The 72089-nt window shown below is 41.6% G+C and overlaps 1 protein-coding gene across 1 annotated transcript; it reads left to right on the top strand.

Annotated features, from left to right (window-relative positions):
• The first annotated feature begins 18388 nt into the window (after nucleotides 1-18388).
• SDC1 (syndecan 1) lies at nucleotides 18389-54292 on the top strand. Its single transcript, XM_089477965.1, has 5 exons — nucleotides 18389-18701; nucleotides 49116-49197; nucleotides 50556-51103; nucleotides 51313-51460; nucleotides 53230-54292. The coding sequence occupies exons 1-5, from the start codon at nucleotides 18618-18620 to the stop codon at nucleotides 53394-53396; spliced, it is 1029 nt and encodes a 342-aa protein (XP_089334091.1). The 5' UTR covers nucleotides 18389-18617; the 3' UTR covers nucleotides 53397-54292.
• Nucleotides 54293-72089: the final 17797 nt, after the last annotated feature.

Here is a 72089-nt window from a genome sequence, read left to right as displayed (position 1 = left end):
TAACGCCTCCATATTTCCCCCCTGTGAGGAGTGGGAAATGATTGTTTTCATAGTAACAGATAAAGGTAAAGGTAAAAGTAGTCCCTTGACATGAATGTCTAGTTGCAACCGACTGTAGGGGATGGTGCTCATCTCTTTACTAAGCCAAATAGTCAGCGTTGTCCAAAATCACTCCAGTGGTCATGTGGCCAGCATGACTGCAATGAACGCTGTTACCTTCCCACCAAAGTGGGACCTATTTATCTACTTGCATTTGCATGCTTGGGAACTGCTAGGTTGGCAGAAGCAGGGACTAGTGACAGGAGCTCACACCATCATGAAGCACTCAGGCCTTGAACTGCCAGCTTTCCAATCTTCCGATCATCAGAATTGGCATCTTAACCACTAAACCACCACATTCCTATGTATTCCAATATTAAACCATGTAACATATACATGGTTTAATATTGCTTATTAACCATATCTCCTATTCTATAACAGCATAGTATTCTCTCTGAAGACTCCCCCCTTAGTGTAGCTTAATGCTGTTATATCTTGCTTTTACTAACATATTTCATACTGTTTATGCAAGAATTGTACTGAGTCTTTCCTGATATCTTGATGGACATCCTTCCATTATTATTATTATTAAACTTTATTTATAAAGTGTTGTACGTTTACACAGCACTGTACATAAAATTAGAATAGAATAGAATAGAATGGACCTGCCAGTGGCATACATTCTAGAAAATGGAATATAATACAAACAATAGATTAAAATAAATTCCATCATAAATTTCCCCAATCTCGGGCCCACCATTCCTAAGTAGCATAGTTATGGGGACATGGGGACAATGGTAACTGTAGTCCAACTCATACGGGGGGGGGGGGGCTGTGTTGGGGAAAGTGGTTGCAATATTACCTGGATAACAAGTTTTAACCTGGATTCTAGGCATGCCATCCAGTGCCTACCACGTAAAAGGTAAGATATGGGGGAAAACATGGAGCTACTCTTCTATCAAATTGTTCTGCAAGAAACAAGTCCATCCAGGCATTTCAGGTATGAGGGATGTGAAAGCAAGTGGTGAGAGTGACAAAGCACACAAAGCAAACAAGAAGCACATGTTATGTGGAAAGGTGGGGGTGGTGAGGCAAGGGTGGTGTAGAAGAGACAGGGGAGCAAGTGGTGTGAGCAGTAGAACCAAGGACTCACACTAAGGTGGTGAGGTGGAATGAGGGAGTGAATAGGCGGGAAGGGGGGATAGAAGTAAGGAAGACAGGAAAAATGAGGGTGAGATGTGCAGTGGCATGGTGCAAAGAATAACTATATGTATGATGTAAAGCAAGGTAGAAGAAAGGAAAATATCACAATCTATTATTTTCTATTCTATGTAGCAGCAAAATGCAAAGAGTAAGAGCCCCATGGTGAAGTCTGCAGAGAAGAATGGGGCTGAGACAAATTAGGAGTACAGTCACTGAAGCAAGGCAGCATTAGCAGAAGTCCTTCATGAGGAAAATAGGGCAGGACATTGATCATGATGGCTACACGTCTGATGCAGCAACTTGGCCTGTATTTCTAAATGCTCAACTGAAGTTAGTTTTAAGTTATTGTAGTGCTAGAAATGGGAGGATTGAAGAAAATTATCACCGGGGATGATGGAATTCTTTACTTGAAGGCAATGTTCTCATTTTGAACACAATGAGGGTACTTACACCTAGTGGCATCACTAGGGCTGGTGTCACCTGGTGCAATAATTCATGGTGTCAGCACCCCCATTGACCTCCTCTCATACCGCACACTACAGAATTCTTTGAATTGTTTTTAGCACTAACGTTACTCATAAATCATAATTCCCCTACTAATGGTTGTGACATAAACAACTAGCAAAATTAACATTATATCTTCAAATTACAATATCATACAGACAACCTAAATGTATTTGCATATACATAGTGAAAGTTTGGTAAAATGTGATACTTTTAAAAGAAAATGTAAAAAGAAATTAATTTTTTTTAAAAAAATTAAAAATTAAAATTAAAAAGTTTGAAATTTGAATTAAAAAAAAATCTTGGAGTCTCTCCTTTCTCCTCTCAATGAGCTTAACCCCACTCCCACCATCTCCTAAAGCATTTTAAAGGGATGCAGGCAAATGCCACAGCTCTTTTTTGGCCAAAATGCGGGTATTTTGAGAAGCAGTGGTGCCACCCTCCCCCCTCCAGGGTGTCACCTGGTGCAATCTACACACCTCACACACCCCTAGTGACGTCACTGCCTACACCCTGATATTAGGATTACTTTGAAGGTTATTCTTCAAAAGGTCTTATTCCACCTGCCTGTTCCCAGCCTGACCTCTCTCAGACTGAGATAAAAGATGAAAATGCAGCTGAGGTACTACTATTCCCACCTTCGCTTTCCATTTTCTGACACAATGCCTGGCAAAGAGCTGAGTTTACTCTCTACACTCCCTTTTGCGGCTGCTGTCCAAAACAAAGTTTGTGCAACTTCACTTCCCTATCCCTCCTCCATAGCAGGGAAGGGTGAGAAGGAGGAATGGCAGCAAGCCAAGGCCTTCCCTCCATGGCAGAAAACCTGCTGTTGACAACAGCAGACTGTTCCCACCAAAGCAGTTGTGTAGGAAGGGATAGAGCACCAAAGAAGAGGCAGGCCAAGACAAGAAGAGAAAAGCTGTAGCTCAGGAGTAGACCTCTCCTGACTCTCTCCTGTTGCTTGAATCAGCAGATCCTGCAAGAGGAGGAGATTGTTGGAGCTCCAGCCAAGGATATTCCTATTCATGAGAAACCACCCCAGGCGTTCCTAAATGAACTCTTTGGGGCTTTCAAGCCAAGCAACTTCTTGCTAGGGAGGCTATAGTCTCAGGAGCTTAGCGCACGGCAAAATAAAGTGACTTACCACTCCCAAATTCAAGCCAAATTTGGGCTCCATGGTTTTATTGCATGGCTTTTGCTGCCCCCAAAACTGCCATCCAGGTACAGCCAGGCTCCAATACTGGTCCCTGAACTCACCTCAATGGCCATTTTTCAAAGTCAGGAGTTTTCCAATTCTGAAAAATGGCTGCCAAAGTGAACTCAGAGACCAGTATTGGAGCCAGCTGCACCTGGATGGCGATTTTGGGGGACAAAAGTCATACGATAAAACCAGGGGGCAGCCCGAATTTGGCTTGTATTGGGAGCGGTGAGTCGCTTTATTTTGCTGTGCTCTTTGGAGCTCAGTTAAAGAGGGGCCGCATGGAGAAAAATAGACATGGAAGAGGGAGAACAGGCACATATTCATTATGGCAGGGGTGGGCAAAGTGCAGCTTAAGGGCCACATGTGAGACTCAAGCCCTGTGTTTGTGTCCCTCATTTAGGGCTCACAGAAGCATAGAGTTGGAAGAGAACACAAGGGCCAGAAGTCCAGCTCCCTGCCATGCAGGGATTATTGAAAACCTGGAGAGGGCTCCTGTAACTTTAATGGTTGTGTAGAAGAGAGAATTTCAGCAAGTGCAGCTTGTTATCTGGTTGTGTGACAAGCAACACCTACTGAAGTTCCCTCCTTAACACAGCCATCTCCAGTTTTCAGGATTACAGGAGCTCTCTCCAGTTTTCACCCTGGCAATCCTAACTATATCAACATCATTTGGAGCTCCAAAATGTCTCTGAGGAGTTTGGGGGCCTTTCTGCTGCATTTGGAGGTCGTGTTAGATCCAGTAAAACCTCTTTTATAAACAGGAAGTGAAGCTGATGTGATTTCTGAATCCAGCATTCCAAGAAAGACAGTATATTTATTCAACAGAATAATTCTAATGACTTCTAAGAGTGTTGAACTTGTAGATGTATATGGACCAGCTGAGAAAATATGATGTCAACTTCAGTTTGGTTCCATGGACTTGGTTTATTTGTGTGTGTGTGTGTGTGTGTGTGTGTGTGTACCTTCAAGTCGCCTGTTGACTTATGGCAGCCCCATAAGTCTCATAGGGTTTTCTTAGGCAAGGAATACTCAGAGATGTTTTTCCCAGTTCCTTCATCTGAAACAGAGCCTACAGCACCTGCTATTTGTAGGCAGTGTATCAGTTACCAAGGCTGATTCTGCTTAGTTTGCAAGATCAAACAGAATCTGGCACCTTTAGGGTATTTATATGAACTTTCATTATTTATCTATTTGTCTATTCAAATATTTTAATTCTGTTTTATCCTCCAGCTAATAAAAACTGCTTAAATAAAGTTTGTAAGAAGAAGAATATGCTGCTAAAGCAACAGACTATTTACAGAGTTGGTGACTGGAGGTGTCTGCACTAGCTGCTTAATCCAGGGCCAGTCCAGAGCATCATGCCTGACCCTTTTATTTGGGATGATAAAACTGTAACTAGCTTCCTGTTAGTCAGTTACAGTTATGAGTTTATCAGACAAGGGAAATTGGAAGTATAATCCAATGGCAATCTGAACACAATCATGGGGTTTAACGTTATTGCGTGATAGACCAACACACAATTTCAGGCAATGGGAAGTCAGTACAAACGCAATCAAGGGGTTTCACATTAGTGCGTGATAGATTACCACATGTAATTTCAGGCAATGGTAAGCTATTTTTGGGCAATGGGAAATCAGTTTGAACGCAATTTGAATTCACGTAAATTCGCTGAGCTAGCGAATTCACATGAATGCATTCTGGCCCCACTTTCTTTTCATTTGAAATTAAGAGAAATTCCTCTCCTGTGATAAACTCCTTAGATCTAAGACATCATAACTGTCCAGACTTGTGGAGCTCGCTCTACTCCCTCCTTGTTGATGGCACAGGTGCTCCATTCTGACCTCAGCAGAGGCAATAGCAAGGCTCTCACTGGGAACTGCTTGGCTAGTGCTGTGGTGGAGGCGGCTGCTGAAAAGAAGATGGAGATGTCATTGCGTTTGCTGTCAGGACAATGGAATCAGGCCAAATTGAATACAATCCAGCTGTCCAGGCAACTAAGGGATCCAGAGGTACTCCAGAGTTTCCTGGAAACTCTAGAGTAAAATCTGGGTTTTCTGAAATCAGAGTAATGGCTTAAAACGGTGGTTTTGCTGCTGATGTGGCCATAGATCATCAGGACAGATCACACAAAGACTGTGGTGAATCCAGTGTATATCCTTAGTATAGTATAGACAAGTCTTGAGACCACTTGCTTCTTCATTCTTTCCTGACTCACCAGGATACTAATGTCTTTTATTAGAGGATGTTACTACCTCAATAGGTTCTTTTGCCTTTAATTGAACTTTGATATCAAACTCCATCCTGAAAGGGGTACCTTGTCATGTAGGCCTGGATGGAAAGCGCCTGGTGTGATTTAGGCAGGAAGTGCTAAGGGCACATAGGCAAAAAAGTATCCTTTGAAATTCAAATCTCTTCTTCCAATCCCAGAGGCAAAGATGGCTCGACCTTTTGTCACCATTGGCACATCAAAGAGACAAGCCATGTGGATCTGCCACTTCTTTGTTTAGGATGGATCAACCATCTGGCACAGGGGTTTGTTCTTTCCTCCCATGGAAATTTCCATCTTTAAGGTTCCCAAGATCTGCCCACAAAGTGAAAAAGGTATAAAAGACGGCTGTTTGCTCTTTGTTTTGAGTCTTGGGCAAAGTTAGAAGCCATGATTTTGCATAAACTCTTTAGAATTGCTAGCATTTTGAGGCCCTGTGCAGACAGGCCTTAAAGGCCGGCTTGGGAGTGGAATCAGGGTATAGCATCTACACAATGCACACCCCAGCTCTGCCCTGAGGGTGGCGTGACACTGCGTGGCGCACCACATGGTGTGCAGCATCACAGCGCTCCTCCGAGCTGCATTCGCACGATGCAGCACTGTAGGAGCACCATAAAGCTGCGGCTATCGTGCTCTTTCCAGGGTGCAAAAAGTTTGGTTGCCATGGCCCTGATCCAACTGTAAAAGGGGAGGTTGAAGGCCGCACCTTTGGGGCTGTCTGTACAGCCCCGAGTCCACCTTCTCTGCAGTTTTCCCTTTGATCTGAACTTCTGGCAGCTGCATTGGTAAATATGGTGCCCATCCTTTTAATCTCTATCCAATTTAACATATCTTTAATTCATTAGTTTTTGTATGAGTGTGTGAGTGTGTGCTTTGTCTAACTGTTGTAATCCCTTTTACTGTATTAATAAAAATACATTTTAATGTTGCATTCTGGAATCTGGTTCCTCGGACCTGGTTAAAAAAAAAAGGCTGAAGATCCTAAGCTAGATGCTACCCTCTCACTCTCCCTTGGGCTAATTTATTACTCCCTCTATGTAAAAATTAATTTGGAGCAATTTAGGTAACAAGGAGAAATATGAGAGTGAGGAGTCCAATTCTAGCTTGGTGAAGCAGAAGGAGGTGGCAATCACCATTTGCAATATATACTTAGACTTGTTCTGTCTCCCATATTGTTTCCTTCCAAATACTCTGAAAATTATATTACGTTTCATTTGGGAAAAAATACTTTATGTCCTGACTTCCATTGTGTTTTTTCTCCAAAAATGTAATTTAAATAATAATAAGGCATGGGTTCCTATCTCTGGTCAGTGGTAAACCTATGCACGGAACATATACAGCAAGTCCTCTGGCAGTCCTACCAATCTCCACAGTCAGTTTTGAGGCAGAGAATAGGTTTGGACATGGAAGCATAGGCATGCCCCCAAGAGAACAGGCAAGGAAACGAAACAGGAGCAAAACCTACTTGATATATTCTGGTGGTTGTGAGGTGTGGGGGAGACATTAGAAAACTTTCTTCATAAAATAAGGGCTCATATTAGAAGTTGCAACTCAGACTATTCACCCTTTCTGCTCTTGTCAGTGGTTCTCCAGGTTCTGAGGCAAAGGATTTCCAGGATAACATATCAGAGCTCTTAAAAAGAAAGAGAGAACTGTTGAATTATTCATGCCAATTTGTTTTCTTATGTTGTCTGCTACAAACCTGCCAAACAATATTAGTATTTAGACAGCAGTTGGGTAGGGTGTAGTGAGCAGAACAGGGCTTACAGGAAGCAGTTGTAACTAGGCTACATTAAGCCAAACTGGAGTTGCTAGCCAAAATGGAAAGAAATCACCCAACCGGATTTCTGACCTCTGGCCCAGTTGCCAGATTTGTTATCTGTAAACACCTAGATTTTGAAGAAGGGTTGCCATAATTTCTAACAGTGATTTGTTTTGTTTGAAGCAAAAGTACAGAAACATCATTTTTCACGTAGTGTGTATGCATGCTATCCCACACATGAACATTATGGAACCAGCATACACTAGACACAGCCATTTCTGTACTTCTTTTATACCTGTTTGAGATTACAAGATTCCAACAGGCCTAGGATGTCATGGATGATGGCAGCTGGTTAATACTGCTGTTTATCAGGATGAAAGAAGCAGAAACTGGGAAGAATCCAGTGAAATCCACAGAAGAAAGTGGAGGTCCATTTCAAAATGCTTGATGTATTTCAGATAAACAGAGGGGCAGTACAGACTGCCCCAAAACGGTGGGCTGCAGTTGCTCGTTTTAACTATGGAGGGACGCTGCAGCTGCCAAACTGCACGGCATCCTTCCGTAGTAAAAATAACCCAGTTCTTCCAGGTTCTTTTTGTGACATATGCGACGCGCATCGACGTGCAGACACTATGCGGCAGTGGTGTCATCGTGGTGGCACCATGATACCTCCACCCATGCAGACTAAGTTTCCGGAGTGTGCGGTTGTCATGCGCTCTGGAACCCTGGTTTCGGCACCGGCACAACACTTTTGGTGTGTCTTGGGCCAGAGTTTGTATTTTGTAGCAATTGCATTTACATTTCTATACCACTTATCCATGATATTAGCACTCTCTAAGTGGTTTCCTAAGTGTAATTTTGTAAGAGGCATAAATATTGTTTCATATATAAAGAAGTATGGTAATAGTGGGATATATCCATCAGTTGGCCGGGGGGGGGGGGCAGTCCGTAGTGTATGTTTGCTTTTGTTTAGTTAAGTTTATTGTGTTGTTGTTTGTTTACACTCATTTTAGATATATGCATAAAATTTGTTTCTGGTTCTGTTTAGATTTAATAAAAATGTGTTCATTTGTTTGTTTTTAATGCTCAACGTATTTCAGCCTGTGCATACTTTTAGAGTCTTCTTTAAGGGCTTTTTAGAATCAAAGTTCAGAAATTTCTGGATTGAAAATTCCCGAAACACTTACTGGATAAGTTTCTTCTGTGTATTCAGCAGGAGGAGCCATGGAAGTTATTCTTACAATGTAAGTAAGGAGTCTCTCTGACGCTCCAGATATTGTAAAGGTTTTTTTCTTTTTAAAAAAAGCCACCACTAGGTGGCAAAAGATAAAGAGCAAAAGGCAGGTAAATGATAACGGATAGCACAGGTAAAAGGGCGCAAAGCACACAAGTCAACACATGCATATAAATCACAAATGCACAAGCCAAAGGCAACAAATTCAGAAAAGTGTGGCAGGATTAACAGATTCAGGAACTTCAGTTCTAAAGCTGTCAGAAAGGGTACAAGAGCCAAGCATTTCATCCAGATATGCAAAGGCTGTACTGTGAGAAGGGGAAAAGGGTGAGGCCACACAGCACAGTCACAATGACAGCACTGAACTTGACATCACTTAGTTAGGAGACATAGAAATATACCAGAATTCTTGCAGACAACAACTATAGACTTGGTGAGATGTCCTGTAGGGGAAAAAAAAAAGGAATGCACAAACAGAAAAGGATAGGGAAGGCTGCTGAAGTTTCTTCACCCAAGACATGGCAGTGAAGTACCTCCTGGTTTTCTGACTGTTCCACCTTCAAAAGTCATACAAAAGCCAGAAGTCTTGACAGGGAGAAGAAAGCACAGGCAGAAGTAGAACTTGGAGATGTTACCTTTTGGTCTACAGCTTCCAGCCAGCATGGCTACTAGTTGGAAGAATTTTATGGAGCTATAATCCACAAGTGTAACATTTCCAAACTGGGGATGGGAGCACATAATTGTACCTTACACTGACTGGTATCTACTCACAGGAAATATCATTACCAGGTGCAAACTAGGTGGTACTGTTGTGAATACACATCCCATCTATCTCTGATAGTTATATAAGTGATATAAACAGATTTCTATCCAGAGCACAGTGGAAAAGACATGACTGTCCATTTTCTAGTTGGCTCTCAGTTCCCATCAGCCCCAGTCAGCATGGCCAATAAACATGTTTGAGAGGGAATTTTAGTCACAAGAGCCACCATGACCTGAATAGGGATGCAAAAATCTTTGGTGCAGTAGATGTTTTAGACTGTTCTTCTCAAGAGCCCACATCGTGAATGGTAAGGAACTGTGGGGTTGTGCTCCAATAATAACTGGAAGGTTCCAGATTCTCCACCCATGATTGACACTTTGGCTCTGGAGCTGAATCTGGCTCTCTTGGCTTCCTCTTCCACAATACTATCATTTGGTGGTTTCTCAAATTTGTATGGTGTATCCCCTATTCAGATTAACTGATGTGCCTCTTGTAAGGTTTTGTATCAGCAGTAAGAACTTTAAACCCAAATATGCTGCATTGTTTGCCCCTACCCTCTTACCTTAGTTCCTATCCACCACTGAGATGTGGGCCTCCAAGATCTTCTCTGGAACTGAATTCAGCCCTTGGACTGAAAGAGGTTCCCTAGCTGCCATGAGCAAGACCCTTTTAGGCAGAGGTACAGTTGAGACAGCTGACTCATTAGGAGCTGGACATTAGACAGACTCTCCAGATGACAGTGATTAAGTGCGTTATTTCAACAGAGATGCATCCTAGTGGGTTTTAATTTGATAAGGCAAAGAAAACTATGGCAAATACTGTTTTGCAACAGACAGCTGAAATACATCTTGTGGATGTAGTCAAGCACAAGTCAGTCAGTCAGCATCCCCCAGTCTGGCTGCTGGGATGCACACAATGGGGTGAATGTTAATGCCTTCCCGCTCTACTTGGAGGCTTCCTAGAAATGTCTGCCTTACCTTTGTTGGGAAGAGGATCTTGGGCTAAGACTGCATCTGCATTACAGAGATAAAACAGTGTGACTTGACACCGCTTTAACTGCCATGGCTCAATGCTATGGAATTCTGGGATTTTGGGGAGATATTTAGCCTTCGCTGCCACAGAGCTCTGGGGCCACAACAAATTACAAATCCCAAGATTCCATAGCAATGAGCCATGGCAGTTAAAGCACTGTCAAACTGCATTATTTCTGCAGTGCAGATGCAGCTTAGGTGACCTATTGTTCTTATCCACTAGAACTCATATTATATCTGCACTACTGAAAAGGAAAGGAAATGAGGTAGTAATAGGATTCCTCATCTATAGCAGTAGTAATTTATGTAACAACCCCAAAAAACAGGAGGGAAGGGAGTTCATTTGGATGAAATTTTTATTTGTCCAAGTAAATACACTTACAAATATTTAGTATACTTTCAATAGAAATACAAAATACATCTTATTATATAGTGGGGAGGTTTATGACCAAATTGCTAAGTACACATTGGCAGATTCAAAGCTCTTGCCTGTCCTTCCATTTTATGGTTCTTTAATTATTTATTATTTATTATGATCAGGAGTGTTCCCATTTATAACATGCCTTTCCTTCAGTGAGCTCAAGACAGCATAAATGGCTCTCTTCTACTCTACACTTACCACATCACTGAAAGGTAGGTCCAGCAGAGGGAGATAGACACAGAGAGAAACTGGCTCAAGACCACCCAATGAACATTACAGCTGTGAAGAAACTAGAAACTGGGTCTCCCAAGACTTAGTCCAATACTCTTCCATGCTGGCTTCCCAGTTCCTCTTCCATATTGGCCTCAGACTGATATAGGTCTGCCTTCTTTTCATGTTTCATTTGTAGTGAAATACAGATACAGTTGGTCCTCTTTATCCATGGATTCTGCATCCACAGATTCAACCAATCATGGTTCGAAAATATTCATACAAACAAAAATTCGCAAAATCAAACCTTTATTTTGCTGTTTTATATAAGAGACACCATTTTGCTTTTTTAAAAGTATTTTTATTATTTTTTAAAAAAACATTAAAAACTTCCAAATCATACCAATAAAAACATTCAGTAATACGCATAATAATATACATCCATTTAAAAACAATTCCATACTTTAATCTAAAAAACCTGCACTTCAAAGTAACCTAAAATATCCTCTCATCCCCCAACTTATTCCCTCTATATAAACATAAAAACCACTAACACAATAAACAACTAACACAAACTAAAACTGACTTCCCACTTCCCAGACCTAAGGATGTTAACACTCAGTATATTTAAATTTTCCGAATAATACCATTTTATTTATATGTCACTTCTGACTTAATAAACAAATAAAATTGCTTCAAGCTTCCAAATCTGCAACGATGGGTTTCCCTTCTTTCTTCTCCAAATAAAGTAAAAATCATTCCCCGTCTTAAAAAAATTCTCTAATGGTTAATCTTTGAACAGTGTCGATAATTTGTCCATCTCAGCATCTCATAAACTTTTAGACTCCAGTCTTAAAAGAACATAGGCACTTTTCCAACTCTGAGCATACAGTAATCTTGCTCCTATAATCATATAATGCATCACTTTAAAATGTATAACTTTAAATTTCACCTTTGATATGCCCAGCAAAAACAGCTCTGACCTTAAATCAATTCTACATTTACATATATTTTTGCATTATTTTTTAAATTTGTGTCTAATAACTCTTTGCTTTATTGCAAGACCACCACATATGGTAAACGTTACCTTCATATAAACTTAATTCGAACATTTATTATTAAGACCTTTGTTGTCTTCCTGGTGTCAGGTACCAGTGATACATCATCTTATAAAACTTTTCTCTCGTATTATAAGATGGTAACTCTTTCAAACCAGTTCCCCACATTTTCTTCCAATATCCCATCTCAATATTGTATGTCAAATGTTGATCCCATTGAACTAAACAGTATTTTACCTGTTCATCTTGTAATTCTATTTTCAGTAAGCTTGGGCCGGGACAGACGGGCCAAAAGCAACGTGTAGCTACTGATACTAGGGCTCTGGAGTGCGCAGCATCCACATGCTCCAGAACCCTAGCACATGACGGCGATGGCATCATGGCGGCCTCCCATCCATATGAGAGCCATCATGATGCTGCTCCTGCCGCCGTACAACAGCCAGACATTGCTGGCAGGAAGTGGCGTCATGGCAGCGCCCCTTCCTGCTTGTGATGCAGCAAAAAAGAAGCCGTTCTAGGTGGCTTCTTTTTTGCTGCGCAGCGTTGCCCTGCGGTGTAGTTGCTGTGGCAATGCAGCGCAGCAAAGAGGGACGGCATTTTGTCGCCAGTATGTACTGGCCCATAGTATACATTTTTTCAAATGCTCATTATCCCTCCATAAATTTAATTCAAACTCAGTTTTATCTTGATGAAATCCTTAGTATTTCTTATCAACCTTAAATCTTTCCAGTAGTTGCATATATCAATACCAAAGAAAATCCTATCCCTCTCTGACCAACTCCTCCTGAGACTTAAATTTAGCCTCATTTTCATCTCATTTAATTAAATCTTCATATATAATTCAATTTTCATAACTTCTTTTATTCCTTCTTAAAAGTGTTTTAGTTTCAACCAAACTAAAGAACAAGCGGCATAAAATAGCTTCAAATCCAATAGTTCAATACTACCTCTTTCTTTGGCATTTTGAAACAATTTCAGCCTGATCCTTGGTTTCTTGCAAGAGACACAATTTTACTGTTGTTGTGGGGTTTTTGTTATTGTTGTGTATCATTTCTAACTTATGGCGACCCTAAGGCAACTCTATCGTGGGACTTTCTTGGCAAGATTTGTTTAGAGGGGGTTTGCCATTGCCATCATCTGAGGCTGAGAGGGTGTGACTTGCCAAAGGTCACCCAGTAGGTTTACATGGCTGAGCTGGGATTCAAACCTTAGTCTTCAGAGTCATATTCCAATACTCAAACAACTGCACCATGCTGCCTCCCAATGCTATTGTAGATAATGAGACTTGAGGATCAATGGTTTTTAGTATCGTGGATGTGTGTGGATGTGCCCTAGAATCAAACTTCAATTCAGACCAAGGGCCCATTGTGCAGCATATATCAACACACACAGACACAGTACACCAAATATCCATTTTGAAAGGTGTACAAATGTGGTTGTACAAATGATCTTTGGAATAGCGGTATATAAATAAAACAAATTATTATTATTATTATTAAAAGGAAAATGACACACATACATTTGCATCTTTCAAAACTGACTTTCTGTCCTTTCTAGTTGAATATAAAATGTGAGCAGCAGCTCTCAATTTCTTAGTAAATCAGACACAGACATCTGGATTGTTCTTTAAAAAAGAAAAAAAAAGATAACACAGGGACTCATGTTTATTTATGTATAATTATTATTTTCATGTCTGGTGCCCTTGAAATTGAGTGAGATGCATAAATCAAAATAAATGTTTCTGGCTATGATGAGGATGATGGGGAAACATTTCAGGCTTCATGTAATAATAATAATTAATAATTTGTTTTATTTATATACCGCTATTCCAAAGATCATAGCGGTGAACAGCAAGTAAGCTAATTAGCAAGTAAGCTAATTTGCCCCCAACAGACTGGGTACTCATTTTAGCGACCTCCTCGGAAGGATGCAAGCCTGAGTCGAGCTTGGGCCCTTTTGCTGGTCTTGAACTCGCAACCTTGTGGTTTCGAGTAAATGGCTGCAGTACAGGCATTTACCCACTGCGCCACCAGGACTCCTTTTTTTTTTTTCTCCCCTTGTGCATAGTTCTTTTTATGTTTTGCACATCCATCACTAGGAAAGATTTAAACGATTTTCAAAAAGGCTAAAAGACAAAAACTGTACAAATTTACTAAAGCACGCCATGATAATTTTCTTTTTCCTTTGGTTGTAAGTTTGGTTGCACCATTAAATTCATATGGGATGAAAAACCAGAAGAAGCCTTACTTGTGGATTTCTAGATTTTGGTGGTTGGGAAGGGGAAAAGGTTTCAAAAGGACTTAGGACTTTTTGACTGTACAGGTGAAGAAACTCCACTAGGCAACAAGAGTGAGTAGCAGAATAGGAAGGAGGAGGCAGAGGCTGATGGGACAGGTGGCAGGGGGTCACTGGGGGTGAGATTGGGGTAATCATCCACACCAAACCAATTTGAAGTGAAATCGAATTGAGCTTGGAAACAATTTTTGTGAATTCGCTTCTTACAGAATTCACAAAAATGAGGAGTTACTCTGAATTGAATGTGGATCCGTCTCGGAACGATTCCCCCATAGAAAGCAATCATGTCTGATAATACATCATGTTATAACGTGAATATGCATGGCTGGACCCGCAGTGACTCTGGATCTGAGTTGCAAAACCCCTCGTGTGATAAGGCCCTATGACTCTAGATCAGGATACGATTTCCAGCTCAGCCATGGAAACCCACTGGGAGATTTTGGCAAGTCAAATGCTCTCAGCCTCTGGGGAAGGCAATGGCAAATCTCCTTTGAACCCATCTTGCCAAGAAAATCCAGAAATGGCATGAAGGCAAATAAGCCAAAAATGACTTGAAGGCAAACAACAACAACAGAGAAAAATACAAAATGTTATAATATCAAAACTCAATTAAATGAATAATAACATTAAAGCAGAATTTCATATACTTGAAAAGCATCTACCAGCTCAGCCATGAAACTCACTGGGTGACCTTGGGCAAGTCACACTCTCTCAGCCTCAGGGGAAAGCAATGGCAAATCTCCTTTGAACAAATCTTGCCAAGAAAATGCCATGATAGGTTTCAGCTGAGGGTCATCAGAAGATGGAAACGACTCGAGGGGACACAACAACAACAAATCCATTCAGAAACCAGATACTGCAGAAATCTAAATAAAATGACCTTTGAAACAGCAAGGATAACATGGATGGGCCCCAATCTAGCCTGCCTTGGCAGGGAGTTCCACAGACTGGGGTCACCCACCAAGTTAGCAACCACCATTCAAAATTTAAATGCATCGCTCATTCACTCAATATGGATAATCTCTTGTATACTCATTTCACATTTGCTGATTATGAGCAAATATATCTATTTTTAAAAGAACTTTAGATGCTAATTCTGGTGATCCGAAGGCCGGCAGTTTGAGGCCTGAGTGCTTCATGATGGTGTGCGCTCCAGTCACTAGTCCCAGCTTCTGCCAGCCTAGCAGTTTGAAAGCATGCAAATGCAAGTAGATAAATAGGTACCACTTTGGTGGGAAGGTAACAGTGTACAGTGTGGTCATGGACTTTCCTTCCACAAGGAAGGAAATAGAAATACCAAGCAACACTGGGGGAAGATGATCAGAATGTGATCAAAATACTTGCTGATTTGGCATATATGAAAAATGTGGAGAATGTTGTTGGGTTTAGTGCCATACTTGTCAGTTTTGATTGGAGAAGCTGAACTGGCTGTTGGTGGGAAGTTGGACCAGATGGGCTCCTAGTCTGGTGCTGCAAGCTGCTGCTTTGGCTCTGAAATGAACAGTTTCTGATGACACTATCCATCTTCATTTACTCAGTTTGGCAAGTAAAAAGACATTGTAGCTGACTTCAGGAAAAGTCTCACTGGTCAGTCAAGAGTTGCACTGCAGCTCCCAGCCATTCTTCTGGCCCATGATGAAGAGAGCTAGAAGTTGCAGTCCAGCAGCATCTGGCGGGTCACACATTTCTCATCCTTGGAATATAGATACTCTCAGGATGAGTAAGATCATTGCTGTCTTATTCTCTAAAAAACAGAAGGCTTGTCAAAGTAGAAAGAAAGGCAGGAGAGTCTCAGAACATGTGTTGAGCACCCAACCCTCACGATTTGGAAGCCGTGTCTGCACCTGGTATTTCTGCTTGGAGAAACTGGTAAAAATGCAAAATCCAAATTCAGTTCTGCTTTTGCAGAGGAGAAATCTTTCCATTCCTGCATTTCTTTTGTGCTCAGTGTATTCAAGGGAAAATAAAATGACAAAATCACCCCAAATCACAAAATCACTGGCTGTAATATAAATAAAATACGTATCAGATTACAATAACAGTTCAACTCTTCCCCAAAGTGGGGAAGCTTTGGACCTCCAGATATTTTTTTTCTATTTCTTTAAAAAATTTCTCCAAAATATTCCAAGAATGCCTCTGGGGGCATAGATGGCAATTCTGCACTATTTTCGGTCCCCTTGGGTCATTTTTTAAGGTCCAAGAGAGGTCCTATTTTGTAAATTTTAAAGCACAACAAAAGTATAAATAAAGAACAGCCATCCTTCAAGGCACTGTCTTGAAAAGCATTGGCATGGCTTTGCATTTTCGAACCTACTCAATCACTCCGCTCTCATTTCTTTCCAGATTGATCAAGGATAGCTTTGTATTATATTAATTTTTATTTAATTCATTTATATCACACTTTCCACAGAGCTGCAACCCATGGTAGCGCTCAAGATAAATCAATAACTGCATAAAACACACCTTTGGTGTACTGAATTTGCACATTTGCCTCTGAGGTTACCATCTCAACATCCACTTGAGATAGATCTATATAAGGCTCTCTATTTCCCTCCTATTTTTGGTTCTTTCTGACCTGGTTTCAATTCCTCCCCTCCAGCAATAAATAAATAAATCATAAATATTCAGGCAGATGTTGAAGACATGGGAAGCTTGCTTGCCAGTAGAGAACATAGCAGTCCTGATAGGGCTGCATCTGCACTGCAGAAACAATTCAGTTTAACACCAATTTAACTGCCAGGCCCAGTGCTATGGTTTTCTGGGAATTATAGTTTGGTGGGACACCAGAGCCCTCTGACAGAGAAGGCTAAATGTCTCACAAAACTACAATTACTAGAATTCCATAGCATTGACTTATGGCAGTTAAAGTGGTGCCAAACTGGATTATTTCTGCAGTGTGGATGAAGCCAAAATTACTGTGTTACCTAGTTTTGATCTCTTTCAGGATTCAGCTGTGCTTGGAAAGCTTGGAACATACATAATGTATTTCAGGATTCAAGGCAGGGTTGAACTTCTGTGCCATTAAGTGTTACTGTCCTAAAATAGTAAAATGTATGATTAATCAGCCAGTGTGGAGTAGTGGTTTGAGCACTGGATTATGATTCTGGAGACTAGGGTTCAAATCCTGGTTCAGCCATGGAAACCCATTGGGCAAGCCACACTCTCTCAGTCTCAAAGGACAGCAAGGGCAGACCCCCTCCAGTCCTCAGTGTGACACGCACAGCATGGTGTAACGGCTTGACTGTTGCACTAGGACTCTGGGAGACCTGGGTTCGATTCCCTGCTCAGCCATGGAAACCCACTGGGTTACCTTGGACCAGTCACAATCTCTCAGCCTCAGGGCAAGGCCAGGGCAAAAACCCTTCTTAAGAAACCATGATAGTAGGGTCACAACACTGAGAAAAATGTCCAGCTAATTTGAAAGGCGGGAAATGTCCCCCTGGGATAGTGTTGCTTATTAAGGCCGAATCCTCTCCAAGGTAGCAAGGGTCAAAACAGACTGCAGAAACAATCCGGTTTGAAACCGTGTTAACTACCCTCAGTACTAGGGAATTTGGGGAAGTGTAGTTTTGTGAGGCATTTAGCCTTCTCTGCTGCCACAACAAAGTACAATTCCCCAAATTCCTTAATACTGAGCCAAGGTAGTTAAAGCAGTTCCAAACTGGATTGTTTCTGCGCTCTGTTTTGGCCCTAAACCTGGAGGCAGGTGAAAAGACAAGGAAGCAAACAAGCAGACAACTTTTCTCTTAACAAAAAAAAGGACCCAAGGTTCAAAACACACTGCAGAAATAATCCAGTTTGACACCGCTTTAACTGCCATGGCTCAATGCTATGGAATTCTGGGAAGTGTAATTTTGTGAGGCATTTAGCCTTCTCTATCAGAAAGCTGTGGTGCTTCAACAAACTGCAGTTGCAGTGGTCTCAGGCTGCACCCACACAGGAGAGATAAACTGGCTTTGGCACCGCTTTAGCTCTTTTTTGGCTCAAGGCTATGGAATTCTGGGAGTTGGGGTTTGTTGTGGGGCCCATAGCCTTGAGCCAAAAAAGAGTTAAAGCGGTGGCAAAGCGGGTTATCTCTCCAGTGTGGCTGCAGCCTCAGAGTGGCTTATTTCTGCCCCCTCTTGAGAAAGGCATCCCCAGGAGGAAAGGGATGAGGAAATTGTTTTGGTGTGGGGGGGGGTTTCAAGCTCTTTTGTGGCCATGTTCTAGAAGAGTTTGTGTTGCTGACTCTGGCATCATCTCCACCAAAGAGAAGGGAGGGAAAACCCCCTGAAGGCCTAGGAAGGAGGAGGAGGAGGAAAGGCTCTTTATGGGCCGAAGGAGAGAAGGAAGGAGGGGGAAAGGGAGGGAAAGGGGCGGGCCAGGGCGAAGGTAAAAGGGGTTTTGCTTAGAGGAGAGAGAGGGCTCTTCTTGGCGTAAAGGAGGAGGAGGAGGAGGAGGGCGGCTTCTTGTTCTTCTTCTTCTTCTTCCAAGGCGCTTTTAGGCAGCAGTCGGCTGGTGGCGCCGAAGGAAAAGGCAGGCAAAAGGAGAACAGAGGAAGGCAAAGGAAGCAGAAGGGAAGGGAGGAAAGGGCCAGCGCACGCCGGAGATTTGGGCTTGCTTTGGAAAAGGCGGCTTTTGTGGCTCAGAAATGGGGAAGATGGTGAAAACGGCGGGGATGCTGCTGCTGCTGCTGCTATGTTTGGTGCTCTTTGGCTCCCAAGCAGCCTGGGCGGTGAGTAGCCCCACTCCTCTCTCTCCTGGTTGCAAAGGGTCCCCTGGATTGCCCCAAGATGGGGAGCAACCCAGGAGTTGCTTTGAAGATCATCCCTAGTCTCGGGTGCTTTCGAGTCCTTTCCGACCCTAATATCATGGGATTCCCCCCCCCCCCCCCCTTCTTCCTGGGAAGGTTTGTTCAGAGTCTTGATTTGATATTACCTTGGCCTCCTCCTGGGGAGGCTGAGAGAGTGTGACTACTCGCCCCCTCTTTGTGTGTGTCGGGTTCCAGAGCTAAACCCGCTCCACGCTTTTCAGAGTCGGAGTCCCAACCCTCCCAAGCACTTTTCTAAGCCAGGCTGGCTCCTGGTTAGTTTGAGCAGAGTAACATATTAGCATTTGAGGGTCTGGTTTTGGATGCAGTGGATCTGATGTTTCCACCCTTTGGTGGAAAGGGAGACATAAATGAAGGTCCTTCTCCTCCTCCTGCTCCTTTTTCTCCTTCTTCTCCTCCTTCCTTGTGGCACGTGGCGCAGCAGGGCAGAAGTGGGAAAGCCCCGAAGGCGCCCTTTCTTGGCCTTCCCCCCCCAAAGGCTTGGGGGGGGCTGCTTTGGGGGTTGAAATGCCACCCCTTCGACCCTCATCCGCCCTCCTTCCCTTCCTCAGCCCCCCTTTTTTCCCCTCTCCCCAACTTTGCGCCTCCAAAGCGGTTGCAGCTGGTGCTTGGGGGGCAGAGCTTGGGGGGCAGGCAGCCTGTTGGCTTCTTTTCCTTTCTGAGGGGTTCCCCCCCCTCTTTCCCCCTTCACTCTTGCTTCTAGGGTTGCTCCCACATGGTCCTTGAGTAGTTTTGCCCGCCTTGAGTAGTTGTTGTGGGCCTTCGAGTCGTTTTATGGCGACCCTTAATCCTGGCAAGATTTGTTCAGGGAGGGGTTGCCATTGCCTGCCCCTGAGGCTGAGAGAGTGTGACTTGCTTCATAATAATAATAATAATAATAATAATAGCCTTCCTTTTTGCAAGGAATCAAGGCGGGTTACCGCAGCCAAAATAAAAATTGGAATAAAAACAATACACATCAGTATCAATTCCAGTATAAAAAGCACTTGTGGCTTTCCATGGCTGAGGGGAGGATTCGAACCTGAGTCCAATGGTCAAGCCAGGACCCCACTCTGGCTCTTAAGGGGTTGGAGGGGGTTCAGTAATACTAGTCCATTGTGTTGGCTGGGGGAATCCAGGCCAGGCTCTCCTCGCTCCCTCTCCCCCCACGAAGGCTTAATTCAAACCAGACTATGGAGTCTCATAACCTGACTGGAATTTTTCTCTCCTCAGCCTCAAAGGGTTTTTCCCCCCCTCTCTCCACGCCTTTCTCTCTCCCACTTCCCTGGCTTTTAATGTCGAATAGCAGGTTACAAACTCCAGCCGTAACTCCAGCAGTTGTCCTGTCCTCCTTCCTTCATTCCCTGTGCAACGCCTAGTAACCAGTGCTACATTTGGGGGTGTGTGTGTGTAAACCCCCATTTCTTACCATATCCTTCTTTGGTGGTAGTGAGGGGTAAGCCTGAGAAAGATAATAGCTGAGTAGTGCCCTTTCACACTTGCAAAATTGTTGTGTGAAGAACCACTTCCATGCAGTCGTTAACTATGCTATGGATGTAGCTTGGGATCTATGCTAAAACCTTAACACGTGTCCAGTAACCTCTAAAGTCCACCAAACAGTGGGCCCAAACAGACAGGCCAAAATAAAGCTGCTTTGGGTCACTTTGGAGGTATGGTGTTTAAATGACACATTCATCTTAAGAGGCCAGAAGCTGCGCCAAAGCTGTGCTCCAATCCTTAGGACTCAAATATGGCTTTGGCGTGACTTCTGGCCTCTTAGGACACATGCATCATTTAAACAGCATACCTCCAAAGTGACCTGAAGCAGCTTTATTTTGGCCTGTCTATTCAGGCCCAGTGATACCTTTATGGGGCCAACCAAAAGGCATTACAGACACATTAATAAAATAATAATAAAACTTGATTTATATCCTGCCTCTGTCCATGATGACAATCAAAGTGGCTTACAGTTAAAAGGATACATACAAAACCTCATATCCCAATAGTTTGCACCCTCCCCTAAAAACATCAATTAAATAGTTAACTGTTAAACAGTTAACTATATGTTGCAAGCGTTTGAAGCTCCACTGGTATCTCTCGCGGGCCAGCAATACCCCTCCATACCATCTGAACTAAGAATGAAAAATAGCAAAATGCAGGCCCATGACTAACATAATATTTGTCCCCTCCGGTTTGGTTTTTAACTCCTTGCCTGATTAAGACACTTTGAAAGTTTGCAACATGTATTTTGTGCATTTTGGTTGTTCCAGTAAAGGTATCACTGGTGGATTTTTCATGTTCCTGGATTTGCTATATAGCCAACATGGCTACCCTTGGATGTTTCCTTCCACATGTGTAGGTCATGGGACTTTGTGGTGACGTCTGGACACAGGTCATTCTAGTAGGTGCAAAGACTGTCTACAGCGGTGCCCTGTGATACTTTATTGACGAGGGAGTAGTAAAACTTGCCCATATATTGTTTGGTGGTAATGAGCTGGGAAAGGGGGTGTTGATTGAAAACTGCCACAGTTGCTAGCCCTTTGACATAATGTTAGTTCTTCCTGTCCCAAGGCAGGACTGTATTTTCCCTAGCTTCCTGAGCTGAACTTTGTTGCTGTGTGCTTTTAAGGCATTTCCAACTTATGGTAACCCTGTGGTGGGGTTTTCTGAGGTTGAGAGCCTGTGACTGGCTTAAAGTCAACAGGTTTCCACGGCTCAGCAGGGATTTGAATACAGGTTTGCAGAGTCCAGTGCTCAGACCAATGCTGTGCCACGTCGGCTCCATCTGAGCTGAACTAGTCCTGGCTTTATTCTGCAGAGGCACAGAACCTGCTAACTTTGAGAAATGTGGCATGCATGGGGAAAGTAGGTAATGCACTGTCGTCATGGCTGCTATCACAGGAAAGAGCTGCCCATGGTGTAACATTTGATCCTTAAAGCTGGGCTTTGATTTGGAAGTATGTGCTGCTCTTTGCAGATACAAATTAGAAAAAAAAGAGGGCAGGGTTTTTAAATGGTTGAAAAAGCAGAGCTGCTTGGAGGCAGAACAGGTCTTTCTTCACTTTTGCTTGTTCTAGCAAGAAATTTGTCTCTGTTGTGTGTTTTTTCTGCTCTTTCCAAGACATTTGATCAAATAGCTCTGGTGCAAGCTGTTAAACTGACACACAAAGCTTCCTGGCTTGATTATAATTTTCTGTTGAAGAGCATACTCTTGGTGTTCGGACAATTAAACAATGATTAACTTGGTCCCACAGTATGTCATCAAAAGAAGGCATAAGTGCTTGTTAACTGCCTGCAGTTTTTTTCAGTGTCACCCCACAATGGAAGAAATGCTGTATGATTGAAAAGTCATATAGTATTTTGCATCTCTTGGTTTATTTCTTTCTCTGGCTATCATGATTATAGCCTCACTCTGAGTGTCAGTATTGAAACTGGTCACTGTCATCATCATCTTAATACCTGTTGCTGAGTCCTTGCTTTTCTGCTACCTCCTTGCCTTGCTGAGGATACTTTGTACTCTTTATTTGTCTTCATGTTAGCTTTATTGGGATGTACTTCCAAAGAAGGGTGCATAGAGTTGTATTGCTTGTAAACTGGACGCAGGGGTTGTAAGTAATCTGGAGCTTCTTAAATTGATTATTTCAGTAATTTTGGGTGCTTCTGGTATGGGATGTTTGCATATACTCAGTGAATCCGGAGATACCTTCTTTGAATTATGTTTTAGCTTAAAACTGTGATCTGAAGGGCTGAATTGGTGGCTATAGTTGTAGACTTACAATTAGCTATTCGTCTGTAAATTGTTAAACTACTCCAACTTTTGAATTTATAATAAATGTTGCTGTCATTGTCATGTGTCTTCAAGTCAAGTCAGACTATGGCAACCCTAAGATGAACCTATCGCAGGGTTTTCTTGGTAAGATCTGTTCAAAGGGGTTTTTGCCTTTAGCTTGCTTGGAGGCTGAGACAGTGTGACTTGCCTAAGGTTTTCTAGGTGGACTTTCATGGCCAAGCCCTGTTCTCCAGTAGTCCAGTGCTCAAACCATTATACCACACTGACTGAATGTTACCACTGTCGTCTTTTTCCTGAGCCCTGCAACCAGCAGATGTCACTAGTGAATAAACAATGCCCATCTCCTACCTCTGCCACTCCCAGAATCCCAAACTTGACAGTTAAAGTGGTGTCAAACTGTACCTTTTCTACAGTGTAAACGTGCCCCTGTATTAGTCTGGAATATCATAATAATAATAATAATAATAATAATAATAATAGGATTTATTTATATGCCGCCCAATCACTGGGAATCCAGGTGGCTCACCGAATGTAAATGGATTTTGTGGCACCTTTGAGACGGCTACAAGATCTCTTTGCATACTATTTGCTGCTATGCATTTTTCTTTGAGGCCCTTCCAACTCCCATAGTCTGTTGAAGGTATTATCCATCCCCCCCAAGCCCCACCCAAAAGTGCTGTAATTTTATTCTACATTGAGTGGGACTAATGGCTCTCAGCTTTTGGTCCTCCAGAAATGTTGGTTTTCAACCTAACGATGCTCCAACACCCCAGTCAGGGATTCTGGGAAGTCGTTATTGGAAGACCAGATATTGAGAACAACTGAACTAAATAACCTCCAAGACTTTTCATTTTGGAAGTCTGGATTCTATGATGGCTTACTGCTTGACTTCTGTGTGTTAAGTCATGTGAAATGTCTCTTCTGTTTGCAATGATTTGGCAGAGTTCATTGACACATGGGAGGAATAGCTTGGTCTAGCAACCACCAGGTTCTTAATATGCATGTATTAACTGGCCCAGAAGGCCATTGGGTTCAATAGTATTTAAGGTTTAAGATTATAAGCTCATAACTGTGCTGTACATAATTAAGAGAGATTATACAGATGCACATGGAACAAGTTCATCTCTAGAAACTGAGTGGTGAATCTGCAGAGTGGTTAATTGCAAACTTGCAGCAAGACTTTATTATAAATCTACCCCACAGTAAACCATATAGTTTCAGCTTCACTTAGGCTGTAAGCACTTAAAAAAATAGAGGGGCCCGATACAGACTGGCACAAAGCACCGGCCTGTGGGTGGGGCTAGGGCGCAGCATCCACACGCTGCGTGCTGTAACCCCACTCCAGGGCATCATCATGACATGCACCCTTCCAGACGGTGTGTGTCATGATGTACTGAAATCAAGATATACTATATCCACAGCATTCCAGCTTGGTAGATGAAGGGAATGCTGTGGATACAGTATATCTTGATTTCAGTAAGGCCTTTGACAAAGTTTCCCATAGCATTCTTGCAAACAAGCTTGTAAAGTGTGGGCTAGACTAGGCAACTGTAACATGGATTTGTAATTGGTTGACTGGCCGAACCCAAAGAGTGCTTAACAATGGCTTCTTTTCATCCTGAAGAGAAGTGACCAGTGGAGTCCCACAGGGCTCTGTCCTGGGCCCAGTGCTACTCAACATCTTCATCAATGACTTGGATGACAGAATTGGGGGCATACTTATCAAATTTGCAGATGACACCAAATTAGGAGGAGTAGCTAATACCCCAGAGGACAGGATCAAAATTCAAAACGACCTGAATAGACTAGAAAGCTAACAAAATGAACACGGAGAAATGTAAGGTACTGCACTTAGGGCAGAAAAATGAAATGTACAGATATGGGATGGGGGACACCTGGCTGAATGAAACTACGTGTGAAAGGGATCTAGGAGTCCAAGTAGACCACGTTGAACATGAGTCAACAGTGTGATGCGGCAGCTAACAAGGCCAATGCAATTTTAGGTTGCATCAATAAAAGTATAGTGTCTAGATCAAGAGAAGTAATAGTGCCACTGTATTCTGCTTTGGGCAGACCCCACCTGTAATATTGTGTCCAGTTCTGGGCACCACACTTCAAAAAGGGCATTGAGAAACTGGAGCATGTCCAAAGGAGGGCGACTAAAATGGTGAATGGTCTGGAAATGACTTAGGGAGCTGGGGATGTTTAGCCTGGAGAAAAGAAGGTTAAGAGGTGATATGATAGCCCTGTTTAAATATTTGAAGGGATGTCATATTGAGGAGGGAACAAGCTTGTTTTCTGCTGTTCCAGAGAACAGGACCAGGAACAATGGATGCAAGCTAAAGGAAAAGAGATTCCACCTCGACATTAGGAGGAACTTTCTGACAGTAAGGGCTGTCCCACAGTGGAACAAACACTTAGAGTGTAATGGAGTCTCCTTCCTTGGAGGTCTTTAAACAGAGCCTGGATGACCATCTGTCGGGGATGCTTTGATTGAGAGTTTCCGCATGGCAGGGGGTTGGACTGGATGGCCCTTGCGGACTCTTCCAACTCTATGATTCTATGATTCTGTGTCACCCTCCGGCACTACGTCCAAACAGCACAGCACTAAAGGGGCATCACAGAGCTGTGCCGCCATGACTATGGCATCTCTTTGAGGGCACAATAAGGAGCCTCTTTTTGTGGCTTCTTTTTGTGCTCTACGGAGGCCTGATCAGGGCCACGTCATGGGGTTCCTGTGGCCTCGATCTGGTCAGCAAACGGGCAGCTGCATGCCACCTGTCTGTACAACCCCAGAGAATACTTTAAAAAAACAAACTGTGGATACTTCTTGGATATAATGCTGCTTCTTATGGGAAAAAACATGCTCTCTCGAAGTTATTGGTGCAAGTGTCTGGATGACTTCAGTACTGCAGAACCCGCTCCTAAAATCCCTGGAATTTTTGTAACTGTCTGGCCACAAACGTACAGGGTTCACTTGCTGAGAGGGAAATAATCCATTATCTGGTTCTTCCTTGTATATAGTTTATCCGCAAACTGCCACATTCATGTCTTGTCTTTAGAAATATTCTAAATATGTCAGGATAAGGTTGTGGACTCTGAATGATCTTTTGGATGGATGGATGGATGGATGGATGGATGGATGGATGGATGGATGGATAGATAGATAGATAGAGTGATTGGCATCTGGTTGGTGAATTGAGATAGTGTATGTGGAACTTGGTGCCATTGCAACTCACTTCTTTTGGTCATTGTGGAGGCTGGAATTCTCTACTGATTGTGGAATGACCTAAATTGCCCCAAAGCCACCTTTTCTCAGTGCAGCCCCTCCTCTTGAACCCAGCCATTTCTAGGTCACTAGAGGGACGGGAGACAAGCACCCAGCTGTTTTCCTAAATGACATCCAGCAATGTCACGGTCAGTAGGAGCCTTGTTATACATCCAGCTATATAGGGAAATAGCTGGACTCTTGTTGACTAGCTGTCTTCCAGTATAAGATCATGACCTATATTAGCATTTAAACATCCCTGCAGTAAAATCTTGCTAAATTGAAGAAGGGCTCTCCTTCTATGTCGTCTGCCATGGTCCAGGTCTCAGAGGGAGAGAGGAACCACTGGACTTGATCCCCTTCCCCACCACCATTTCCTTCTTCTGTGTCATGTCTTTTTAGATTGTAAGCCTGAGGGCAGGGAACTGTTTAATTAAAAATAATAATAATTGTAAGCTTCTCTAGGAGCCTTTAGGGCTGAAGAGAGGGGTATAAATACCATAAATAAATAATACGTAATTCTCCACTGATACTGCTTGGGAAGTGATTTTCTTGACACCATTTAAGAGAGAATGCTGTGAGCAATCTTAGCTTTGGTGATAGTACAGGAAAAAGGTGAATCCTTGTAATTGGGGCCTTGTTAGAGAAAGGCGAGGCTTTCCTGACTTGACAGTATCTGCCTGACTCTTATTTCAAGATGGTTTTCCATTTTGTCATAAAGCATAATTTTAACAGGTATTGGAGGTAAGCAGTTCTACAGGTTGGGATAGTTCGATGCTGTCCTGAGCTTGCTTGTCTGACACTGCTTGATCCCAGACAAAACTGAGATCTGTCAAGAGATTTGAGTGTTGCTTTATTACAGATAAAATGTGAAACTGACACCCAAAGCTCACTTGTCATAAACCCATTTTGGTAGGACAGGAAGCTATTTATTTAGAAGAACTGGAAGAGATTTCTAAAAAAATAATAATGAGTGCAGTGCTGGCTGCATTGGTATAGCTTCAGATTTCAATTTTGGGCCACATTCCATAATCTCCAAATATACTATTTTTTCCAAATCAGTTAGGCAGGACCTAATGAATGATTGACAAAGTCAGGTTCCATCTGTAACCCTTGGGAAATTAAATATGTGGCTATACTTTGTCTCTCATGGACAAAAAATACAGTTACCTCTGTTCCTAATCTACTGCCAGACTTTAATGTGTTAAAAAAATTAAGGTACTGGCACTTTATAGTAGGAATCAGTAAGTCTTAGGTTTTACAAGACCTGGCATCAATTAAGTTTACTTTGTTGCCAACCAGAAATGAAGGTTTGTAGAGCTTCTGTGCTTCCTTTGAGAAGTATTAACAAAGAGGAAAGTATTATCAGAGGGAACGCTAGTGTGAGACATCGAAGAGAGGAGAGGAGAGGAGAGGAGAGGAGAGGAGAGGAGAATGGCTGATAATACTGCTGAATGCTAAATGTTCACATTTCTGGACTTGCTTTTTCACACACACACACACACACACACACACTATTAAAGATGTTCCTAAGATGTTGTAAGGAAGACATATGATCTGCTAGTTAAACTGGTGCACTAAAAAAGTCCAAATCCTGTACACTTTCCAAGCCTTGGGATCTGTACTTAGTTTCCTTAAATTAAAGAAGTCAACCCTGGCTTCAGCCATACTCACAAATGTACTCTGTTAAATGTTAAAATGCCAGTAAATTTATGGGTAACCTGGAGAAGAAACAATAAGCAAGTATTGGTTATAGATGCAAAGTGTAGATCAACGGTCAAAAAAGCATTTGTTTTGTTGCTGTTGCATGCCTTCAAGTTGTTTCTGACTTATGGCAGCTGTAAGGGCAACTCTGTCATGGATTTTCTTGGTAAGATTTGTTTGGAGGGGTTTCTTTCTCAGAGGCTGAGAGTATGTGACTTGTCCAATGTCACCCAGTGGATTCCCATGGCAGAAAAGAGATTTGAACTCTGGTCCCTAGAGTCACAGTCCAGTGGTCAAACTATTCTCTCTCTCTTTTTCTGGCAGTGACTCTATCGAACAAAATACTTTGAAAAAGTCAGGATATATATTGACACATAGACTCGTGAGGAGGGGATGTTCTGTATGGGATGAAACATAAGAAATGGGAGATTAAGTTGAAATTAATGGGCACAGTAAAATTCACCCATTTCCAGCATCCAGATAATTATCTCTTTAACTATTGGCCATGTTGTCTAGGGCTTCTAGGATTTGGAGTCCAAACTGAAGGGGCAAAGGTTCCCAAAGCCAATCCTGAGACAGCATAGCAACAGTACTATGCTATTTTTAGTTGTCTTATTAGACCTTCTGGTGTAAACTGAACAATTTCAACTTGTTGGGTGTGGTGATAAATGTTAATGGCACTAAGTTACATGTGGGAGGAAACCTCTTTAAGCAGAGTTATTATTGATCTTCCTGATGTCACGGTTTTCTTTCAGCTTGGAAGTTTACTCAAGAGCTTTATAGAATTAGAAGAAATTAAAAAAGGGGGGGGGAGAAAAGAAAAGGCTTCTCATAGGAAAGTATTTGGAAATGCATATATTCTTAAATATTTGCTACAATGACAGTGGAATGGAATGGATTCTCTTGAAGGTGGTAGACTCTTCTTTTTTAAAAAAAGAGGTTGGATGTCCACTTCTTGAGGGTATATTAGTGGTGGATTCTTGCACTGGCAGGGGGTTAGACTAGGCTCTTAATATCCCTTTCCAGCTCTTGCGATTCTGTAAAATATTTCTTTGAAATCGCTTGTACTGGTGAATTTAGCAAATGATATTCCAGTTTTCACCCATAGCCAAAATTCAATGCCTTGCTTCAGGAAGTAAAACATCCATAGTTGGGATCATTAGGCACTGTGAGAACTCGCCCAATCCAGTTTGGCATGACATAAGCCTAAGGTGGTGGTGGATGATCTAAACCCCAGCTAGCAAGCCATTCTTGTTCTTCTTCTAAGGCTTGTTTTGACTTGATAGCTAAACACCTTCTTTGCTTATCTAGCTAACCTGAGTTAGTGGCTTTCAACACACTTGATAGGAAGTGATAAAATGAGAAGAGACATGTACATAACGTATTTGCTACTGCATAGGCATATTGCTGCAACCCTGCACCTGTCATTTAGGATTTGTAAATTTACAAGCCTATTCTTATGTTTCTTACTATGTACATCTTGGATCTGTGGCTCTAGATTACCCAAGGGTAGAACAATGCCCTCAGTTGTTTGTATAGTACAAACATGTGCCTGCCATTTTTGTTTCCCAGCCAGTTCTTGGTTCATGCAGCCTGCCAGTGGAAAGGCTATTTGGTAATATATCAAAAAAGCTCATCTCTCCCACATAAACTCAGTAATTGGGTTCTGGAGATTGGGTCTCAAGATGAACTTATTCTCAAATGCATTACTTATTTAATTGATTAAAAATATTAGCAAGTCCTTGTGGTTATCCTGTGAAGAAATGTGGAGTGCAAACAAAGCAGACAAAGACAAAATCTGTTATTGGGGGCAGCTTGACATTAAGAAAATATTGTGGAGAGTATCACTGGTGAGCAAAGCCAAGTGTAGATTCTGTATAGAGTAGTATTTTGAAATTGTAGCCTACCTCAAAAGAGAGAGGACTCTTTAAACTCTACTCTCCTGGCTGAGTAAAAATGTCTTGTAGACAGCAGAACATTATTGGGGAATGTGAACATACAATGTAAAACTGGGAGGTGGGAATAACTCCTGCTGAAAATGGTCACATGGTGTTCTGTTGGTTTCATTTTCATTTTACAATGCCAGCTCTCAGGTTCTTCAAATAACTGGCTCCTAAGTGAAACAAGAGACGCTTAACCACATCAGATTGTCTCAGAATTCTTTGGTGAGTTTCGAGGTGATGATGGGCTAGTGGTGCATGTGTGATAATCCAGACTTCTTGTTTCTTGAATAAGCAGTCATAGTGTTTCCCTAGTAAGAACCATTGGCTCACAATGAAAATTCTTCAAGGGCTACCTACAATTATTGAACCAAATTGTACTGTGTCATAAATGAAAATATGACACCTTAGAGTGCTGTAGTGGTGGTGGTGCCATCCCTCTCCCCTGATTGCTCGGGGTTGGATCTGCTGACTGACAGAAACAATATAATAACTTTTCTGCAGAGGCAGGCAGGCAAGGATACACATTTGCACCTTCTATCATTCATGCCATAGTCTTTTAATTTAATCACCAAGCATATACAAATATTGTTGAAGGATCTGAAAGATCCCTTCTCTGTGATGAATACAACATAATGGGATGAATTTTGTTTGCTAACCAGTAACATTCTTCACTTTAAGCAGTTAACCAAATGGGTCCACAAATTGTACCTAGACCTGGTAGCCAACTGATGATATTGTCTAGCCGTTGATAAGCCTAATCCTATTGCAATGCTGCCTGCCACAGTAAGGTAATTCTGAGATTAACTACACCTGATATTCTACTGTGGGCCTGATCAGCATATCACAGAAGGTGAAAAAGAAGCTAAAAAGTTTCAGGAACAAGACATTTCATGGAATTCTAAGCATTTTTTTTTTCATGGCTGGAATAGTCATAGATCTGTCCACTTAGACATTTTCTAAGATGAGGCAAAAAGGCCATGGGATCTGAAGGAAGAATCCTGTAGTTGCAAGATTTCAGACTCAATCCCTTCTTCTTGGCCAGTGGGATTGAGCAGCAAATTAGTATCAGATCAGATCCAAAAAAGAACAAATCTTTATGCCTGCATGCCACAATTCTTAGACAAAAAGGGGTGTTTTTACGGTGATAGTGAATGAGAAGTACTAGGAACCTGGCACTGCTGGAGCTGTATGAACCCTGAAAGAATCTCTAGGAAGAATGTCGCGCGGGCCCTGAAATGGGCCCGTTGCGTTCCAAAACGGGGGTGCGCACGGAATGGGATGGGGCTAGGAACACATCTTGCTGCATAAAGGAACACTGCCGCTGCTGCTGGGCATTCCAATAGCATCCTACATCCATTCCAGAGGGTGCGATTTCTGAGAACTGTTCCAAAGCATTCTCAGAAATTGCGCCCTCTGGAACGGATGTAGGACACGATTAGAATGCCTGGCGGCAGCGACTACTTTTCCTTGCACAGTAAGATGCGTTCTGTGCGCGCCCATGTGCTCCCCCATTTTAGAACACAATAGGTCCTGTTTCAGGGCCCATGTGATAAACCTCTATGGTCCAGGTGGCTCCCTAAATTATTCTGTGACCTTATTAAGATCACCAACAACTTGTGGCATTATTTGCACTGAACAATTAGCACTTGAAAGTTACCTTGCTGCAGAGGGTGGCTAATTATTTGCAGACTGGTAAGTGTTCTTACTTGTAAAACATTTAGGCGCAGTGTATTCCCTGAACATTTTCTTGCTGGTCCTGTCCCCTCAGGATGAAACACATGCAGCATGACATGCTTGTGAAGGCAAATATAGTGGGCATACAGTACCCACAATGCCTTTGAGCTGTGTCTGTTGCCAGCGCTAACCTGAGGTTAAAGCTCCCTGACTAACCCAAGTAGCACACCTGGCAAGATACCTCATAATTCAGGTCCCCTGAACCATTGCTGTCAGAATGTGTTCTGAAATCCTTTGAGAGATGGAGAGTTATTTGAGAGGGGGAGAATTCTGGTTCTTCCATTTTCATGTTGCTGGATAAAATTGTTTGGCATAGCATTTCTCTGGAATCTACACACCAGAGCTGCAAAAAACCTTCTGATTTCCTGTTGCTAACGCTGTGCACATTTAAATGTACCTAATACCATTGAAATCGGTGGTTCAAGCATGACTGTTTCAACAGAACTGGGATGTGAACCTCATAAACTGCAGCTGTTTTACCTTAAGAAAGCTTACTGACATGTATAAGGAACCTTTACACTGTTGATGGGCAGCAAGCATAACTGAGCACTATCCCTTTTCTGTTGCAATAAGAAGTGGGTCTTTAGGTTTGTTTTGCTCCACAAATAACTATTGTTCTGTATCCAGAATCTATAAATATGTCAGAAAAATCTGATAAACTGAGGTATGAGCAGGTGGCATACAATGTGGATTCATTAAATGTGATAATTATTTGTTTGTTGGGGGAATAATGCTGATATCAGTCCAAGTTCTGATGTTACAAATGGATTCATTGTCCTGTTTGTGATCAGGACAATCTTGGGATCTCTTAAACATCACACTCCAATAATTCCAATAGGGGCAAGGGAATTACAGGGCTGTTCTTAAAAACAAACAAGCAAACATAAGTGTAGGAGATCCTAATTTCAGATACCATGTTGTGTCATGTTTGGATTGGGAAATGGTTGCAGCCATATGGGGTACAGCTTCACACAAAATATTGTACAATTAGCAGGATCTGGCTTATTCTGGGCTGTGCCACCTTACATGATGTGGGAAGTCTATTTTGCCAAACTCCCAGCATACACCAGTTGAGCCCATCAGGAAAGACTAGGGCAAGCCAAGCCTTCTACTCTGACAAGCTGGTCTCTCTCTGAAGGGAGGCGATTGCTTCTTTTTCTCCCCACTGCCATTCTTTACCAGCAGCTCACATTTCACCATGCTGCACTTAGTATATACATGTTCAGGAGCTTGCATTTTTTTTTTTTTTGGCAGCTTACATAAAAATTCAGAAAGAACAACAAAAATTAAGCAAACACACAAAAAAATGCAATAGAGGAAATAAAACTCAAATACAGGAATTCCATTTAAAAACTAATATATACATAAAATTCCTGGGCAAAGAAAAGCTTTCATGTGGTGCCAGGTAAAGCTCTCAAGGGGAAAGGAGCTAAAGTTCTCCCATTTAGCCTTCTTTCAATAATTAAAATATCCATAGTCTGACCATGATTGTCAGGGTTGTTTCTGCCATAACCATGATGATACATCTTGCTTGTTGATTCCTCCTTGTAAAATTATTTGTCTCACAGACTTCATTGTAAACCTTGAGGGTAACTTATTGAAACCATCACTGGAAAGATCTTTGTCCACATGCCAGTGTCTTTGCTGAGATGAAGAGCTTATTCAGTTGTTCAATGTCAGTTCAGTGGCATCAATAGATAACCTTCACAGTTCAGCACACCTTGCAAAGCTGAAAGATAATCCTCAATTCAGTGTAATGCGTAGGCATGTTGGTTTCTCCTGTCTGTGAGAGGGCTGGTGGAAAGGACATCTGTGTATTTCTTGGGAGGAGAAGAAAGCTCTCTGATCAGTTGTCAATTCTGTTTGCCAGAGACTTGATACAAAATGGATATGCCCTATGCGCATTATGGGTAATTGCTCCTTCCCAAACTATATACTCTTATCCTTTTGCTTTGTCCTCTGTAACATAGGAATAATACTGGCTTACGTTCCAGAAAGGTGAAAGAGTTTTCTTAAATAATGTTAATGAAGAGTATTTAATAGTCATGTAGCACTTTCCCTAAGTCTGTCAAACTGTGCTCCAATTCCTGTTCTGTCATCCTGTTAATATAATTGGGTTTGTGTTAACCATCTGCTTCTATCCTCAGGTCAGCGAGGATAATTGTATGAAGATTACTAATCCATTTCTTATGAGCCATAGAGTTGGTTTAGTCCTGAACGGCATGGAATTTGTGTGGCAAATGCAAAATGGGGAGGAGGTGACAGACTTAAACATTTTAAGAATTAAACATTTGAAGCTGACAAGAATGAAGGAGGAGAAAGCTCTTTCTCATTTCTAGATGTGGGAGGCCCAAAGGCTGCTGGTAAAAGTATAATGGTGGGCTCTGCTTTTTGCCACCAGATTCAGTAACACCTACAAAGCTTTGTTTCTAAGGGCAGAAGTAATCTGAGGCTTGGTCTGCATACAAAGTGGAGTGAATTACATAAGAGAAGATTTCTGAATGATAACTGTTATGGAGCTGGCAGGCTTTACTTGTAAGACAGGCTTGTAGATAGCCATACTCATTTGTTCAGGGTAATAATTGCATCCAGGTGACTAGGTCAGAAAGATTTACAAATGCTATATCTTTTCTCCTAGCTCTTGGGGCCAGATATAAATGCTGTCAATAGATGAGGCCATGTAGGGTAGTTGAGACTTCTGTGAGCAAAACCTCTTTGCAAAGGTTGTTGCAATGTGTTATCTTTTGGTACTCTTTTGTTTTCATATATCCCACCTTTCTCCCAATATAGTGACTCAAGGCTGTTAGGTATACCCCCTCTAGCCTCCTCAGCAGGGATGGGAGTCATGTGGCCCTCCAGATGTAGTTGGAATACAGTCCCCAGCAGCCATAGCCATCAAAGCCAATGGCTAGAAAAGGTAGGAGTTGCAGTCCTGCCACATCGGGAGAGCCAAGTATTACTTTTTCACTTCAGACAAGCAGCTGGTACACACAGATGTACGTGTTAGACCAAACTCAATACAGGAATAAAATGTTTCAAAAGTGATTCTACAAATCCTGGGAAGTGGAGTGCTTTCAGATATTTGTTAGTGAACTGCACAAATGCCTTTATGGAAGATACCCTTGTTTGCAACTACTCAGCAAAACACAACTTCGTTTTTTATTTCCATAGATGTAACTATTTTATTTATTTATTTTCAATTGTGATCTCAGTTGCCCATACATAGCTCCAGGAAATGGGCCACAACAGTTTCCATAAAATGTTTCTTGTCCTTGTGGCTTGTACACAGAAGAGTTTGTTGAGCTGTTTCTACAAAGTCTAAACCAACCTGATTTCCCACCCACCCCCACCCCCACCCCCACCCCCACTTGTTTGAGAGTGGAGTGTCAAAACATAGCTGTGCCTGGTGCCCCAAATACACAGATGTTAGAGTTCTTCAGTGGTCTGCATTCATAGAAACATAGAATTGTAGAGTTGGAAGAGACCGCAAGGGCCATCTAGTCCAACCCCTGCCATGCAGGAACTCTCAATCAAAGCATCCCTGACAGATGGTCATCCAGCTTCTGTTTAAAGACTTCCAAGGAGGGAGACTCCAGTTCCATCCGAGGAAGTGTGTTCCACTGTGGAACAGCCCTTACTGTCAGGAAGTTCCTCCTAATGTTGAGATGGAATCACAACATTAATGCTGTCACTTTAAGGAACTATTCAAAACAATACTGAATGTTCACACAAAACTCTTTTTTTAAAAAAAAAAATGTGCTTTACTCATTTCTGTAAGTAGAAAACCTTGCGGAGACAGGCTTATATTTTTGATCTGTACGCTTAAGACCACCACTCAGCCAGATAGAACAAACGGGTAGCTTTACTTTCAGGATCATTATCTCCATCCCTGACCTACAAGAATTAAAGCCTGTCTCAGCAAGCTTTTCTATGTCTGAAAAGACTTAAAAGTCATGGCAAAGCCTTGACCATGAGAGGTGGATGTTGTCTGGACAATATAATCCATCTCCTTGGTTGTCTACAAAACAGCCATCCCAGTATCAAGTGTTGAGGCTTGCCTTGCTGTGTCTGAGAGGGAGAAGTAGCAGTGCCTCAAGCAGTGAGTCAGCATGGAAAATCTACCTTGCACTTCTCTCTCAAGGACATTCTGCTGTCTGATCAGACACATGCTTAAATATTTTAGGCGTGGGAGGCAAGTCTAGAGGAGATTTATCCAAACAATCTAAGAGAGAGGCAAATTATTGGGGGAAATACCACACACAAATTCCCAATATATGGAGGGATGGATATACCGCCTCAGATGTTGATAGCCTGGAATCCCCATGAATCTAGTTAACGGTGAGGAATGATGATAGTTATAGTCCCATAACATCTGCCTACCACTACATTCCCCATTCTATTACTAGTGGGTTCTAGTAATGGCATAATTGCACATTGGAAAAAAAAACTTAAATGAAAAGGATAAAACACCTCCTGTTTTTATAAGCCTGCATGTGTTTTGTGTGCCTTCAAGATGTTTCCGACTTATGGAAACCCTATCATAGGGTTTTCTTGATAAGATTTGTTCAGAGGAGGTTTACCAATGTCTTCCCCTGAGGATGAGAGAATATGGCTTTCCCAAGGTTCACCCAGTCAGTTTCATGGCTGAATGGGAATCAAATCCTTGTATCCAGAATTATAGTCCAATTCTGAAACTGTTACACCATGCTGGGTCTCATCTTCTAAGCCTAGTTCACTGAAAAGTGATCTTATGTAGATAGCCGCCAAAAGTGCTTCAGTGTATTTGGTCTTTAGGTAAGAAAATTCATGTGATTTGCCAAAGTATATAATATATTTCAGGCTAATGCTGCAGTTCCTGACACCTGATGATGACAGTGCCTTAGTGTAACAGCTATAGATATGTTATAGAAATATTGTTGTCTTTAGGTATCTTTGTGTCAACTTTGGCTTAAGTGATGATACTCTCTTAGGGTTTTCTTGGCAAGATGCTTTTAGAGGAGACCTAACCACTGCATTCCACTAAGGCTGAGAGACTGTGGCCTGTTACAGACTGCCAAAATAAAGCTGCTTCGGGTCTCTTTGGAGGTATGCTATTTAAATGATGCATGGGTCCTAAGAGTCCGGAGGTCGCGCCAAAGCCACACTCCATTCCTAAGCACTGGAGTGCAGCTTTGGTGCAGCTTCTGGATTCTTGGGATGCATGCATCATTTAAATAGCATACCTCCAAAGAGACCCCAAGCAGTTTTATTTTGGCAGTCTGTAACAGGCCTGTGATTTGTCAAAGGGCACCCAGTGGGTTTCCATGGCTGAGTGGGGATTTGAACCCTGGTCTCCATAGTGGTAGTCTAACACTCAAACCACTACACTATGCTGGCTCTCATAGGTCCTGCTTATACCTTTGGGAAAGTCAGGGGAATTTGTCAAATGTCAGGGAAATTGTGATTTAAGATACACTCTTGCCTCTGCAAGAGGACATGCATCTCTTGTTGCATTTGCAGTTCAGAAGCAGTAGAGCACAAGTGTCATGTCATAATACACCCCATAGTACAATAAAATAGAATAAATTGAACCTTGAGATGGTCTTGTATTGTATTGCATTGTGGAAAAACTTTAGTGGCTTCTTTCAGCTCAGTAGTTTGTGAGTTGAAACAAGCTGAATCAGTTTCAGTTAATTTGTTGATGTTAATATTTTGGCAGGGGACTGCAAACTGTAGTTGAGTGAGCTTGGTAGCCAACCATTATAATGAATTTCAGGCTTTGCACTGGAGTTCAGTCTGCCATTAACAACAGGGAAAAACCCAGTGGTTTGGGTTTTTAGAGTCATGCTATAAGAAAGGAACAAGTGAAAGAACTATAAGCAGATTCAGGTGGCACTCCAAATTAGTGCAAACCTGATTGAATAAACCTGTTGACTGCAGCAAAAGACACCTACAGTTGATAAGCTGCGAAATATCCATTCAAATACAACACAGTGTTACACTTTCCTCACACATAAGATTTAAATTATGAAATAACTGAAAATTTCCTACCACCAACCCTCCCAAAGGCACCAACAGTTCCATGTAGTGAGCCATGCAAATGGAATGATGAATCAGAGATGGAGGTTTTTATTCCTGCTATTGCCAAGGTAAATGAAAAGCTTGCAATCCATTTGTGCTACTGTTTGATTTCAGAGAAAAAGCTTTTTCTTTCTGCCAAAGAAAAGCTTGCAAATAGAATTTGTCTGCTTCTGCTAAATTATAGCAATGGTCTGCAAACATACACTCTCCACCTCCTTCCTTGCTGCTGCTCTGCTAATTATACGCTCTGGAACAACCCTTAGAAATATCTGCCATGGAAGTTTCCTGCTTCCCAGGCAAACAATTCTGCCATAACTTAGTTACAGGCAGGCGGTTCTGTGGAAGGTTGGATTTACATTTTGAAGATGGCTGTAAGAAAGATTTCTTAATGTGGAATGCCTGGATCTCAAACTTTATGCTGACTTTGGGCGAAACACACTGCAGAAATAATCCAGTTTGAGACTGCTTTAACTGCCCTGGCTCAGTGCTAGGGAACCCTGGGAATTATAGTTGATTGTGGCACCAGAGCTCTCTGACAGGGAAGGCTAAATGCCTCACAAAACTAAAGTTCCCAGAATTCCCTAGCATTGAGTCGTGGAAGTTAAAGTGGTTTAAGACTGGATTATTTCTGCAATGTGTTTTGGCCTTTTGTTCCAGGGCTTTCATCAGTTGCTGAAGACAAATACAAAGACTACTGCAAATTGTGCTACACAACTTTTGAGCTATTTTAGAGATGTGAAATTATGGAGATTATCGCACTGCGTTCTGAGACCGTTCTCATCACGTGATGAGAACGGAACGCATTTGAGTATACCGCACGTATGTGTTCCAATCGGGTTCTCAGAACGTTTAAATGTGTTCCAAATGTGTTCCAGGAGGGTACAGATATGAATGTGTTCCCAGAGAGCTGAAACGTGATGAGAACGTTCCAACAGAGGTGTGTCCGATATTCTTATCTGTTCTCAAATCCGTTCTCTCATTCCTCCGTCTCCTGATTGGCTGAAAGAATGACAGGCAGGGAGGGAGGCAGGCAGGCGAGTGACTGCAGTGAGGGAAGGTGTGTGTGTGTGAGGGGGGAAAGAAGGAGGGAGGGAAGGGAGGAAAGTTGGGACAAGTGAGAGAAGAGGAAAGAAGGGAAAGAGAGAGAAAGAGAGAGGGAAACAGGGGGGCCAGAGCAGAAAGCAAGAGGGAGAGGGTCTGGCTGCTTCTGCGGGGGCCTCTAGTGTTATGTCCAGCGGGGCTCCTGTGCTGGCAGCCTGCAGGAGGCAAGGATGGCAGGGATGCCCAGGACCTTCTCCTCCTTCCCTCCAGGAAGGAACCCACAAAAGCTCCTCTGTTTGGAGCAACACACAAAAGCAAGCAAACAACTCCCAGAATTCCATAGCAAAGAGCCAGACAAGAATTAAAGCGGGGAGGGAAGCTCACAGGCCCCACCTGGAATATTGTGTCCAGTTCTGGGCACCACAATTCAAAAAGGAGCGTGTCCAAAGGAGGGCGACTAAAATGGTGAAAGGTCTGGAAACCATGCCCTACAAGGAACGACTTAGGGAGCTGGGGATGTTTAGCCTGGAGAAGAGAAGATTAAGAGGTGATATGATAGCCCTGTTTAAATATTTGAAGGGATGTCACATTGATGAGGGAGCAAGCTTGTTTTCTGCTGCTCTAGAGACTAGGACCCGGAGCAATGGATGCAAGCTCCAGGAAAAGAGATCCCACTTCAATATTAGGAGGAACTTCCTGAGAGTAAGGGCTGTTCGACAGTGGAACACACTCTTTCCTCAGAGTGTAGTGGAGTCTCCTTCCTTGGAGGTCTTTAAGCAGAGGCTGGATGGCCATCTGTTGGGGATGCTTTGATTGTGATTTCCTGCATGGCAGAATGGGGTTGGAGTGGATGGCCCTTGTGGTCTCTTCCAACTCTATGATTCTATGATTCTATGAAGGCACACATTACATGCGCACACACACAGGAGGCAAAAGGCTGACAAGCAGCCAAAATGGGGAATTGGGATGACAGCAGAGGACTCTTCTTTTCTAACCGGTTTAAAGAGCTGTTATGGCTGCCGGGGCTCTGCCCTTGGCCCAGTCCCCTCCCTGGCAACTTGCTTTTCTTCGGCTTGAAGAGACCTGCATGGAGCTCCTCCTTCTTCCCAGCCTTGCAAAGGAGGTTTGGGATGTAACTTGCAAGGCTCATCTCTCCCCATTTCTCTTTCTCCCTGCCTTCCTCCCGATCCCTCCTTCTTCCCTCCCTTCCCTCCCTCCTCCTTTCCCCCCTCTCTCTCACACACACACCCCTTCCCTCACTGCAGTCGCTCGCCTGCCTGCTTTACTGCCTCCCTGCCTGTCATTCTTTCAGCCAATCAGGAGACGGAGGCGGCCTTGGTGGAATATGTTCTCGGAACGGTTTCAGGAATCGCTGTGCGGTAAAATGCAGTTCTGATCACGTTCTGATCACGTTCTAGTTTACTAATGCAGTAATATCTGTTCCAGGAACGTTCTCATCACGTGATGATAGGAACGTTCTCAGAACACAGTGCGATAATCTCCTATATGTTATAAGGATCATTACAACAGAAAGACCAGAAAATTAAATCAGGTGAATAGACTAGTGTAATATGTTTTGGTTCAAAACCAATTGCAATCAACAAAAAAGGAAGAGGAGAATCAGTGAAACCCATTCAGGATATGAAAAGAGCAAAGGTCTGCCTGCTTCACAAACCAGTATGACTACCTTTTTAATCAAAGAGTAGGTTAGGGCAGGGAGAGTGTCTATGGGATTTGTAACTGGTATTGAAGATGTGATTAACTTTTGGAATAACATTAATGAGTTATTCAAGTGAGTATGCTCAAATAGCCAGATAGATTAATCCTGGAAAAATAAAAGCCGTGAGCCCTGTAGTTTTTGCCTTGGTAGCATACTTCTCTGACATTTTAATGAAACAATTAAAACAGTGCCAAAAGATATCTCTTTTGATGAACTTCTGAAAAAGCTCATTCAATAGGGCCAGGTGGAGGGGAAGGAGGGTAATGAATACTGCCAAAGGTTTTCCACAGCTTTTCAGATGGTTCAAGAAGATATGCATTCTTTATCACTTGTGAAATGACTATAATTATTTATGGGTCAAACATAAACCACCTGTTTCTGAAGGGAGAAAAACACACTCAAAGAAACAACAAAAATTGACTGGAAGGAAGAAGAAAGCATGTTGATTGACCTTCCTGTTATACATGATCTTAAAACAACAACATGGTTATACGTATGAGGTGGAAACCTTATTCAGTCTTGCACAACATAAACTACTCAAACCCCTTAGTAATGTGGGCATTTTACATTGCTATGACTAGAAGCGCACATTTTCTCCATCACCTAGGTGTTTGATAAGCCTCATCAGGACATGCAATATTCTCCAATCTATTTCACAAAATGAAGTAATATGTGCAAGAAGGAAACTCCCAAACAGTCAACCTATATGTTTAACAGAAGCTGCAGTGCCAAATCTACTGATAAAAGAGCATGTCCCATCAGAGCTTTGATGCCTCAGGTCATGCAAAATGGCTTTCACAAAAAGAATTATGAGCCATTTCTATAAAGGTTTCAAAGGAGAAATCAGTGGCACCTTTTTGTTGTATGAAAAGCTTCATGAACTAGTCAGGGGAATCAATAGCAGGAATGCTGCAAATTTCCCCCAGAATGGATCCAGGTTATTAAGAGCAGACCTAGAACTGAAAACTTGCATGACAAAAGTTTGAAATTAGCTTTGTGGCAAAGAAGTACTTAAAGAAACAAAACAAAATGAATGTCAAGTGGCATGAGCTTTACCTAGAATGCAGAAACATGGTAGCAGCAGTTGTTGAAAACTAGTTTGAAAGAAATCCTTTCCATTTAATATGGTTTGTGGCTTACCAACATTGGACATGACTGTCATTATAGTCTAACTGAATGTTGGAAGTTCCAGAATAGTTTCAGTTTCTGCATATATGGCTTGAGTTGATGGGACAACAACTGAAAAATCAAAATAAGAATACAGTTTTTAGCCTGGGGCAAATTCAAGACTAAGGTGGCATGTGCACTGCCAGATTAATGGAGTTTGATACTGTTTTAACTGCCATAGCTTTAATGCTGTGGAATTCTGGGATTTGTATTTGGGGAAATATTTAGCCTCCTGTGTCTCAAAGTTCTTGAGCCACAACAAATTACAAATCCCAGAATTCCATAGCATCATGCTATGGCAGGTAAAGCAGTGTCAAACTGCATTAATCAGGCAGTGCAGATGCAGCCTTAGTTTCCAGCAAAGAGCATTAAGCAAAATGATGGTGTTGGGCTGGACACATTTTACAGAGGTAATTTGATAGCCAGTGAGAAACATGTGGACCTGGTGGATGTAACTAAAATAGAAAACTCGAAGCATAATTCAAGTCCATGTAGTAAATTATACATATTTTCCATCTCTTCTTTCTGTTCATAATTTTTTGAAACAGTAGCTAAAATTAGGAATATAGGAAGCTGCCATTAAAACGGAATCAGACAATAAGTTTATCTAGCCCAGTATTATAGGCTGTGACTGCCAGTAATTCACTCTTTATGAGTGCTATTTGGAGATCCCTACTGTTCCCTGGTGGTCTCCCATCCAAGTACTAACCATGCAAAGCTTTTGAAATCAGACAAGACCAGGTGCATTCAGGGTGGTATAGTGATTTATATACAGACTATTTATGACAAGTCCAGTAGCTTGGCAATAGCTGAACTCACTGGTAAATGCCTAGAACACTTGAGACCCATACAGTTGACAAGCAGTACTTCACGCTCGATGAGAAGAGTGTGGTAACCCTGCCCATTGTTGCTTCCCTTACAGAAAAAAGGTGTGTGTTGATATAGTTGTGGAGGTGCTCTACTGAAACTAGAACATGGAAAGCACGGGTTGTAGTAGTAGGATTTTGGTGTATCTGTGTAAATGTCTCAACAGGATTATACTCTGCAAAAGATGCTTTTGATAATCTAGCAGTGATTATTTAGATGTGCTGGCAAGATACTTTGTTACCTGAACTAGTACCCAAATTCCCATACACACCCTAATGGCATCAGCATTTAGGACTAAATCCAGTTCTTAGTCCCTGCTGGAGTAGACACGTGGTTTTTACTATTCATAAGTTGATTCAATGGATCTACTGTTGTTGCAGTTAGGATTTAGATATTTCAAACACTGTTCTTGTCTTTACTCCTCCACCCCCCTATGGAGCTGCCACAAATGGTTTCTTTTGTTTTATTGCATTAGAGCTAGCTGTGTGTTAACTGCAGTAGCCATTCTTCAGAGAGAGTATTCACTTCCTAAGATGTAGGTATACATTAAAGCTAAACATCTGGGATTTGCTGTCATCTTAGTTCTTGACTTAATAGCTTGCCTAGGATATTTAGGCTAGCAGTTTCTTCCGTATCTGTAAAATATTTAGGACTTGCTACTTTGCTGTAAATGCTGTGGAGTATTTATTGGTAACTTTGTTTAATGCCCATCATATTGTTGTTTTGGATACCCCAGGGAACTTGCAAGGAAGGGAATATGTGTCTTCTGCTTTATTTCCTATACATCTAATTTGAAGTGGGGATGGGAATAAAATGCTTGTAGTGTCTCCACAGACGATGCATTTCTCCCCACTTTCTGAAACTTAGTAAGGGGGAGGGAATGCATAAGTAACATGTGTGTCCTATTTTGTTCCTTCCCTGAAACTTTCAGAATGCGTTCATACACTCTTTGGAAGAACAGGGATTGTCTAACACAACAAATATAATTTGGTATTTTAGAGACTGATATCTGAAATGGCCTTTTCTGTCTGTGTAATCATACCAACTTCAACAGCTGGTGTTTATTTTTCAGTAGGGGAAATGGAGGGACCGATTCTGACTTTTTCCATTTAAGGATGAATTTTTAATTTTTCCACTGGAAACATTGGAGCAGTAGGAGGGAAAAGCTAGTGAAATATTTTGTCTGTTGGAACATACTTTTATGTATGTATGAATGAATTATTTCACTTAAGAGTGAAATACTTGTTAAGACAAGATTTCTCTTGCTCAAAATGCTAGGAATGATGTAGTTTGAAGATTTACATATAGGACAGTCTATAGATTTCAAGAACAACAATTCCTGTTCCATGGTACAACACTATATTCTATACATGCAAAACTAATATCCAAGATACATTTCTGTACCTAATGGGGATTGTTGGTTTGCGCTGATCTTCAGTTTTCTGAAGTCAAATAAGGTAAAAATGAAGGATAAGGCCCAGAAACCAAGGTAACATTTGAGAAACTGAATCTAATAAAAGTCTTTTATTACTAGTATTTTTCAAAGATAGGCTTCTTGTTTAAGTTGGACTAACTATGCCCACAATCCTGTGAATTCTGCATTGGTATGAGACAGCTTTGAGTTTTCAAAGAGTGATTTTGTATTTTCAAAATAGCGAGAAATACATTTTATAGCCTTTGTTTTATAACCTTTCCTGAACAAGCCCAGGGCCATTAGGTTGTAACCTGGTGAGCCTAATCTGACAGGCTGCCAGCCTTTTTTTCTGTACCATCTCAAGACAACATGAGAACATTTTGGATATTCAGATGGTTTACCTGAATATGGATTTTAGAATATAATGATAGTACCCTATTGAAAAATGCAGTATTTTCAACAATTAAGTTAAACTTTGTGGACAGAATCCTATTGGGGATTTGCACATGCATAAACGCCATAGTTACAGTGCTATGCAGTGAATCCCATTCCTGATCCTCCCAGTCTGTACTTACCAGGAAACAGCTGATGTGGTCATGGGGGGGGGGTACTGATCTCAAGGGAGGGTGTTTGTGAGAGATATTGTTAGTTAACTGACAGTCCCACCTCTCCCCATGAGCAATCTGCAGTTTGGCAGATTGGATATGGGGAGGTGGGATGGTCAGATTGGAGATTTTTAATGGTCCAGCTAGGGACTATGGAGGGATCATTAATATGAAACAGCTACAAATGTGTAACTCTAGGCTATGCTTTCATTGTTGCCCAACAGGATTCCAGTTTATAAACAATCATGCTGCCAGACTAGACCAAAAGTCTGTAAGTGGCTCTTTCTGTCCAGTCAATTCATCTTCTTTTGCTTAAAAAATTGTTATTTCTATTTTGTTTTTTTCTTTCTTCTGAGATGGCAGAAACTAAGATGCTTGTGCTTAGGAGAAATAGGCTACAGCAAGGTGTAGTTCTCTTTGGAGCAAAAGTTGTATTTGTAATTTGGATCCAACAAGCCTGAGGTAGTATGTGTTTTTTTTTTAAATCATGAATGTGCCAAACACCAGTGTTCTATATAAGATACAAATGAAATTAATGCTGTAAAATAAGGTTTGTGTACTTGACAGTGCATGGTTCCTAACCCTAGTACATGCAGGCAGTGTAACAATGGCAGCGCCTTATGTACACAGGCGCCACCATTGTTACATAAGTGCCGTGCTTATGTAATGAGTGCGCCAGTGGCGCACTTGTTATGCCACCCCTGCGGCTCAAAAAGAATCTGGTTTTTCCGGGTTCTTTTTCCTCTGAAAGGAAGCCGCATGGTATGGTGGCTGCGGCTTCCCTCTGGAGGAAATTAGGCCGCTGGCAGGCCACCCTTTTTGGGCAGTCTGTCCTTCGTCACTGATCCCTTACAAAAGGTTGAACTTGTGTCTGCAGTGTCCCTGAACTGGGAAGGGGAGGGGAAGGGAAGTTTGATTTAAATGAAGAAATAACTTAGAAATCCCATTGCTATTACTTCATATATTTCATAAACTTGGGTGAAAATTTGTCCATCAACCCACACTAATTTTACAACTAGAGTATTATTGATACAGTTTTCCTCACAGCCACAACTTCCATCAATTATCACACCCTGCTTTAGACATTTTCATTTTTGCCTGTTAAGGGAAAATCTTTTAGCTATTTCCATGATCATTTCTGAAATAACCATGAGATTATAAGACTTTGGGCAATGCTGAACATTGTTATTTTTCTGTTCAGTGTTGTTCCTGTCTATTCTACCCTGACCAGGACAATCCTCATCCTTAGATGTATAATCCTCAGACACATGTTTTGACCTATGATTTAATACGTATGCACTACAAAGTAGAGCAGTTGTTTTTAATAATGTAGACATAAAATGTCTCTGTTTAGTACACAGGATGCAAATATTTATATTTGATATTTGAGGCACTGATTTCATGTGGAGGTTAACTATGAGTTAATATATTTATTACTTTCTACCCACCTAGTTATTTTTAAAGCATTGTGCATATTGGTGTTAAATATGTAAACTTAAAAAATGTTATCCATTGGATAATGTTGCAAATAAGATTGCAGTTGGCCATAGGATTGCCTTAGGATTGCCATGTCAGAAAAAATTTGAAGGCACACAGAAACAACAAATGTGCTTGTGAGTACTACATAGCTTAACTGTGGTTTGTTTTGAACAACTGGCATTTGAATAGTTTTCATGGGGAAAAAATTAAAATAAAAGAAGTCCAAGGCTTGAAAAGCAAATTGTCAGATGGCAGAAGCTTACTGGCTAAGGTTTCTACTTATCAGCATTTAACATACAATCTTAGAACCCACAAGACTGCCTTTTAAGGTATGCTCTTTTTAAGATGTAAGTAAAAACAAATTGCCTGGAGGTGCAAGGTAACAAGCACTTCTGGCTACCTGATGAGAAGATGGTAAGCCTACACTGTCTTCTTGGAGATCTCCCCTGTAGCTATCTATATCCATTATTAAGAGAGGGTTTTTTTTTTTTACAAAATGCACACCTGCATAGAACAAGATTCGACATGAAATTGATTGTAATAGAATTCCCATTGCATGGTTAGTATAACTGAAATAATGTAGTTTTAAAAGCTCTTTCTTTAATTTTTAAAAAACTAATAAGCATTGGATTGGCAAAATGATTAATTATTCACTGTGATCCAAAATGGCTCCAGCACAGCTTTTACTAGTATTCAGACCCATCAAATACCTCTGTACTAAAACTATGGTTCTAGAGGAAAGATCCTTCTTGCAACTCTTTCTGCATGGACAGATCTCAGTTTTCCAGTGCAGGATTCCAAGTTGCTCTGCTCTCTCTGATGCAAGCTGGATTGTTGGTGCATGCACATATAACTTGAACTTGCCTAAAGCATTTGGCATGGTGTTGGCAGTCCCTTTGAACATCCTGTAGGGTAGGGACACTGACATGAGATAATGCACACCTGTTGCTTCCTAAGCTAAGACTGAGGAGTTGTTGTGCAAGTGTGAATGAAATCTGCATTGTCAGGGTGGCTGTACTGACACATGGTTATGTACAGTACTCAGTATGAATGGAGCAGAACCTGTACAGAGTTGGCATCACATGGGCCACAAGATGCATGCAACCTTTTAAGGCTGTATTTTCAGCCTCTCCTATAAACTGCAGTGCCAAAATTTGGTGGCAGGCGCTCATCTTTAAAACAAGCATTTATTGCCAATTTTAAGGCAATATTCTCACTGAAATGTGGGAGCAGCATGGTAGTAGTGATGATATGGCTTGTGAGACACTATTCTTAGAGCACCTGGGAAACATTCATATCCCTGCACTGGGAAAATGTGTCTTGGAATAGATGGATGGATATCCTGTTGAAAAGAATTGAAGCATATTTTGGAAGATATAATCAATGAAAGTGTCAGGAGTCAAGACTGCAACTACATTTATCTGGGAACAGCTTTGTTCAGACAGCATGCACGTGCTTGTACTAGTACTTTTAGCTCATCTCATCTCTGATTCTTCTCTTCAGTGGCTAGTGACTAAATTGTGGAAGGCAAGTTTGGTTTCTTGCTGGAGCAAACAAAGCTACTCATCCTGTTCTTCTTAAGGGTGGGAAAGCTGATTAAGTGATATGCTTACATAGCTGAAACAAAATGGAAAGGTGCAGTTAAAAAAAAAGAGAGAGAGAGAGAGAGAGAGAGAGAGAGAGAGATGGTAGCCCAACCTCCCTGCAGGAGAGTCTTCTGCATGTGTTTCTCTGAAGAGCATTATGCAGAGGGATGCTTACATGATAGGGAAACCTAACCTGCCATTCTGCAGTGTTGGTCAAAAAAGGAGCCTTACAGCACGAGCAGAAGATTGTCCCAAAATGCAACTACTGTATAACACCTTTCTTAGTCACCGGCTTGTCTAAGTGAAGGTACATGGTGGTATATTTCAACTGTGGTGTCCAATACTAGTGGTAATTATTTATTTATTCAACTCATTGGCAGTGAAAAGACTCGTTATTTAGCAAGTATTTGATCAGATAATAAGAAATAATGGTCTAGGTCTGATCTACTTTGGTATAAAACCTTAGATAGAGCAATGTATCCTGATCTTGAACTCTTTTGAATTAAAAACTTCCAGAATCCAAGGAAATGTTGGCTGGGAATTCTGAAGTTTACAGTCCATAAAAGTAACCTTTTCCAAACTTGGGACAGGCTGGCATGAGTAGAGGCAACAAAAATGGTAAAGGTCCTAGAAAACAAGTCCTAAAAAAAAGGTTGAAATAATTATGTGTTTTTAGACTGGAGAAAATAAGATTAGCAGGTGATGTGGTCAAGATTAGCAGGTGATGTGGTCGTGATGTTCAAACATTGAAAGGCTGTCACAGAGATTAAAGGAACACATTTGTTTTTCTGTTACTTCAGAAGGAAAGTCTTGAATCAGTGGTTTCAAATTATAGGAAAAACAATTTAAGCTAAACATTGGGAAGAACTCAAATGGCACAAGCTATTTGATAGATAGGAACAAACAGCACTGGAAAGTTGTGGAGCCCCATGTTAGACATTTTAAAGTAGAGGCTGGATAACCTGTCAAGTTCTGTAGCGAATTTACTGCATTACCAGTGAGTTGTACAACATAACCTTTGAGATTGTTTCCATCTCCATCCTACCTGATATGAAACTGTGGGAATTTTGCTATTGATCTAATATTATCAGAAATTCTCGTGGCTACAGAATCCTGAACATTTGCAGGCAGTACTAGGGAGTAATTTATGGTGTTAGGAGATCCTTTATTCGAATCCTCTTCATAAGTACTTTTTTCTTTCACCATATGTGTCTGTTTGTCACTGAATGCATTTCTTCCCACATAATAGTTTTGGTAGGCAAATTCAAACTTCATAAAGCTTCAAGTACTATTTAGGGATAATGGCTATAGCAGTATGGGAATTCTTTCCATGGAGTCATCCCATGACTTTGTTAGAGCATTTAATTTTTTTCCACTGCATAGCTCCTTACTCCAGATAAATGGGAATAACCTATGGAAAGAAATTGGTTGTTCATTTGAAATGTGTAATAGGCCCTTCAGTACACAGAGCCATGCCTCTCCCTCGTATGATTCCCAGTCTTCTTGGTGTCTGGGTTTTAGGCAAAATTATTTTTAATTCAACACCTCTAAAATTTCCTTCCACATGTTCCTTTTTTTTTTTTTACTGTGCACGCTATGCAGCAGTCTTGTCTTCATTTTGTAGGTCTGTATATCTCATAGGTCTCTAGATATCATAGCAGGCTTGATTTACTAGTAAAGCCCACCTTCTCTCCTAGAAGCTGGAGGGCCCAGATTTTGGGTGGTGGGGGAAGAGAGGAAGGGGCTGTCCATGGATATGCACAAGCTATTGGTTTTCACAGAACACAGTTGTATTGTGCCCCCTTGCCTCACCCATAGCCCTTGGCAGTATAAAACCCTTTTCTTCCTCATGTACTCTACTCAGCAATAATGGTGTACATTTTGCAAGTATGAAGTAATATGTTTACTGTACATTAAAATTAAGTGTATCCTAAAATTTCCATTGTTCTTTTATTTTAAAGCAACCAGCGGATACCAGTCTCCCTCCTGAGGATCTAGACTCATCAGGTGATGACGATGACACTTTTTCTGGCTCTGGTGCAGGTATGCCTAATTTGATATTTACTCAGCTGTGAACAAAACCCCTGTTAACTACTAGAACTGTCTCGTTCCCTCTCTCCTTCTCTGTGTAGAATGCATAGTTAAGAAGATACCAGAAGCTGTATACTCATTCTAGTTAAGCTGTTGTTATTTTATTCAGCAGTATCCTATCTGTCTCAATAATGGAACTCAGGGCAGCTAACAATATATTTAAAACAATACAGCTTAAAAGCTATAAAAATTCATCAACAAAAGTATAAATATAAAAGGTACTTTAAAAGTGGTTAAACAATTTAAAAAGTTAAAACATTAAACAACATTAAAATACTATATTGTTGTGTGCCTTCAGGTCATTTCCAACTTATTGCAACCCTAAGGCAATACTATCATGGGGTTTCTTGGCAAGGTTTGTTGCCTTTACCTTCCTGTGAGACAGAGAGTTTATCATTTGTCCAAGTTCATCCAGTAGGTTTCTATCGCCATGGTCTCCAGGGTTGCAGTCCAGCATTGAAACCACTACTACACCACACAGAAAACACACTTAAAAACAGCACCATACACCATTAGAACTCCACCCCAATTTCTATGCAAAGTACTCTACATGATTTAAACTACATTTATATACTATAATTTCTCTGAGGAGCTAAGATAATGTGCATGGCTCCCTCTCCCCCCTCCCCCCAGCTCTTCTATCCTATGATGTATGTTGGGCTGAGAGGTGGTGACTGCTGGTTACCCTATGTCCTTCATGGCTGAATGCTGAATTCAACCTAGATTTCTTTTTAGTTTTTATCCAGTCCTGTAAGCAGCATGCCATATTGATTCTAAGTCATTATAAGAAAGGGGGTTGCTAAAACCAATACTGCAAATTGGGGAATGGTGTGTCCAAGGTCATCTGTTTAGTTTATGCCAAAACTGTTTTGGGAACCATCCTCTTGCCAGAACTTGGAAAAGTTAATTTCTTGGATCACAACTTCCAGATTTTCTGACAGCTGGAGAATTCTGGGAGATGTAGTCCAAAAGAGTAACTATGCTATGACCCTAAACGATGGCTAAGACTAAAAGGCAACTTTGTTTGACTTTTTAAAAATAAAATGATTCATAGGAATTTTCTCTGTTTAGAATTTTTTTTTAAATAGTGATCAAGAGATGCTGCTAGTTTTTAAAACTGTATTAGTCTCTATCCAATGTATGTGCACATATATTCTTGTAATGCTGGGATGGAATGTCATTGCACCCATAGAGCTTTTGAGTTTTCATGGAATGTCCTTAAGCTACTGCAGCTGTTGGTTGAGCTGTCTTATGCAAGATCCTTTTACAGGGCTTCCTGAGCGTTTGCTAAAATAAGCCTTGATTTTTAGGTCCTTTGCCAGACCATCCAGTGGTTGCCTGGAATGTTCCACTACAAGAAACCTCAAATGCATCACTGATGTCTACTGACTTGGAAGATAAGCAGCCTGATGTTCATATAACAGATAGCTCTACAGAATACTACACAACAGTACCTGTATCTTCAACAAGCATGGCTGTATTCCCAGTGATTGATATGGTGACAGGCAAGCCAAGAGAAGAGGTTGATGATGATGGCCTGCACTCACTTTCTGAGCAAGTGACAACAAGACCCACAACTGTAACAACAGGCATCACAGTCTCCCACCACATTTCCACAGTCAGATTTACAACCTCTCAAGCTTCTGGCACAGTGAAACCACCAGAGCCAAAGGTCTACCATGATGTCCATCACATACCTAGCCCTGATAAAAATATACCTGCTTCTGATATTATACCTCCTAGTGAGACAACTCCATATACCACTACTACTCCTACAGCATCATCTACTGCCCAGAAGGATATCCCTTCTCTGCCTGAAAGAGAAGTTATACAGTCTGAAGATGGTTCTGGTGATGAGGTAAGAATAAACACACTTTTAACTTGGGCATTAATCTGTACCATAAAGCTAAAATATTTTTAAATGCAGATATTGAATGCTTGGCTGGATGGCATTTGTGAATGAGTTTAGAATAGGCCTGCCTCCATTAGAATTCATAACTGTGAAAATGTGTGTCCACTGAAGCTAAGGAGGAGAAATATAAACAATACTATTGTTCTTGCATACAGGGAGATTTTGTGTTTCCACGAAATGATGAAAGCTCAGTAATAGAAGTAGAATCTGCACTAAATAATAGAGGAATGGATATACCACCAAAGGATGAAAAATCTGAAGGCGCTCCACAAGGAATATTAGACAGGAAAGAAGTTCTAGGAGGTAAGTAAAAGGAGCTTTTATATTTTCCCACACAGAGTGGTGGTGCACTTTCCATGTATCATTGAACTGCCAGAATTGTTTTGGTTTGGTTTGCATAATGTAGGCCCGGTACAGACGGCCTTGTGGCACGTCTTGATGATGTGCTAGGGTTGCTTCGGGGCATTGATTACAGACACCCCCACAACCCTAGCACATCTTCCGTACGTCAAAATGGCGGTGCCCTGTACAGATGGGCGCCGCCATTTTGACGTGACGGATGCCTAGCGAATGCACGTCGCAGCACCATAATGACATTGCGAGTGCACCATTGGTGCACTGTGGAATCATTATGGCAGCACAAAAAGAACCCGCTTTTTGCAGGTTCTTTTTGCTCTGTGAGGAAGCCATGTGGTTTGTCCGCTGCGGCTTCATCATGGAGCAAACCTGGGCACTGACAGACCACCCTTTTGGGGCAGTCTGTACTGGGCCATAGATTACTATATTACAATAAATTTACAGCATAGACTTGAGAGACTCTTGCTACACAGTAACTACTGACACCACATTAAAAATAAGGATGCCTAGAACAAGTAGATATCCTGAGCTTGGATTCTAAGCCCCAAAACAAATAACCAGCAGCTTTATGCTTCTGTCACAGTAGTTGGATGAAAGACTTGAACAAAAGGCCAGCATGGGTTTTGTAGTTAGCCTTCTTCTTTGTAAGGCATATGAGAGGGGTAGCATTTGTGGCATTGGCAGGAATGATGGACCCAGAGTATAGCTTCTTACTGCCAGACATTGATATGGGTCAGTAGGGTCCCTGTTATACCACTTGGTTAAATTGCATGCCAAAAGTCATTGGAAATTTACGTAGAGCAGGGCTTTGTGCCCCTCATCTTTCTCCTGCAGGATTCCCATTGGGTTTTAGAAATTCCTAGGCAAGCCCAATTACCTGAAGGCTAATAAGAGAATCCTGCTAATCTTAGACAAATAATCAGAAATAATATTGGTGGTTGTCTTGTACATTACTTGACCTTCCCATGATAAGTGGTCTCTCCCTGCTGATGTTAAATGTGGGTAGTAATCAGAGAGTGATTCTCTTCCTACAAACTCAATCTCCCAGGAAGTTCTCAGTTTGCTCTGTTCTTCCTCCAACTCTTACATGGGGGAAGAAAGAGAAGGAGCAAAGTCAGATGTTCCAGCTGATGGACTGGGTAGAGAGGCTCCACTTGGCATATTAACTGAGGACCTGATGCTCTCAGGTATGGTAACACTTATGTCAACAGGAGGATAGTCACGCCTTCTGATTTTATCAGGCCTTTGGAGGGCTATGACCTGCACAGATTCTGCTTCCCCATTTAGGCTCCCCTTGATCAGAAGCTTAAATGTGTGCATTTAACTGGCCTCAACTGTGGGAAGAATTGAATGTGAGAATGACTGATTCTTAAGAGTTGAAGGAAAAATTTACTCTGAATGGTTATTTCTTCTAATGTTCAGTGCTTCTTCTAAGCCAAGGGTGGGGTAACTGCCCTTCTAGATATTGTTGGCCTCCGGCTTCCATGAGAACCATCCAGCATGGCCAGTGGTCACAGATAGTTGAACAGCTAAAGGGCCAGATGATCCCAGCCCCTGATCTAGGTAGTAGGCTTCATCCACATAAACAGCTTCCTTGGCAACACCCCTCTAATATTTGGTGAAGCAGTTGTCTCATTGTAGGAGGGAAAGAATGCCTTGTTAAGTTTAATATTTTCATAATAGAAATAACAAGATAATAATTTCCTTTTCCACAGGGGTCATTGCTGGTGGACTAGTAGGCTTGCTGTTTGCTGGGTTCCTAGTTGGATTCATGCTTTACAGAATGAAGAAAAAAGATGAAGGAAGCTATTCACTGGATGAGCCAAAACAGTCAAATGGAGGCTATCAAAAACCACATAAACAAGAAGAATTCTATGCATGAGCAAGCTGAACTTAGATACTTTTCTCCTGTCTCTGGACATCATGAGTTCTTGCTGCATTTTAAAGGGGGGGAAAAAACTAAAAGCCATACGACTGACTTTAAGCCTCGTGCCTCCTTGCCATTGGGAACTACTACTATTTTTTTCCAAAGTCAGTCTGGATTAATAAAACCCTTACCTGCCTTCTTGCACAAAGATTACCTGTAAAATGGGACATTGGTCTTGAATAAGGACTCCTGGGGGGAAGATAAGGAACTGATTGTATATAGTCTTGATGTCTTACAAAAGAGCCAAGAAATTAGCAAAGTATAATGTGTATGTATATTAAAGACAATTCCCCCCACCAAACATTTGCTTAGCCACAAGTTGTGCTTTAAAAATGTTATTTTTTAAATAAGGCTGTTAACTTGGCTTTCAATAGTTGTTCTTCTCCCTTTGAATGATAACACTAAGTCCCTGCATTGCAGCTGAATATGAGAATGGTGTGAGAAGGAAGGGCCTCCCCAAAAGCTATAAAAGATCTGTTCAAAAGGGTTGGATGACTCAAACCATGCCCATGGCTTGACTAGGCAAGGTTCCCCTAGAATTCAGTGGGAGAAGTCTTAAACAACACTGCTTCAAAACCAGAAGCACTATGGAGATGACACGTGGGAAGGTGGGTTTTGAGATGTGCATACTTCTCCAGTTCTTCTAGTCTTTCTGACTATGGTATTATCCCTGTTGTTCACTGTGTTGTTGTTGTTTTTTAAAGTCCACCAAGTAGTCCTGGGGCCACCTCTTGTTATCTACCTCTTCTGCATTGTGCTCCTGACAGTGGCTACTTCACTGGATTCTCACTCTCCCTCTTTTTTTACCACACGGTGCTTATACTGCTGGGTGTGGCATATGCTTGATACAGGACACAGCATGCTTAAGGGGTAATGAGGGCTCCTGTTGCTGCCAAGTCCCAGGGACTAGAATCCTGTTAGACTGGGGTTTGTAGGAGGAATTCAGGGAGCATCTGCTCAGCATGCAGCGCCTGCGGGGGCAGGGATGAGCATCTGTTATGTACATGGCTGGCTTTTATCTCAGTCCAATGTGTGTTAGAGCATTAACAGAGTTTGAAGATCAAATATCTTCAGAAGCTATTCTGTGTAGAAGAGGGAGTTAATGATGAATTGTGTGCCTTCCATCTCTTTTGTGAGACCAAAACTTAAGGTGGGGGTCTTGTCGGGTTGTATATCATCAGTGGGGCCAAATTAATGAATGTCAGCACTTCCAAAGCAGTATTTAAGTGTGTTTTTAAGTACACTGTGTGTGGAGGGGAGGAGGAGTAGCAGCAGCAATTGTGGAAAAACAGGAAGCTGATGTAGAATAATAAGTGCAGATGTATGATTTCTGTAATGTACAGGATGACATGGATGTTAAATGTACTAAACAAGTGTACTGTAAAGGTTTTGTTTTGGGTTTTTTGTTTTTAGAATAACACACATACCCACCTTTTAGGCTTTACTTTATTTCACCACTTACACTTGTTGGCTTTCAAAATGCCTTCTGTTTCTAAAAGTGTAGGATGAGTTGACACTGGTACACTATAAGTAAACAGTACAGTCAGAGACTTCTCTGGGGAGGGAAATACATCTTTCAGGTAGAGCATAAGTGTGAGTTGCCAATCATGCATTTGCTGCCTTCCATATTTCTCTCTGCTGAGAAAGCTCTTTATCATTACATTGATGGGTTTAAATACTTCTTCGGCATGTGAAACTTTTCTGTCATCTCCTGGCCTACATTTAGTACAAAGCAACTATACATAACTGCCTTTTTACAATGAGGTTTTAAGTGGTGGTGTGTCCTTTTTATGTATTAAAAGATAGTCATTGACCTCAGATGTAGGAAACACTTCTATTTGGCAAGACTAAAGATAAAATTGTTTGTTTTAATGCTCAAGCTGAAACTGGAATCCTGTAACTGTAAATGGTACGAACGTACTGCTAGTTTCCAAATGTAAGTTGGGTTTTTTGTTTTTTTGTATTTCACAACCATACACTTGCAATAAAAAGGCAGACTGCCAAAATAAATTGTCTCATGTTGTTACCTGAACCACCTTATTCACTATATATATTTAATTTCAACCACTTTGAAAAATATTGTCTTGTAATAGTCTACAAGTACAAAGTTCCAAATTTGTGTCTTAACAGTGAGCCTTGCTTTGTTAATTTTGTTTTATTTGATTTTTATAGATGGTCCTTTAGTAGCACTTGGCTTATCTTCTGGGGCATCTGAACCCTCCCCTGCCCATGTGTGTGTGTGAGATCATCCTGAAATAAGCAATTACCTATGGAAAAATGATTCCCCAATGATCCCTGCTCTGTGTTAGGTGCTGGCTAGGACTTTAGCAATAGCTGCACATGCTGCATTATGGTGGCATTCAAAATTTAGGCCAGAAGTCATAAAAGAATTCCAACCAAAGTGACTGAGGAGCTGGAACAGATAAGAAGAAGTGGTATTAACTGGAACTGTTTTTAGAAAAGTCGAAGGTGTGTTAAAATGGCGTGGTGCGGAAAGGGGAGAATACAGAGAAGTCCCCCACCTTTCAAAATACATGTCATCCAGCGAATCTAAGCAGTGAGAGATTACGGTCAGACAGAAGAACTTCATAAGGCATATAGGTAAGCTATGATGTCTGATGATCCTTAGCTTTAATGGTTTTAAAAGGAGATTAGAAAAATCTATGGAATGTATGGTTACCGGTGGCTACAGGTTACAGCAGATACATACAATCTCCACTGTAGAAGACAGTATGTTTCTGCTTACCATGTGCTTGGCACAGAAGGATATGATGGATGCTGTTGCATTCACCTCCTGTTAGTTTCTGAGCAGTATCTGGCTGACCATTGTGGAAACAGAATGCGAGACTGGATGGCCTCTTGGTCTGGACCATGGCTTTTATGCAAGGGCAGTCTATTTTGACAAGATGACATGAGTTCCTTTTGCAAGATGGGTGACAGGAACTGAAACACATGGAGCACAGTCTGAGAAGCATTTTACTTAATTTTTTTATATTTTACTTATTTTATTTATATGCCTCCTTTCTCTCAAATTGGACCTAAGGTGGCTCACAAAAGAGACTTCAAAAACAATACAACTTTAAAAACAGAATTTGAAACATCATACTGTATTAATAAAATCAGGGAGGGTTGTTTTTTTTAAAGGATAGACTTTAAAGAAAGACCTGCTGATTCGACCTGTAGAATCTGAACAGGAAATGTGCCTGAAGTCAAAAGCAAGCCATAACCGTACATTTTTAAAATTCATGAACAGCATTCGCAGGATAAAAGCTTTCTTTCTATCTCTTTCAAAATCCCATTTAGAAATGCTCGGCACAGAATCTTGGGAAATGAGAGTAGATAGCAGCATAGTACATAGGGAGTAGTTTCCACAGGAGCAACACTGGATTCCTAGTTTGAGGAAACAGGTGTAGTGAGAGTAAATGGTTGCTCCATGTAGTGATTCATGTAAGTGAAACCTTGGCCTAAATTCAGTTGCCCATAGCATTGCTATAGACCCATTGAATCAATTCCAAATGGTACGTCAACATTTAAGTGGACAGCTTTGATTCCATGTAGGTCTTCTCTATTTGGGACTGTAAACTGGATTTAGGTCTTAGAGTGCTCATGGCTTCCAACAATATTAAAACATCAAAGGCTATTGAACAGCAAAACAGAACATGCATATACAGCCCTTGCAAGTTAATACAGTTGAATGTTGTGTGCCTTCAAGTCGTTTCCAACTTAGGGTGATGCTAACATGAACATATAGGGTTTTCTTGTCAAGATTTGTTCAGAGGCAGTTTGCCATTGCCATACTCTGAGACTTAAGAGAGTGGTTTGCCCAAGGTCACCCAATGGGCTTCCATGGCTGAGCAATTTGAACCCTGGCTTCCAAAGTCCTAGTCCATGCTCAAACCACTATATCATGCTGGCTTTCAAGCTGGAAATGACTCAAAGGCATACAACAACAACAGCTTCAGTGGAACATATTTTGCTCTACTATGTGGTAAGCAAGGTAATAACTTAGGTTTTAGACATGAGCTTATGAGTATGTGGACTTAGAAAGTATTTTTATGGAGAAAACAACTTGTACTCCTCACTTGGAAAAAATTGCGCTATGAATTATCAAAGCTTCAGTTTCCTGTTTTGGGATGGGAGGAGGGCTGTGATATGTAGCAAACAAAATTCTTTTTAGAGCAAGACTAGCTGGGTTGCATTCCTTAGTGGAAGTTGCCTGGGTGCCCCCTTCTAGTCTGGAATGATTTGTGGTACTGCTGGTGCGGGTTACTTGTGCTTCCAGATGGAACTTTTATCATGCAGTTGCAATGGTTGGTTCACAGATTTTGGGGAGGGGAAGATTAGTGGTGGTTAAGATAGTCATTTGCAAATGTTGCTCTGTTGTCCCATGGCTGCTGATTTCCACAGACAAATCTGTTGTGGAACAAAAGATGGAACAGTTGCACAATCTCGCTTGACTTTTCATACTGTACAGGTTGAGTACTTTTATCCAAAATGCTTGGGACCACAAGTGTTTGGGATCTGGATTTTGGAATACCTGAACTTCCAGTTAAAATGGAATCATAGTGCTACACGTGTGAGAGGTAAAAGGGACCTAGGAGCCATCAATCTAGAGGCACTCGATAATTTGGGATATAACCGTCTTACTCTATAAATTTTTCTCTAAGAGATCGAGTTCATTGCAACATTTTTTAAAAATGAGCCTCCTAAATGCATGTTTCTTTTTCCTTGTGATGGAGTTAGTATAGTTTAAGGCTTTACAGGAATGCTAGCTATGAAGTGAATCTCAAAAGTATTTTATGTAGAACTGGTCAACACAGACTGATCTCAAGTAGTGGTATCAAAACAGAGGAATGTATCTTGAAAACATTTGTCTGGTGGAAGTTACTCTAAATAACTTCTTAACTGCAATACAATAATTCCACAATAATGCTATATCACAAAGCTGCATGCCTGCATTAGAAATGCATTTATACAGGAGCACTGGCTTTAGAAGCGTTGTGTGTCTGAAGCCTTTCTTTAGCCATGATGCCTTTAAAGCAGGGTGAGAATTATACCCCCTCCCAAGATCTTGGGACTGCAGATGAGGTATGCTGAGAGCAGCAGTCCAACATTTGGAGGTCTGCATGATTCTAACCCCTGCACACACCATCCGGGTGTGCTTCGTTGTATGAACTGCCCCAACTTCATCTTTGCATATCCTTGGTTGAGGGCTCAAATGGGCTTTTCTTGGTTAGTCAAACAGGTATGTGGGATACATGGTGGTGGTCTAAGCCCAGGCATTTTATCCTACCTACTTACCCTTTATTCCAGGTGCACATACTTGTGCAAATATTGGAATTATTACTTCATATGTAATTCATGGGTGGTACTGGTCTGTCCTCAGACAAAAGAAAAGGAAACATGGGTGTTTTCATTATGTTTTATGTCTCTTTTGAATGAAGGAGGTAGTTTTTTTCCTCCTCCTGTTCCAGATGTGTATTTGTATGTATTTTGTTGCTAACTGCCTTCAAGTTGACCTTACGGCAACTGTATGAGTGAGAGACTTCCAAGACACCCTGCTCTGGTCTTGGAAGATCAGGGGCATGCCTTCCTTTATTGAATCTTGTTGTTTGTTGTTGCTGTTGTTGTTGTTATGTGCCTTCAAGTCATTTCTGACTAAGGTGAACCTATCATAGGGTTCTCTTGGCAAGATTCATTCAGATGTTTGCCATTGCATTCCACAGAAGCTGAGAGCATGGGATGTGCCCAAGGTCACCCAATTTTATCCACCTGTAAGCAATCTTCATCATTTCTATTTTTCTTAAAAGACTATCATCTTTTCTAATTAATCATGTCTCACAATATGTCTAATGTAGGCTAGCCTCAGTTTGAACATTTTGGCTTCCAGTGTGAGTTTGGGCTTGTGTCAGCCCATGTAGCTGCAGAACTCTTTTCCAGTACCAAATTCTGTATGAGCTACTTCTCTTCCTGTTACCTTTCTTCACTGTTTATTTCTAGTCTGGTTGTGAAACCTAGAGTGCTATGAATGATTTTGAAATTGATATTTGAATGTATGCATGAAAAATCCTGTGATGTTCTCTGGAGGTCTGCATGTATAAAGCATGCATGGTAAGAAAGTGAGGGAAAGGAGTATTGACCCAAGCTGATGCTGTATTTCATATATCAATGAATAAATGGTCCTGTTTTTGGGTGGTCCTCTTGCTATGTTGAAGAGCTTGACTTTGCTGTTGTGATTTGAAAGACTATCAGCTTGAGAAGTGAATTGGCTTTATTACCACCATTAATATTTGATGTCCCATGCCTTCCCCTTGCTCAGCTGCCATGTTGTTGCCATAAAGTAACCATAGTCAGACATAGATGGTTCATAGTAAAATGTGCACAGCTAAAGCCCGTAAAAAATAATTGGAAAGCATAAATTTTACATATTCAGAAGTTGCTACTCTTACCTATATTCCTCTTCCCCCCTCCCCAACATGCTAACAGAGTTGCACAGTTTCTTAAGGAGTGGTTATGTGGTTACTCCACCGTAAGCATTAGTCACACATTAACCACAGCTGTAAAAACATGTCTATGGGAAAACTGCACCCAAGCTGTAATACTGAAGCTCATTACCTTAAGAAGCAGCTTTCTGGAGCTCTCTCAAAAAATAAAATAAAATTGTGCAACCTTTTTCTGCTGTGGCCTGTTTGCTGTGGTAAGTGTTCCCCAGCCCAAAATCTTTTCCCAGCCTGAATTGTGTCTCAACATTGGTATGGCCTTAATTAAGGCCATACCTTTGTGTGATGAATAACCAAAATCTCAAATCACCACCATTGTACAGGACCAGTTATGTGGAGATGGTTGCTATTCATTTTGGGATGAAATGATGGCAACTATAAATCCTTGGCCTCCAGTGGAATAGGGATTTAAAGTGTTTGGGGCAAAATTCAGAAGATTGTAGCACCTTAAAGGTATATTTGGTTATAATATGAGCAAATTTGGAGAGCTGGCTGGCAACCTTTTAAGATACACAGAGTTGAGCTGAAAACATATCTGCTAGCATGCATATGTAAACATTTGAAAATTTGATGAAAATTTCTAAAACTTCAACCGTGGGTAAACCTATAAATGAAACAGGATGGAATATAATGAGAATCTATTGCTTCTAGGAGGGTTCAACTATGAAGCAAATGATTTAGACACAAAACTATGCTTTTGAAAGGAGACCCATATTAACACTGGATTATCACTGCTGGTGGAACTGCTCTCTCTGTCATCATCATCATCAGTAAAACAAGTGTAAACCTTCAATAAAAGCTGACAAAATAAATAAATGTCTTGTGCTGTTCTTCATCTACTTGACATACAAGCAGGTTACAGATGTCTGCATTTTAACTCATAGCTTGTCCTACTATTCCATCAGTTTTCAGCTTGTCAAATGTGTCCCTTCTGCACCAAAGCAAAAGAAGAGTCTTGATAAACAGCTCCTTGGGAACAACCCAGCTCACCTATCAACAATGGAAGCAGCTGCATCTCTGGTGTAGAAAGGGTGAGTCAGCTTCCTAAGCAAGCAGGAGGAAACAGGTGACAAATTAAACATGTACTTAAAAAAACCCTCAGAACCCCATACAAGAAATCACCTTTATGGCTTTACACTACATCACTGATTTATGGCTTTACACCACATCACTGATATAACTATGACTTTTTTTTTGGTGGTGGTGGTGCCTCCCTTGTTACTGCTGACAAGCAAATGATCCACTTTTTGCAATCACAAACAACTAAATCATCCTTCCAGCAGCTCATAGGTAGGGTGATGTCAAGGTGACATCCTACATTTCAGTCTTCTGCCTAAATGTCTTCCATTTTGAACATGTTTGACACCCCGCTGCAGGTCATTTTTTAACACCCCTGCCCCAACAAAAGAGACTGTCCACCTCTTCAGGGCTCCTCTGGCAAACTGGCTGTAAAATTTGTTCGGTGCTTCAGCAGGCAAAAGTGGCTTGCACTGAGAACAGGTTCATGGGGTGACAGGTGGGGAGGAACATGTGCACAGAGGGGGCAGTATCAATAGAAGAGGCAGCCAGGATCACAATTTTCTCTATTTCAGGAGCTCAAGTGAGGAGAAGGAAAGGAAGAAGGAGCCTGGGAAGATCACAAGGTACAAGAGGTGCAAAAACCAGGGATGGTGAAGGGTGATATTAATGACGTTCATCAGAAAAATATGGGTGAATACATGATAAAATAGAGTATATGTAATTCAGCTGAATATAAACCATATGAAATGAATTAATATTTATATTATATTAATCATATTAATATATTATCCAGCGACCTTGTTGATACTTTCATCAGCACCAGCCATCATAGGAAATGGAGAGGGGTGTTAGTTCACTATTTGCTGCCTCTGCATTAGTTAAAATGGAAACCTTTGCCTAGGAAAATTGAAGACAATGTGCTGCAACATGTGAATGCACTGCAACATCTCACAAAAGCTGTAGCCAGGATTGCAAGGAAAAAGTTGTAGCAGCTTTCTAGAAGGGCTAATAATAGCTTGTGTCAACTCATTAAAAATGGAAAGGAGATTTATAAAGGCCATCAAAGATTGTTGTTGTTGTGTGCCTTCAAATCATGTCCATCTTGTGGTGACCCAAAGGCACTTATAATTTATCACAGAGTGTTGTCATTCATTTAAAGAAGTAATAAATTGTATTTTAATTAGTGGGAACATGGCCCACACTAGAAGAAAGCTGGAGCTGTAGGACAGCCATGCTTTCAGGGCAAGACTAGAACATCACAGTGTGCATCCTGTTTTGTTTTAACATATATGGGCGGGAGACCTCTGGCCCTCCTGATATTTTGGTCTACCCATGTTCAATGGCGAGGGAGTACAGTGGTTTGCCATTGCCTTCTCCCATCCTCTAGGAGTGGGGTTTTCCAGTCATCCTGTGAGCATCCATGGCTGAGTGGAGAGTCAAACCCTGATGTCCCAGATCCCTAGTCCAACATTCAAACCACTATGCCATGTTAAAGTGTGTTTGTGTGTGTGCGTGTGTGTGTTGTGTGCTTTCAAGTCATTTCCAACTTATGGCAACCCTATGGTGAACCTGTCACAGAGGTTTCTTGGCAAGATTTATTCAGAGGAGGTTTTCAATGGCTTTCCTTTCAGGCAGCGAGAGTATTCCCCAGTGGGTTTCATGGATGAGCTGGGAATTAAACCCTGGTCTCTAGAATCATAGTTGAACACTCAGATCACTACACCATGCTGGCTCTTCCATACCATGTTAATACATGGCAAAAATAACAGGTTGTTTTTATTTTTGTTTTGTAAAACACTGCTTTTCTGGAAAACTTCAAGGAGTTCCTTCAATAAATTCTGCTTGAATTGTGTTCTTGTCTTGGAAAACAAATCATGTGAGCATGACTAGAACCCAAATGACTAAATGCAGAGAAAGAAAACCAACAGAAATTAAAGTAAAATTAAAACAATCTGTTTTGTCCTGGGGCTAATCTACACGTTCAAAATACTCTTCATTCCAGTTGAATAAAATGTGATCTGTCCACATGCGATTCTCCTTAAATGTCCCCAAAAAACTCCTCGGTGGGAAAAAGCTTCATTATTTTTACCAGAGTATCCATTGAAATTTGCAAAAATGTGCATTATCTCACATGTGGCTGTCCATCTGCTTTGCATATATTCAGATGGCTGCACATTTTCAGCAGGAGGGTGAATAGATGTGATGTGAATTTGCACAGGAAAGTGAATGCAATTAACCATCAATGCAAATATGTGAAAAATTTGTACCAGTTTGCATAATACACTTACATGTAGACTAGCCCCTTGAGTTCTGAAGGAAAAGATGAAGGATGTAGAAATGGACTTCCCCAAAAGAATGCTTTTTTTGCTACCTAAGGAACTTTTGCCAATGTCACTCAAGATTCTTCTGACACCAATAACAGCAAAATATTTTTGTACAATTTGCTGTAAGTCTTCTGCTTAAAAAAGAGGCCTATTTCTGCAATAGCACCTATAGGCCTGTTACAGACTGCCAAAATAAAGCTGCTTCGGGTCTCTTTGGAGATATGCTATTTAAATGATGCATGAGTCCTAAGAGTCCGGAGGTCGCACCAAAGCCACACTCCATTCCTAAGCACTGGAGTGCAGCTTTGGTGCAGCTTCTGGATTCTTAGGATGCATGCATCATTTAAACAGCACACCTCCAAAGAGACCCGAAGCAACTTTATTTTGGCAATCTGTAACAGGCCATAGTGTTCCCACCAGATTCAAAAATATCCAGGAACCCTCCCCTCAAATACAATACAATACAAAACAAAACAAAACCAACCAAACAAACAAAAAACACAGGAGACCTAGCAATGCTCTCAGATGAAAAGCCAATGCAACCAATATTACCAGGGTTTAACAGGTTATATCATCCTCATTCTCCTTCCTTCCAAATGCAATAAAGCTGTTATAGCAAGTATGAATGCCACTGGCAAATTCTCTCTCTCTTTCTCTCTCTTTTTTCCAAAGCTGTGCTGAAAAGGAGATCCAGACAAGGATTTCCAAAAAAAAGACAAATGAGCCCTTTCAACAAAGTCTCATGAAAAGCAGAAACTGGTGTTTAGGATCTGAGAGACTCTTGAGAGAACAACTAAAGGGAAAGATATGTTGGTTGTATGTGTGCGTGTATGCACGCACACTTGTGCGCACACACACTCTTGCATGTTCTTCAGTTTTTCCTTTCCTGAAACTGCTTATTAACATTCAGTCTCTGTTTGTCATAAACAGGCAGGCACTTGCCTTTAATCTACCAGTATTTTTTTCTTCTTCTTCTTTGATACTCCTTTCAAAAGGAAGGAGCAGCATGCCTCAGCTGGATCAGTCCATGAAAAGAGGGCTTTGTTTCACTTGTCAAGATGTATATTAGCAAGTTGTTGGGTGTTTATTTTTTTTGGACCAGGAAATCAACAGCACATCCAACTCCTTTCTAGGGTAGAACTGAGGCCAGAAAAGCCAACGTGTGCATTGTCTCTCTTTCCTTTAAAAACCATACAGCCAGACCTCTCTGTTCTCACCAGTTTGCTTGCTTTTTATTTTTCCTTTTGTGAAGCAAATCCGGTGCATGGAAATCTGTTGATCACAGATGCATGCCTCACTACAAGGGTGTGGAGTCTGGGGCTGTATCTCTTTCACTCTTTATGCAGTTATCAGTCTCTCATCTCAAGTAAGTGCAGATGATGAATCCAGGGTGGCAGCGGATGTTTGAGGGCAACGGATGATCTCATGTCAAAAGACAGAATTCATTGTTGCTGTCGGCAGTGCTGTGGATACACACATTGCAATCAGCAAGGCCAAGGTTGTAAGATGGGGGCATGCCCAGGTGGATCTTGTTTCTCAGGACTCAGGTATCATAACAGTCAAAGCCCATCTGAACTACAACTTCTGGAGTGGGTACTTCAGGCCATGCTAGCCACCAATGAATGGGGACAGAAACTGATAGGCATAGAAAATAGCATTCCTTGCTAATGTATGAAATTGGTGAGCTTTCCTTCCAGAATATGCACTGAGCATCTCCCTTTTGTTACCCTATGTTACAACTAACTACTCCAACATCAGTGAATTCATGAAAAGCATTTAAGCCACAGTGATCACTCAGCCAAGATAACTTTACAGAAGATTTGAACTATCATTTGTTTGCCTATCTAGTGCTAGTCAATACACAAGTGGTACAAATAGCCTAGGCTGGCTTATCATGGGGGAGTGTGCATGGTGCCCTAGGACTCCTTCATTTGTCTTTTTGATAAACCAGGATAAATGAAAACATTAAGTTTGTATTATGCAATGTTAGGAGATAGACTCAAGTCTATGAAAGTTCATGCTGCCAGCTTCTTTCTTTTTCAGTTAATCTGAAAGGTGTTAATTGATCCCTTTGCATGCTGATTTCCAGACTAGCATGGCTATGTTTTTGAATTAAGATTGTAAGGTGGATGTGTCCCATTTTTCATAAGAAATATCTCATTTTTTTCTTCATCCACAGCTTGGAAAAGTTACTTTTTGGACCATGATTCCCAGAATCTCCAGCTCTGGTGGAGTCCAATGAGTAACATTTCTAAGTTCTGGGCCCATCTGAACTATACACAATAATTTCACTCCTGGCTGTTTTTTTGAGCCAGCTGTCTGGAATCAAAGGCTGACCTTTTAAGTCCTGAAAGTAGGTTTTCAACTAATCGTCCATACTGTCTAAATGGTACTGACTGAGACCCAATGGACTTGCAGTTTCAGCTTCTGATGCAGGGCCCCTTATCCACCATTGGTTTCATAGAAACATGCTGTTCTAAAGCAACTGGGAACAAAAAGAGAACTCCAATGAAGGGCAAGCATAGATTCTCAGGATTCCAGACTTGCCTGTTGAGAGAAACACTGTTTGCTTCAAGTCTCAAAGCATTTATTATCAAGTAGTCCACCAGCTTTAATGGAAAAACTCAGGAGAAACTACTGGAGGACTTTAAAGCCTCAGGGGGAGTAATTATCTCTGTGAAGCCGATAAGGAAATCTATGGTTATTCAATAAAGCCAAGTCTGCTGCAGAAGAAAGAGATAAAAGAAAATATTAATCAGTAATTCAGAAATGCTCTCAGGTGCCCTGAGGCAAAGGGTTTGTATTTCATTTTCCTAACAGACTTTTTATTGAAGGTTCTCACAGGGAAACACTGACCGCGATTCACAAGATGATGGAAGTCAGGTGAAGCCATTGATTTAAGGTCCCTTGTGTATTACCTGGTCATTCTGAGGTAATCTCCCAAGTTCTTCCACCTACCACACTTTCTCAGGTTGCCAGGCTATGACTCAGAGCATACACCTTTACATTAATAATCTATAGGCAGCAGGAGAAGCCGCTGCTACATCTCTCCATCCCCCCAACACACAGTCCACCCCAGATTGTGTTGCTGATCCTCAGCTTCCTATATAGCAGATGAGAAAGGAGAATGGCCAGCAAAATCAGGGTTGGGAAGGAAAAGACCAGGAGGCAGAGCACTAATAATTGTTTTTCACTCCTTCCTAGAAATTCTCAGGGTAACTTACTTCAATAATCAGTTAGAACTTATCAAGGTTATACATATCCTTTGAGAGAAATCACTGGAGTTGTCACCACTCTCCAAATTACAGGACCATAATTTCTCTATTATATTCAAATTAAGACTGAAGGTTCAAATCTTCATTTAAACCTAAATGAAGATTTGGACTTTCAGTCTTTAATTTGAATATGGCAGAGAAATTATATACCAGAACACATGTAGGGGTTTAAAGGTAATATGATTATTTAATGACATGAATAGTATGAGCAAATGTCAAGAGAGGTTGCATCATTTGCCCCTGTGTCCTATGCCAAGTATATCATTGGTTAGGCCTTTCCAAGTTCTCCAGTGATTTGTCTCACCAGCTGTGCTTGTGATGGTGGTGGGATGGAGAGAAGGGCCTCTCCAGATGATTTCAGAGCTGGGGCCTGTTCATACAGGGAGATACAGTTTGCCAAATAGTGTGAACCTGAGCCATATAGGATTGTGGCCCCCAACAACTTTATGTAGGCCACATGTCCCCTCTCCACCTGCATTTAGCAGAGTAGGGTGGCTTTTGGTGTCATGAGAGAGCATCAAATGGCCACTAATGTAATGCAATTATCATTATTATTGGGTTTCTATGGCTACTATAGAGGACCAAATATCCTGAAGGCACCAGATCCTTTCTGATCTTAAGTGATGGAGGGTCAGGCTTGGTTAGAACTTGAATGAGAGATCACTAAAGAATACCAGGTACTGTACATTGCATTTCAGAAAACAGCAATAACAAAATGCCTCTAAGAAAACTCATTGAAAATCATGGGGTCACCATAAGCTGACTGGTGACTTGAATACACACAGAGAGAGCTTCCAAGAGGGAGAGAGGCATTTGTAGTATTTCCTGACTCCACTGCAAGAATAGTTTGACTGACACTGGACAACAAATACCTTTAATTTGGTATATGTGCATGGAGGTGTGCGTGTTGTATCATTTGCCACCACAGCTTCAGCAACATAATATTTTGGGATGTCCTTGCCACCCTCAATTCCCAACCAGCTCCACCATATGTATTGTACAGGCTGAGGGTCTTTCCAAACAAATCTTTTGTTATACAGTCACCCTGCCTCGGATATGGAATTTAGTGAGGGAGAGGTGGTCTGGGTGTGTGTGTCTTCAAAAACACATTGTATTAAATTATCTTCCATGTGTAAGCTTTCTATGCTTTTGCAGTTTTTCCTGCCCCCTTCCCATACCTTACCACAGAACTTCTTTGTGTTGTGGGAGAGACAGAACACTTTCCCAGTATCTTTTGATTGTATGGAAAGCCCTCTGCCCCAAAAGGAAGGGGCAGTTAATTTTCATCCGGTATAATTTTACTACACCTTGTCTCAGAACAATGAATGTCTTTGCCCAGCTCATTTGTGCTTAGTGTCATACCATCCAGCTTTTCACAGATGAAAACTGGGACACATGTGTGACCAAGATGGCAAAAATTATTATTGTAGGAGAATACACATGCTTGGAGAGGCTGCTGAAGTTTGCTTTTGCCTGGGTCTACTGGGAAGGGCCAGACCCCATCTTCCCATCTCCTTTACACCTTGTGAACTTGAGTGTAAGGCACTTTTTGCACTTTAGACTCAGTTTGCACCAACATAAGTCAGCTAAGTTAAAAAGAGAAAGCGGGAAGAGAAGACAGAATCAGACATTTTAAAAAGCAGCTAGAAAAGTAGGAAGACAAAGGACTGTTTATGACAATACTGGGACAGTTAAGATAAAGGTATGCAGTAGCAAATCTCTGGAATGTTTACTCTGGATTAAACTGCATTGGCAAAAGGAAAAAAATCTTAGCAAAGGAGGGAGGAGGAACAGGACTTCTTTTATCTTTCTGAGGGACAGGGAGGATCAGGTAAGGAACATTGTCACTCTGCTACTTGGCAGCTTCTTGGCTACTTGGATAAACAGTGTGCCAAACTGCTGGTACCTTTCTTCAAGAATAGCTGTTAATGATACTTGGCTTCCTACTGTTTTCTGGCTAGCTTGACCCTTGGGACTTTCAGCTGGGTTTGAAATGATATCATTTGCTTCTGGAGATATGCAGCTCACTGGAGCTAGTTGACTACAAGATTCAAAACAAAGATCTGGGGGCACAAGACTTGAAGGAGGTTAATATAATATATTAGACCAAAGGATATTGAATGAATTCCTGCTTGGCAAGAGAGAAGTAGGAAATGACATGGGATCAGTTCCTGCTTGGCACATATTTCACCTAAAGTTGATTTAGGTGAAATCTCTTTAGTGCAGCTGTCAGTGCAACATCTTAGAAGGAGTGATTGGAAACATTAGATCATTGGCCCTGTTGGCTGAGGGATTTGGGGAGTTGTAGCTGAAGAAAGTAATGTTTCCAAGCTCTTAAATTGTTTACAAACATGCTGCATTGTTTACAAACATGTTGTTGTTGTTGTTGTTGTGTGCCTTCAAGTCGTTTCCAACTTATGATGACCCTAAAGAGACCCTATCATGGGGTCTTCTTGGCGAGTTTCTTCAGAGAGGGATTGCCATTGCCATACTTTGAGGCTGAGAAAGTGTGACTTGGCCAAGGTCACCCAGTGGGTTTAGATGACTGAACTGGGATTTGAACCCTGATCTCCAGAGTCCGAGTCTAATGTGAAAGTCACTACACCACGCTGTCTCACAAATGTATTACCATACTGCAGTTCAGACAGTGATTTGGGGTCTCATCATTTATAAAGTGAAGTCAGAAGATGCCAGCCACAGATGCTGGTGAAACGTCAGGAAGAAACTCTTCTAGAACATGGCCGCATAGCCTGAAAAACCCACAAAAAATTATGAAGTCAGAGTTCTTGCAGCCACAGAAGAAAGCCACTCTCAATGTCCCTTCTCTCTCCCTGTACAAATTTGGCAATTTAACAAACACATTTTCTTACCCCTTCTGTCTTTTGTGATTTAATGAAATGCCTTCCTTCTATTTCTTGTTTTGTTTATAGCCATAGCGATCCTCCTAATATTTCTTCCGCAGACTACATTAGATTTTGTATTAGCCTATAAATTTTCTTTAATAGTTATTCTAGCCAAGTATTTCTGAAATGCTCTGCAATCAGGCACAACAATTGTGTGAGCGGAAACTAAGGTTGTAACAGTCAAGAAAGGGCCAGTCAGAAGTTTGGCTTGAAACCAGTTCATCTCTGTGTTTTGTGTGTGTGTGTGTGTGTGTGTGTGTGTGTGTTCTTTATGTGTTCTGAATTGTTCTGTTCTGTATTGTTAACTCTACATCAGCCATGGGAGTTGTACAGCCCTCTAAATTCTGTTAAACCACAAACCCTAGCATTCTTTGTCATTGGCATCTGCTCTGTAGAAATAATGTAGCTTGCCATGACATTAATCGCCATGACTCCATTGTACAGAATCGTGGGATTTCTAATTTTGTGAGGCATCAGTAGAGAAGGCTAAAGACTTTATAAAACTACAAATCCCAGGATTCCTGAGGGTGGTGCTACAGCACTTAAGGTGGTGTCAAATTGCATGATCTCAACAATGTAGATGCACCCCTGGACTATGGGGAGTTGAAGTTTGGAGGACTGTGTGATTCTCACTGCTACTGTATACTGTACAATGTTTGTCGATCTTTCTAATCCAACCTGCTACGTGTACAAGAATTAGGGATGGCCTGGGGTGGGTCTCATTCTTTCCTTTCAGACCATGGGCCTCCACTAATACCCTTTCCTGAAATGTTCTTTTCCTCTGGGCTTTCAGAGAAATGTTTTGCACATTATATAAAACAAAGTGACCAGTGTAATCCTCCTGAACAAGAGCTTATTCTGCCAGTGATGAAAGCAAAAACATAGTACAGGTTCACTTGGAATTTATTTTAAAGAGATTGGGTTATGTCCAGATGGTTATGAACAGACTCTTAGCGGTTAATCCCAACGAGAGTAGATTCATTGAATCAATGAGGTTTGTCATCATGCAACAATTGCAGCAATGGGTCTACACTAGGTGTAATTAGAGAGGCAGCTTGTGGTGTAGTGGTTTCAGTGTTGGACTATGACTCTGGAGACTTATGGCGACTGTAGTGAAGGACTCACCCAGGTGGAGAGAGCTGAAGGGGCTAAGGGCAGCCAGGTGGTAATGGATGAGGGGGAGGGGAGAGGAGACCCAGGGGCGGATCCGGTGGGAGGGGAAGAGAAAGCCCTGGAGGATATAAAAGAGGAAGGGTCAAGGCGTGCGGGGAGCTAGGGAAAGGACAGGCAGTAAGGAGCCCAAGGAGGGGCGGCGTCCTGGTGTCTCGGCAGAGAAGGCCACCTGGTCGGAGACGGAGACCCCACGAGGAGGTACGGCTGCGGAACCCCAGGGAGGAAGGGGACTTTGCCTACTCCGACACCGAGAAGTGGTCTACAAGGGGCCTTCAAGACTTGGAGGACAATTGGTGGGATCCCAAGGGGGAACATTGGGAGACAGGCCCAGCACCAAAGAAGAGGGAAAAAGCCTAGATAGAGCCCCTAGAGAAGTATCTAGGGGGCTATAGGGCCAAAGGGCACAACGCCGAACTCACAGGCTCCACCACAGAGGGAGAAGGAATGGAGGAGTAGCCGACAACATGAGTCAGGCCCGCAACCCAGTGTTCAGTTTGGATTTTTGGGTCGGAGGTTTTGCTTTGTGTTTGCCTAGGGGTTGAGGCACTGTTCCTATTAAAAGTTATTGTTTCTGCCGCACGGGCTGCGTAAGTTTGTTGCACACGGGGAGGGTGCTAGAGAGGAGGAGCCTACAACCCTGCATTATGCAGCCCATGGCGCCGACTCCGCCCACAGCGACCCTAAGGTAACTTATCATAGGGTGTTTTTTTGCCAAGATTTGTTCAGAGGAGGTTTCCCATTGTCTTCCCCTGAGGCTAAGGGCATGTGACCTGCCCAAGATCACGCAGTGGTTTTCACGGTTGAGCTGGAAATCGACCCCTGGTCTCCAGAGTTGTACTCCAACACTATGCCACACTATAATAACCCAAGTATTTTATTTGATGCATGTGTGGGAGTGAAAAGGAAAAGTAGACAAAATAATTACTAACAGAGACACCATTGGGTGTAACTCATGCTATAAATGCAGAAAAATCCAATACAGCCATCCTGAAGTCCTCAGAATTAGGTTATTACCCCCTCTATCTGTTATTTCATTCCAAAATGTTTCTTTTCTTAAAGAAAATTCCATCCTCTTCTAACAATATTCCCTTTGATTTCCTTCCATCTGTCAGCACTGGCCAGCATCCAAGCTTGACATTTAACTCACAGAAATGGCTTCTATGAATGCAAGCAAGAAGTGGACAGAGCCACTGCCTTTCTGCAGCTGCCCATGTACCCCTTCCCAACCTGCAAAACCTGCTCCAGAAAACTGGCCATATCTCCAGAGGAAATTTACAGGCATCTGATAGGTCTATAGCTTGCTGGGGAGAGGGTTCAAAAATCCCAACACTTCCTTGAGCTTTCCATTGGATTGAGGCCCATGGCCACACAGGATTGTAAATTAAGCTTGCCAATTTCATTGTCCTTGTACAATCCCTGGAAATACTTCCCCTCCCCACGAAACAAAATCTAA

The sequence above is a fragment of the Sceloporus occidentalis genome, unplaced genomic scaffold, assembly GCF_023333645.1.
Source record: "Sceloporus occidentalis isolate IW3139 unplaced genomic scaffold, rSceOcc1.0.p SCAF_12, whole genome shotgun sequence".
NCBI classification, from domain to species: domain Eukaryota; kingdom Metazoa; phylum Chordata; class Lepidosauria; order Squamata; family Phrynosomatidae; genus Sceloporus; species Sceloporus occidentalis.
The sequence above is the reverse complement of the archived record's forward strand: the minus strand, read 5'-3'. Positions and strand labels throughout refer to the sequence as shown.

Coding starts and splice junctions, on each gene's coding strand:
- SDC1 (XM_089477965.1), top strand. CDS start 18,618: ATGGGGAAGATGGTGAAAACGGCGGGGATGCTGCTGCTGCTGCTGCTA. Junction 18,702..49,115: donor GCTCCCAAGCAGCCTGGGCG/GTGAGTAGCCCC, acceptor TTTATTTTAAAG/CAACCAGCGGATACCAGTCT. Junction 49,198..50,555: donor TTTTTCTGGCTCTGGTGCAG/GTATGCCTAATT, acceptor CTTGATTTTTAG/GTCCTTTGCCAGACCATCCA.